The 72089-nt window shown below is 38.8% G+C and overlaps 1 protein-coding gene, 1 long non-coding RNA gene and 2 other non-coding genes across 5 annotated transcripts; 1 reads left to right on the top strand and 3 right to left on the bottom strand.

The window, feature by feature from the left end:
* Positions 1–16112: 16112 nt before the first annotated feature.
* LOC145627934 (uncharacterized) lies at positions 16113–17488 on the top strand. Its single transcript, XM_081680276.1, has 3 exons — positions 16113–16656; positions 16741–17171; positions 17231–17488. Exons 1-3 carry the CDS (start codon positions 16113–16115, stop codon positions 17486–17488), a joined length of 1233 nt encoding a protein of 410 aa, XP_081536402.1.
* A 14418-nt stretch (positions 17489–31906) lies between these two features.
* Positions 31907–32014, bottom strand: LOC145629852 (small nucleolar RNA R71). The gene has a single exon (XR_014111980.1). It is a non-coding gene; the product is annotated as a small nucleolar RNA R71 (small nucleolar RNA).
* Positions 32015–40337: 8323 nt separating this feature from the next.
* Positions 40338–43246, bottom strand: LOC145627010 (uncharacterized). Of its 2 annotated transcripts, none has more exons than XR_014111259.1 (3): positions 42986–43246; positions 41010–42861; positions 40338–40618 (listed from the first exon to the last, which is right to left on the bottom strand). It is a non-coding gene; the product is annotated as an uncharacterized LOC145627010 (long non-coding RNA). The 2 variants fall into 2 exon arrangements; XR_014111260.1 differs by having other exon boundaries at positions 40338–42421; positions 42676–42861.
* A 3133-nt stretch (positions 43247–46379) lies between these two features.
* On the bottom strand, positions 46380–46487 carry LOC145629543 (small nucleolar RNA R71). The gene has a single exon (XR_014111709.1). It is a non-coding gene; the product is annotated as a small nucleolar RNA R71 (small nucleolar RNA).
* Positions 46488–72089: the final 25602 nt, after the last annotated feature.

Below are 72089 nucleotides of genomic sequence, written 5' to 3'. Positions count from 1 at the left end.
CAAAATTTAATTAAAATGCTAATGTAAGGAAATCAAAGCCAGTTTCCAATGTGCTTGATTCCCATTGCCTCAACGTGTTTGTTGTGCTTCACTTGAGACAAAGGTTTAGTGAGTGGATCGGCTAGATTATCATCCTTTCCAACCTTGCAAATTCTGATTTCACCTACTAATTTTCATTTTCTAATCATGTGAAATCGCCTCTTAACATGTGTTGACCTTCTGATGTTCTCGTGGCTCTCTAGCCTGAGCAATAGCCCCATTATTATCACAATAGAGATTTATTGGACCCTTGATGGAGGGTACAACATCAAGTTCCCCAAAGAACTTACGAATCCAAACTGCCTCCTTAGTTGCCTTAGATGCTGCCAAGTATTCGGCTTCAGTTGTAGAATCAGCAGTTGTGCTTTGCTTAGCACTCTTCCAACTAAACACTCCTCCATTGAGACAGAATATGTACCCAGACTGTGACTTGAAGTCATCTCTATCCGTCCAGAAGCTTGCGTCTCAACAACCAATTCATCTCTACCACATAGACCAGGAATTTATCCTTATTCCTTTTCAGGTACTTTAGGATATTCTTGGCCGCAGTCCAGTGCGCCTCTCCTGGGTCTGATTGGTATCGACTCGTAGCACTCAAGGTATACAATACATCTGGCCTAGTACATATAATGGCATACATGATCGATCCAATTAGAGAAGCACATGGAATCTGATTCATCCTTACCCGCTCATCAGGTGTCTTTGGACACTGCTTCTTGCTAAGGGTTATGCCATGTGACATGGGTAGGTGGCCTCTCTTGTCTCCTTCCATGTTGAATCAAGCTAGTATCTTATCAATATAAGTACTTTGACTCAATCTTATCACCCTCAGCTCCTTGATCTATCTCTATAGATCTTGATGCCTAATATGTACTGAGCCTCTCCCTAGTCTTTCATTGAAGAACATTTTCCGAGCCAAGCCTTTACAGACTCTAACAATAGAATGCTGTTTCCAATGAGCAAAATGTCATCAACATATAAGATTAGGAAGGCGATGTCACTCCCTCTAACCTTCTTGTAAACACAAGACTCATCTGGATTTTTGATAAAACCAAACTTACTAATGGCTTCATCAAATCGCAGATTCCAACTTCTGCTTGCTTGCTTTAATCCATAAATGGATTTCTTAAGCTTGCATACCTTTCCAGCGTTGTTTTGGTCGACAAAATCTTTAGGTTGTGTCATATACACAGTTTCTTCCAAAATGCCATTTAGGAAGGCGGTTTTAACGTCTATCTGCCATATTTCATAATTGTAATATGCAGCAATCGCTAGAAGGATCCGAACGGATTTAAGCATTGCAACTGGAGAAAAGGTTTCATCATAATCAATACCATGAACTTGTTTGTAACCTTTTGCTACCAATCTAGCTTTGTAAATGAATACATTTCCATATTTGTCGGTTTTGAACTTGAAAATCCACTTACATCCAATATATATGTAGCGTTCGAGTAAGTCAACCAAGTCCCAGACTTGATTTTCAAACATGGAATCCATTTCAGATCTCATGGCTCTTGCCATTTAGCAGAGTCGGTGCTTGCCATCGTTTGCTTGTAGGTTGCCGGTTCATCTCCATCCATGATTAGGATGTCCTGATTCTCGGTTAAAAATAATCCGAGATATCTATCAGGTTGAGATCTCGGCCTCTGAGACCTACGTAGGGTAATGGACTGAGCATTTGTATTGTCGATTCGACTTTGTATATTTTGACCTTCGTCAACAGATGCTTCTTGAGCACTTTGACTGTCATTTTGATTTTGTTGCTCATCCTCACGAAATTTGTCGAGTTCGATTTTCCTCCCACTTGTCATTTTAGAAAGGTGATCCTTCTCCAAAAAGACACCATCGCGAGCAACAAACACTTTGTTCTCCGATTTGTTGTAGAAGTAATACCCTTTGGTTTCTTTTGGGTAGCCCACAAAGTAAACCTTATCAGATTTGGGATGAAGCTTGTCAAAAATCAATTTCTTGACGTATGCTTCGCACCCCATATCTTTAGAAAAGTAAACCTAGGAGGTTTGTTCGTCCATAATTTGTATGGAGTCTTTTCTACAGCTTTCGATGGAGCACGGTTCAGCGTTAGTGCCGCATTTAAAAGTGCATGTCCCCAGAAAGAGATGGGAAGATAACTAAGACCCATGGTTGATCGTACTATGTCTAGCAAGGTTCGATTTCTCCGTTCGGATACTCCATTCCATTGTGGGTTTCCTGGAGGTGTCAGTTTTAAAAGTATGCCATGATCTTTCAGATGGTCATCGAATTCTTGGCTCAAGTATTCAACTCCTCGATCTGATCGAAGGGCTTTGATTTTCTTGCCAAGCTGATTTTCCACCTCACTCTGAAATTCTTAGAATTTGTCAAATGATTCAGATTTATGCGACATTAGGTAGACATAGCCATATCTACTATAGTCGTATGTGAAGGTGATGAAATATCGATGTCCGTTTCTTATGGCGGAGCTCATTGGTCCACATACATCGGTTGGTATTAGACCTAATAAGTCACCTGCTCTTTCTCCTAACTTGGAGAATGGTTGCTTTATCATCTTGCCTAATAAACATCCTTCGCAATTCTCAAAAGATTCTAAATCAAAAGAGTCAAGAATGCCTTCTTGAAGAAGTTTCTTGATGCGTTTTATGTTAATGTGGCCAAGACGACAATGCCACAAGTAAGTTTGATTTGACTCCATGGTCTTAGCTCTTTTGGTAGTATTATTTACATTATAAACTTGTTTGTCTAAAGAAAGCACATAAAGACCATTTTCAGAATGTGCGATACAATATAAAACATTATCGAGATAAAATGAACATTCGTTGTCTTTTACTCGAAATTCAAAACCTTTGGCGTCCAACGTCGAAATTGAAATGATGATTTTGGTAATGTTGGGAACATAGTAACAACTATCTGTAAGGAGGGTGATCCCATCGTAAGGGGTACTCTCCTTAAATGCCCTTGGCCACTTAAAAGCCTAGGAATTTACACTTGTTAGGGTGTAGTAGGATTTGAATTCCTGACTGTTCGGGGGACCTTGAATTAGAATTGATTCTATCACCACGCTTTTTTGTAAGAAACAAGTAGGAGTCGGCAATGAGTTTTAGGAAAAATTCATAAACCTCGTTCATGCCTTTCTTTCATGTGGAGTTCATGGAATAATTAGCACAAATCATAAGTTTACCCATGCCCAAATTGGTCTATAAACTAGAAATGAGTTCGGGAGCGAGGTTACTAAGACAATGTTCCTTTTAGAGGGGAATCGTCATCCTAGCCTTAGTACAACCTCTACTAGCTCTTCCTTTTTTACAATTTCATCACCAAACAATATATGCAACACGATATCTAAAACTATGTTAGTTGATTTTATTTACAAACATTAATTCACGTAGGAATTACATTGTAAAAGTCGTTATTCTTATTTAATAATATTCGTGAAAGAACAATAAAATAAACAAGATTCGCCTTGGCTTAAGTGATCAACCAACAATTATTTAATTCAATTCTAATATTTATTTAACACAAGATACTATGTGGCATTGATTAATTAATTATTTTAAAAGTGATCAAACAACACTAATTAATTAATTAAAGTCCTTTTAAACAAGAAAAAAAAGGTTATTTAACTAAGTGCTCGGGAATTTACCACTTCTCTTTGCTAGATCTCCGTTTAGAACACTTATGGACTCCTTCTTGTTGGGGAACCTCCACCGTAGTAACAAAGTATCAAAAGGGTGAGTGTTTAGGACAAGAGGGCTAGGTTGCACAAGTTCACAAGTTATTTAGCCAGAGTTTTAGGTTAATTTTTGTTTATTGAAGCCTCGGTTTAAGCTCGTATTTATAGGGAATGATTAGGTTTAGGGTTTCGAGCATTCTGCCACAGCAGGTGTCGTGCGCAACAGATGAAGTTGCGCGCGGCATCCCAGCGCAAGTTATAGAATTGCGCTGCTATGTGTAGCGCAACTATTTGTCTTGCGCGCGGCTTTATGGTAAGATTCAATTTTTTATTTTCCGTATAATTCCGAATAATTCTGAATCTTCTGCAGCGTAACTCTGAAAGTTGGGCAGGGTGTCGCGCGCAACAGAATTAGTTGCGCGCGGCAGCCCAGCGCGACTTCATGAGATGCGCGCGGCTTTTTCTGCGGCAGCACTAAGTTTGAACTTAGGCGCTCCTAAATCTGTCATTATTACGCTTTAAGCACGGGCTTAAGCCTAATTATGATCGGGTTTAGTTAATTGGACCTTTTTTTTGGCTTTTTCTTTAATTTTGGCTAATCTTTTGTAATTTGTGGCTTAACCAGCTATCCATAAGCATTCTTCACTTCGATCCAACACGAAGATGATTTTATTTATCGTTATTGAACTTCCTATTGGGACAGGAGGCCGAAAGTAGATGTCTACAGTTAGCCCCCACTTTGATCGAGTCTAGAATAGACGATGATCAAAGTAGTCAAGGAAATAAATCCAAGACTCATTCTGCAAAGTTCTCTAAGGATAGAGAATCTTTCAGTAATGTTTAAGGATGTCGAAACAATCCTTGGTTCGCTAAGTGTTTGAAACAAGTAGCTATTAAGGCTAGAAAAATTCCTTCCTAGTCTTAACGTGCTAAAGAATCTAGATTGATCCTTTGTAATTGTAGAACACTCTTACAAGTAAAAGTATTCTGGGTGATGTCATGTCATGAGAAGAGATCGGTTTTAAAAGGATAAAAGGGGAGGATATCCTCTCAATTGTGTCATCGTTGGTCTAAAGTCCCTCGATATGTCATTGAAACTTTAGCCTGACTTTAACAAAGTAAAAGATGAAAAAGGGGTTTTCGGTATTCGAGCCAAAATGGTCTGGTATTTGAGCCGGGTCTGGTATTCGAGCCGGAAGTCCACAAGATAGAAATACATGTCTTAGGACTGGAGGCATATATATCCAAATTCAGTGAGAGGGAAGAAAGTCAGCAACTCTCTCATCAGTTTTGTCCACAAGATGAGTGCACGTGTCTCAGGACCGGGGGGCACGTGACTAGATGGGCGCGACATCGTCTCGTCACTTCTTTATACATGGGGTGGATTGACACCCTAACTGTCCGGTATGTTAGTAAGCGCACTGAATACTATATCCATTCAAGAAGTGCTACCTTAATAAAACCTGCAGTTATTTGTTTTTGAACTTCTTCTTTTATTTTAAGAGCTACGTCGGGTTTCATTCGACGCAACTTTTGTTTTACAGGTTTCATTCCTGGAATTAGCGGTATGGTGTGTTGAGCTATTTCTCTATTAATGCCTGGCATATCTTCATATGACCAAGCGAATACATCGATGAATTCTTTAAGTAGATTGATTAAATCGGTTCTTTCTTGTTCATTAAGTGTTAATCCGATTTTAACTTCTCTTTTATTGGTTGAATCATTTGAGATATCAACCGTCTCAGTTTCCTCAATTATCGGTGTTTTCTTTTCAAGTGTTTCTATTGCTTTAATAAGTTCTTTGTCATTTTCATTGTTAGTTAAGCAATGCTCGTCATCTTGGGTTAATAAAAGCACGAGGAGTAAGAGGAAGAAGATATATTATTAAATTCAGAAATCATTACATCGAAGAGAGATATGTCCTCAGGGACTTGATTGTTAATTATCCTAGGGGAAGAGATATAAGAAGAGGGTGCTACAACTAAGGACTTAGATAACTCTACAGGAAAAGACTCTGACTCCGACTCTGACTCAGACGACTCTTCGAACATCGATCCTTGCCCCGTTGTAATGGAGATTTTATTTCCTCTTGGAGTAGTCACCTTGACTGTCTTGCGCCACCCTTGTAGTGATCCTTCGATGGAGTGATGAGCCTTGAGGGATCAAAGCTTTTGCTTTGTAGGACCGTTTGGATGAGCAAGGAGTAATCCTCTATGTATGTCGGCTCATCTTTTTCTCGCCCAAATAGTATCCCATGACATTAAAGTCAAAGCATGGGGGTGCTTTCTCCTTGTGGATAGGAGTTGGGATTTCATCTAGAAAATATTAATCTAGGAAAATTTCAAATCCCGGTTGCCTTATGCCATTTATGACAAAAGGTTCGGGAAATTCATAGCATGGATAGTCCTCTCCTTCTTTTATGAATTGTCCATTGAGGGTAAGAGGATATCGATCCATTGGGATTGCTTTCTTTTGGATGCGAGCGTTCCCATGTGCTTTTGACTTTTTCTGGGCTTGCTTGAGATCTTCCCGAGTCGGTTCAAAACCAAGTCCGAAAGTATCTAATTTAGGGAGGCCAGGTGATTCCAGCGATTTTGCTATTCCTTTCTTCTTTCCTAGGGTCATCCTAGGAAAATGTCCTTGTTTCTTTAGAATAGCGTTCACTATCATATTAAAGTGGGGGTCGTGGTAGGAGGGGTCCTTTCATCCTCTTTGATTAAGGAGACCTGTTCATTAAAGCCTCACAAATCTTCATAATCTTTATCGTGCTCCACATTAATTATTGGATTTTCTATGGCTTTAATCCTCATGGGTGAAGCATCGATCGTAATGGGAATTCCACCAACTATGGCCTTTACCTGTTGGTGGAGAGATGAAGGGACGACCTTTAGGTCATGAAGTCTAGGGCGTCCCAACAATAAATTGAATGAAGCCTTAATATCTACTACTTGAAATGTAGTAGCATGTTCTATTGCTCCCGCCGTTATATTCATAGTAATCTTGCCAAGATCTTGACGACGAGTGTTGTCATAAGCTCTTATTCCTTGTGTTGACGGGGTTAGGTCTTCATCCCTTATGCCTAGAATCCTCGCAGTTTTGAGTGGACAGACATTAATAGCCGATCCATTGTCTACAAGAGTCATAGGGACGTTTATTCTCTTGCAAACTACTGTGAGGTTTAATGCCTTATAATGCTTGTCACCTTCTGGAGGTAAGTCCTTGTCGGAAAAGGTGATCAAGTTGATAGGACTAGGGATATCACTCGTAAGGAAGTTAGCCAACCCCTAAGGAGTGGTGTTAGAATTTATCCCTATCTTATCCAAGGCATTCATCACTGCCAGCCTATGTTCTCGAGATGTTGCTAGAAGTTTCCATACATTCATTTCAACCTTGGTTTTCTTGAATTGTTTGACAATATCATTGTCTTATATGATAGATATGGGAACTTGCTGCGTAGTTGGTACAGGTTGTGTCAAAATAGGAGGTTGCATTCTCCCAGATCTTGTGAGGACGTTTATGGATGAATATTCTTCAACCCAGAAGTCATCCATGGCATATGACACTGAAGGTGGAGGTCCTACCATGTCTTTTAAGTAGACGTCTTCTTCATCACTGTCCCAAACTCCATTAATACTTATGTCTTCCTCTTGTGGAATTTGGACTAGATTTTTGTCATCAATCATTTTCTGAATTAAATCTTTAAATTTAAAACAATTTTCAATAGTGTGACCCCCTGATTGATTGTATTGACAGTAGAACCTATCTGTCCTTTTTAATGATTCAAATGATCTCGGTTCGAGAGGTTTGACCTTACCACTCTTGGAGAGCATATTGAACATTTTAGCATATGGAATCCCAATTGGAGTATAGAGTCTATTACTCTTCTTGGGTTTGTCAATTACTTGTAGAGAAAAGGGTTTCTTCTTTGTGGATGTGACCTTGTCACACTTTTTCTGAAGCTCTTCTAATTGTTTCTTTGCAAATTCGAGAGCTTCACGCAGCAAGTTTGATCCCTCCAACATGGACAATGTAATCAATTGTATGTCCTCTTTACTTGCTAGTTCAGGAAAGTCATCCATGGCATCGAAAAAGATCTCCTCCTCTTCTTCAATAGCATGGATTTCTTTAATAGGTTTGATGAGAGATGAGGGATCAACCTTGTTTTCCTCATCAGAGATTGCCAAGGAGTGAGTGAGAGGTGCATTATCAATGCTTGGTTTCTTACTGGCAGGAGGCAATGGCAGTTTGTTGTTGTCGATTAAATCTTGGATAGCTTCCTTAAGCTTCCAACAATTTTCAGTAAGATGGCCCCTACCTTGGTGATACTTGCAATGTGCATTGGGGTTCCTGTTAGCTGGCCTTTTCTCGACCGGTGGGTCCCCAAATGGTCTAATAGGAGTTATAAGACCTTTTGCATTTAATCAGTCAAATGCGGTGTCATAACTCATACCTATAGGAGTAAAGTTCCTCCTGAATGATTTCTTTTGTCCTTGAATATTCATAGCAAGGACTTCACTTAAGTTAAAGGTACTAACATTGTTTGAGTGGGTGGTTTTTGAAGAAAAAGGATTGTCGTTCTTCTTGCCTTTCCAGCCACTGTTGGAGTTACTATTAGCAGCTTTCAGCTTAGCCAGGTCGTCTTCAATATTGATTTCAATGTCATAAACGACCTTGAAGGTATGGAGATTATTCTGATATTTGAGATGCTTGGAGTACTTCTCTTGAAGGTTCTTGAAGAATAACCTCACATATTCTTTTTCACTCGGTACTTCAATCATCTTAGCAGAGATTTCATTCCATTTGTTGAAGAAAGAGGTGAAACCTTCATTCTCCTTCTGTTTGAGGATTTCAAGTTCCCTATAGTCAGTTTCAACTTGAATGTTGCACTTGTATCTATCAATGAAAGCATTTACTATAGACTCCCAAGTAGAGGTTCTTTCTTTCTCAAGAGAAAAGAACCATTGTTGGCAAACGGTTTTGAGAGATAGGGAGAACAAGGAGGGGAACACCTTCTTGTCAATACCCTTAATGCTCATTATTGTTTCAAAGGCTCTTAGGTGAAAATAAGGGTTGTCAGTCGCTTTGAATTTCGGGATGTCGTTGGCATTGAACTTCTGCGGAAGAAGATCCTTGTCCACTGAGACCCCCTGTGAGCTAATTACTTGAAACTTATAGTCACTAGACAGTTTGCTCAAACTCTCTTGCATGAGGTCCATCTGTTGTTGCTTCATAGGATCATTGATTTTGAGGGTTAAAACCTTTAACGCCTCAGTCACAGTAATCAATTGGTTCCTGAGCTCATTAACTTCCTCTTGAGTTGCCATTATTGTCTTAGCTTTCCTTTTACGAGCGATCGGTTTGTCGAAAAGTTGGACTTGAATAAAAAGGTTGTCTTTGATCAAACGCCCTTCCTTTCTTAACCACGCGCTGTAAATTAAACCACTTTTGTTTTAATGACTTGACTCAAATTGACTTTGACTTTACGAGTTTTGAGAAAGAAAAAAGCAAAAATAGGGTGCATATTTTTGGCATAAATAAGGTGTACATTTTTGGGAGTTAAGTATAGGGTTCAAACAAGTGGTTTAATTGGAGGATTAATATCCGACTTACCCCCCTAAAAAAAATGGCGGAAAATACGCGCATACAAGACTCTCTAAGACATGGTCAAAGTGTGCATTAGTTTGTGCTTTATGTGGTGAGTGTAAGTGATATGCTTTAACTCTTGTGTAAGACCATGGGACTTAGTGCTTAGAGTCGATTCATGACTTGACAAGGTATTATTACCAGTAAAAAATTAACTGAATTGACTAGAATACTATTCAATTAGACATAAGGTGATGACTCGAGCAACAAACCGAACTATAGCCAAAACGACAGGATTGGCGCCTCTCTTTGCAGTGTAGCGCCGGACGACAGGACTGTCGCCAGGCGCTACGCTCCACTGAGTGGCGCTGCAGTTTTAATCTTGGCGCCATTGCTGGAACGTCGATCTGGAACTGCTTTCGGTATTATTACTCTACAGGGTATGCCTAAAGTCGTACTAAGTCAACTCTGATTAAATTATTAGACTTTGATTACTCAAATTAATTAATTAATTAGGCAAAGTTCTTTTAGTGATAAATCAGTTTATTTAATCTTAACACAAGTCAAACAAACGGTTAGGAAAATTACATAGAGGATGCACAACCAATAATGCACAATTAGTCAAATAGTCACAACATGATGCAATGAGTTTGCAACCTAACCATGGCTCTAGTTCTCTAAAGTTCGGGATATGGGTTAGTCAATAGAGGGTCCATGGTTAATTGTTCGGATGCACCGCGCGGAAGCCTTACCGGTGAAGGGTTGGCGTGAGTGGATGGGACACCGCGAGTTTAGAAAAACTCGCTTCCATGGTTTGGTGAATTCAACATTCTCGGATGTACCCTTTGTTGCTCAGAGCGTTCAATCAGGTAGATGGAGCATGAATTCCCAAAGGGTTATGTCCATATGTAGAACACATATGGGTTTCAAAAAAGTGAGAAAAACTCAATTAGAAAGTAGGATTGAGCAAACAGTGCTAAAAACTGGTCGAAATTAGAACGCATATTTCTGGCTCGGTATTGGAAGAACTTGGCGCCAGGAAACTGAGGCCAGCGCCATAATTTGGCTTTAGCGCCCGACGACTGAAGCTGTCGCCTGGCGCTAACGTCAAATTATTGGAGCTAGACTTTGTTCCCTGACGCTAGTTCCTACATGCCTCAGCAGCTTTCCGTGCTCGATAAAATTTTCTAGTTTCGCGCAGCATTATTTTGATCATAGTTGTGAAAGATATTCCTCAAATTTCCTACGTGTAAAAATCCTATGTTTTTAACTCATTACGGATGGTCTTTCCAATGAGATCTTTTTTATGCATATGACAATAATGTTAATCAAAATTACGCACATGAAATACTTAGAACTTTTCGAGTCTAATCCACTCATTCTAAATCATTGCCGAAATAAATTTCAGGAATTAAAATAGAAATCCTCCCCAGTGGAGTTGCCAAAAAACTGTAGGGAATATTTCAAGCATTACCCCTAGCTTAAACCCCACTGTGATCATACACTAAAGTACGGTGGCGTCCAAAGGGAAAGAAGATAGAGCAAAAGAGTCGCCAACAAGTTTTAGGAACTTGTAAACCGTTCACGAGGTGAAGGTTACACCCCTTAACGATCCAAGAGATCGTCAAATCCAATAGGTCTGGAACCATGATAGGTAGTTCGGGGATGAAGGTACAAATCCAATCTAAAAGAGATTAAACCTGCCCTAATAATAAGTCTCTACTTTATTCTGATCGTATTCATGTGCGCTTTCTGACTAACATGCAATCAATAGGTTTAACCCTAAACCTATTTAATATATGTTGGTTGAACATTAATGCACAAATAAAACTATTGTTGGCGATCACTTGAATTATAATCAAATTAACGCTATACAAGATTATTAAGTTATCTTATTAAGCGTGATTACAAGTACAAATTCCCTTTAAACATGCGTAAAAGGTGTGATCAAGCAATAACAATAAATATATCAAGCAACATGATAATCATCATAATAATTATAATCATAATAATAATAATAATAATAATAATAATAATAATAATAATAATAATAATAATAATAATAATAATAATTATAATAATAATAATAATAATAATAATAATAATAATAATAATAATAATAATAATAATAATAATAATAATAATAATAATAATAATAACAAGTATAATAATCATCATAACAATAATTATGACAATTATAATCATAAATCATAAAAATAATCATAATCATGTTAAAGCATAATAATAGCAAGATCCTAGGCATGATACTAACAAGATTAATAACAAACCCTAGCATTTCACTAAACATATAAAAATCAAATACTACCTTCGTTAATAGTTATCTGCAACTTTGGAATATTTTATCTCTAACAAATAATACCCCAAAGTTGCTGATAACTATTAACGGAGGTAGTATTTAGCCCTAACATGATACTAACATGCTATTAGGAAAGACATTAGGAAGCATACTTTTAATCATACTTGATCTTAGGAATTTTTAGTTGTTACCCTAAACATGATACTAGGAAGATCAAAACACCCTAACATGACATTAGGGGTCATAATAACAACCTAAACATGATTTCTACATCATAATATCAGTAAAACAATTAAAGCACTTACTTGGATGGCTCGTATCTCTTTCTAATAACAAAATACACGCGTTAGTAACTTCAAGGAAAATATATAATCAAACAATTAAATTAAATAATTGAAATAGAGATTTGGGACCACCCTCAGAAATTAAAACCTTTCACGTCTAGGGAGAAGGCAACTTCGAATTACGCTAGGTGCTTCTTGGTCTTGTGAATGCGGAATTTTGTTTGAGAGAAGGCTAGTTTAGAGAGACTAATTAAGAGATTCTTGATGAGAGTTGGTGATGAAAAACAGAGGTTTTAGAAGGCTATTTATAGAGAAAATTGGCCAAACGGATAAAAAAATAAATCAGAGTTTCGACGAGGATTAAACAAATTAGTGCCAGACGTTGAACATTAGCGCCAGGCGCCAAGCATTAGCGCCAGGCGCTAATGTCTGTCGTCGGGCGCTTATTGTTATTTTCACACGTTTTCTTAATTAAGATAAAATTTAGCCGTACAGAAGGAAAAAAAATCGTATTTTCCTTAAAAACACTCTTTTATTCTGATTAAAACTCTAAAAAGTCAACCAAAGTCAATTTATCAATGCTAATTGAATTAGGAATGAAAAGAACCTTCTAGAAGAATCTAGAAGACTAAAATCAATTCTAATTGCATTAGGAATGATAAATCCATATTAGGCCCTCCTCTAGATCATTGGGCCGCATATAAGTATCAAACTGGAAGGATTATTTGTTGCAGAACCATTAGAGAGAGAAGCTAGAGAGAGAAGCTCTGATCTATGATCTGTGATCTGCATGGTAGTCTGATCTGAGGTTGGTTTCTCACTCAGCTCTAATTATCATGGCCAAAAAGAAGAAACAAGCTACTCCACTCCCTTGATCTCCTGCATTTGGATCTCTCTCCCCTACTGATCTCAATCGATTGAAGAACTTGAATGTGAACACTATCCCTGAGGTTGAGGATGAAACTGAGCTAGTTTCTCCACCAGCTCATCTAGTCCATCCATCAGGAGGAAGGATTACTAAGGCTGAACTGAAGATTCTTGAGGATTCCTTTGCTGCTACTCAGTTGCAGAAATCCAATGAAGTGGTTCCTAGGGTTTCCCCGGTTACTGTTCCATTGCCTGAAGCTACAAGTGTGCAACCAAATGATGCGATTCCAGTTGTTTCTGGGTCTACTTGTCATCCTGAACACCCTGGATCATCAAATCAAGCCAAGAATTCTAAGAACTGGTCGAGTTTGTTTCGAGGTAAGCTGACTACTAAGGGTGCTGCTCTGAACTTTGTGGCGCCTATTTTGAAGAGTGGCAAACCTGTAGCTCAAATACAAGCAGAGGAGATTGCAGCAGGTAACTCTTAATGGTGCAATGCAATTATCTTCTATGTTGTTGGTTTTTATCCCACAATTGCTGCTATTCATAAGTTCATTGCCCAAAACTGGAGTAATTTTGCTAAGCCAAAAATTTTTTGGCATGATGATGGTTATTTTATAATCAATCTGTGTTCATGTGATGATAATAATGCTGTTATAAGTTCAGGACCTCATATGTTTAATAATAAGCCTGCTATTGTTAAGCCATGGGCTGATAAGTTCAATTTTCAAGCTGAGATACTTAGAACTGTGCCTTTATGGGTTAGATTTCCCAATTTGCCATTGAATTGCTAGGGTGCTGATACTTTTAGTAGAATTGGTAGTACAATTGGGGTGCCCTTGTTTGCTGATGAATGTGCTACTAGGCAACTCAGAGTCTCCTTTGCTAGAGTGCTTATAGAAGTTGATATAACTAGACCACTCCCTACTAGTGTTACTGTTGAAAGCCCTGTGGGTGAAACACTTGAGTTGAAAGTTCATTTTGAATGGTCTCCACCCTTTTGTAAGAAGTGTGACAAAGTGGGGCATAACTGTGCTGCTCCTAAGGCTAAGCCTATTCATAAACAGGCTGTAGCTCAACTAGTTAAACCCACACAAGAGAAGATCTGGGTTCAGAAGCAACCTGTTCCAGTTCCTGCTGCTGAACAGGATTAGGGAAAGGATCAAACTGTTGATGTTCAGCCTATTATTACCCCTGCTCATACCTCTTTTGCTGCTTTTTCGGATGCTGATTGGAGAGTGGTAAGCAAAAGAGCTAGATCTCATGCTGTAGCTACTCATCAGAATGCTCCTAGAACTAATAATGCTTACTCTGCTCTGCTGGAAGATGAGATTGCTGAAATAATTCCTAACGGGGGTGATGGTAATCCCTCTCTAGTGCCATGATTATTACAACCTGGAATATTAGGGGTCTAAATGACCCTAATAAGGTGACTGCTGTTAAGAAGTTACTTAATGATCATTCTATTAATGTTATGGCTATTCTTGAAACTAAAGTTAAGTTGCAGAAGTTTGAAGCTATGAAAAGGAAATTTGGAAGAGCTTGGGAGTGGGTTTGTAATTATACTTACTCTCCCAAGGGTAGGATCTGGGTTGGCTGGAAACCAGATGTTGTGTCCCTGGATATTAATGCAGTTGATGAACAATTCATTCATACAATTATCACTACTAAAGATTTACAGCATCAGGTTTCCTGCACTTTTGTCTATGGCCTGCATTCCATTCAGCATAGGTCCTCTTTGTGGGCTGGAATCAAAGCTTTAGGTAATATTCAGTTACCCTGGATTTGTATTCGTGATTATAGTTCTATCCTCTCTTCAGAAGATAGGTTTAACGGTAATCCAGTCACTGATTATGAAGTTAAGGATTTCAAGGGCTTTGTGCTTGACTTGGAGCTTGTTGAAATTAAGAGTAAGGGCTCCTTCTATTCCTGGAATAATAAGGGTCATGGTATGGATAGAACTGCTTCTAGAATTGATAGAGGGTTGGTCAATGAGGCTTGGTTGGTGGCTTATGGTCAGACTGAGGCAATTTACCTTCCTCCCTCTCTCTCAGATCACTGCCCTGTTCTAGTTGATATTACTCATTCAGTTGGTGGAAAAGGCAAGCCTTTTAGATTTCTAAATTGTCTTGCTTCTCATCAGGAGTTTCTTGCAGTTGTGTCTTCTCATTGGGATATTGCTGTTACTGGGAATCCTATGTTGCAGGTTTGGAAGAAATTGAAGTATGTCAAAACTGGCCTTAAGAGTCTAAACACTAAGCATTTTGCTAAAGTTACTAATAGACTAGAAGAAGCTAGACTCTCTTTAGCTGAGATTCAGTCCCAGTTAGCAGAGGATCTTACTAATATTTCACTCCAAGCTCAGGAAGCTACTAGAATTGAAGAAGTGAAATATTGGATGAATACTTATGAGAGTATTTTAAAGCAGAAATCTAGAGTGGATTGGATCAAGCTTGGAGACTCTAATTCTCATTATTTCTTTTCTGTTCTTAAGCAAAGGCAGAACAGGAATAGAATTGACTCCATTTACAATATTGATGATATTCTGCTTAAGGATCCTGTTATGGTGCAAGATGAAATCATTGGCTTTTATAAGAAGTTGCTGGGGTCTGCTGCTAGTACTTTACCAGCTGTTGATATTGCTGTGGTTAGGGCTGGGAAACATCTTACTTCTGAGGATATTGCTAATCTTTCTTCTCCTGTTTCTCACTCTGATATTGATCATGCTTTGGTTAGTATTGGAGATGATAAAGCCCCTGGTATAGATGGGTTCAATGCTGTGTTTTTCAAGAAAACTTGGAATCATGTGAAAACTGATATTTACAAAGCTGTTCTGAATTTCTTTGACACTGGTGTGATAGAGAAGTCTTGGAGTTGTACTACTCTCACTTTGGTCCCAAAAATTCAGAACCTTTCTTATGCAAAAGATTACAGACCTATAGCTTACTGTACTCTAGTTTATAAATTGATCTCTAAGGTCATTACTGCTAGATTAGCAAAAGTTGTCGGGTCAGTTGTGAATGATGCTCAAGCTGGTTTTATACCTGGGAAGCACATTGGTGACAACATAATGCTTGCTACAGAATTGATTAAAGGGTATTCTCATAAATATGTTACCCCTAGGTGTATGTTGAAGATAGACTTAAGGAAAGCTTATGATTCTGTGGAATGGAGCTTCCTTAATACTATGCTGGGTGAGCTTGGTTTTCCTAACAAGGTTATTAACTGGATTATGGGGTGCATTACTTCTGTTTCTTACTCAGTGATGATCAATGATTACCCTTCTGCTCCCTTTTAGGCAAGGAAAGGGCTAAGGCAAGGTGATCCCATGCCCCCTTTCCTCTTTGCTCTATGTATGGAATATCTTTCTAGGTGTCTGCAGGACATAACTAAGAATCCAGATTTTAACTTTCATCCTAGGTGTGAAAAACTTGGGATTACCCATTTGATGTTTGTAGATGATCTTTTGCTGTTTGCTAGAGCTGATTTGTGTTCTGTTCAGCTTCTTTTCAAGGCTTTTCAGAAATTTTCTATGGCTTCAGGATTATCTGCAAATCTGGATAAAAGTGATGCCTATTTTGGAGGTATCTTAGATCAAGAGAGAGTTGAGCTTCAGCAGGTTCTTGGGATGGCTAATGGCTCTTTGCCTTTTAGGTACCTTGGTGTACCTCTTTCTTCTAAAAAGCTCACTATCTCTGAATGTAGGCCTTTAATTGAAAAGGTTACAGGCAGAATTGACACTTGGGCTACTAAACACTTATCTTATGCTGGAAGACTTCAATTGGTTAAAAGTGTTTTGTTTGGAATCCAAGCTTTTTGGGCTCAAATTTTTGTGTTGCCAAAGAAAATTCTCAAGGAAATTGAGTCCAGATTTAGATGTTTCTTATGGACTGGGAAAGGTAACCCCACAAAGAAAGCTTTAGTGGCTTGGAGATTTATGTGCTTACCTAAGTCTTGTGGTGGCTGAAATTTAACTTCTTTAGAAGAATGGAACAAGGCTGCTATTACCAAGATACTTTGGGATCTTGCTAGTAAATCTGACAATCTGTGGGTTGAATGGGTTCACATATACCATTTTGCTGGGAAGAATTTGTGGACTGCTCCTATTCCCAAAAAAGCTTCTTGGATTTTGAAAAAGATCCTTGCTTCTAGAGATATTGTGAACAACATAGGTGGATGGTCAAATGTTACTGTAAATGGTAAAATGCAGATTAAGAAGCTTTACAGTATCATCAAACCTCATGGTCCTAAGGTTCCCTGGAAGAGAATCATTTATAATAATCAAGCTTCTCCAAAAAGCATTTTTATCACTTGGCTTGCTGTATTGGGCAGACTGGTTACTAAAGATAGGCTGTTGGCTTGGCAAATTCACTGTGATCCTTGCCGTTTCTTCTGCAATAGTGCAAATGAAACTGTGAGCCACTTTTTTTTTATTGCAATTACTCTAAAGTAATTTGGACTGTAATGTTACAGATCTTTGGGTTCAGTAGACCTGTGCTAAGTTTTTCTGCTGAGTTGGCTTGGATTTCAAAGTATTGCAGAAAGACTGATGTTAGAAGTAAACTTATTGTCATGTGCTTCTCTGAGACTGTTTACAATATATGGCTACAAAGGAACTCTTTGATGTTTACAGGCAACTGCAAACCAACTTCTGAACTGATTAGGGAGATAATCTTTCTTGTTGCTTGTAGATGTAATAGCTCTGATAGGTATATGATGTATTCTATCTAGTTTTGTTGTCCTGGTCCTTGCTCTTAGTACCCTTCCTAGAAGGTGACTAAGTCTTGAGTCCAGTTAGTGTTTTTGGTTCTGCCTAGAACCCTTCCTAGAAGGTGGCTAGGCTGAACTGGATTCTAGTTTTTGTTTGTTTTGTTGGCTTTGTTGGGTTTGTGGTGTTTGGGTGTTACATCTTAGCTTTATTGTAAGTTGTAGTTCTTCTTTTGGTAATAAAATTCCTATTTACCAAAAAAAAAAAAAAAGTATCAAACTGGGCCCAGTTTAGTAATTTGGCCATAACATCCTCATTATTCATTGGAATTGGGCTTATAATATATCGTTGGAAAGCTCTTTTCAGAACCCATACAACTACACCATTATTGGATCCTTGTTATGGACCAAACCAAGCTGGATTGGCTGTTTTCTTAAAATAGGTTTTAAAAAACAGAGAGAAAAGAAAATAAATTAAAACTATCCGCAACACTAGACTTCCTAAACTTTCACTTCATTCGATTATGATTCGACGCGAAAGGTACTCATCACCGGGTTTGGTTTTGGGGAGACACAAATGGGTGTCTACACTCGCTCTCATACTTGTATGCACTCGGAGTGCCCGACTCCTTCAATGTAACTCTTTGAGCTTCTCCCATGTTCACTTGCACACAATCTCAAACAAAATTATTAGTAGCACAGCTACAAATGTAGCCAAAAGAAGAAAATCTTTTTGTATTTTTTTGCAAATAAGGTGAAATAGTCTAAACAACAATAGCAATCATCTACACCATTCCCCGACAACGACGCCATTTTTGACCCTAGGTGGAAGCTAGGTCATTGGACTAACTTTCCTATGTCAAAACAAAATTTGTAAACTCTCGACACACCTTCATACAAGTATAACGACAAGTCAAGGATCCAACCCAAGGGAATGAGAGCTAACTACTATTGTCTAAGTCAAGCTATCTCGAAGTCAAGGGGTAGGTGTGTGTGTAATCTAGGTAACTAAGCAAAACAAACAAGCAATAGAAATCAATATAATGGAACACTAGGGTTAAGATCCGCATGTACTCGGAATGGACATAACTAATTGGGATTGGAGATGACTAAGTCAAGTGTTTCAAGGGAAAATCAACTAAGAAATCAAGAGAGTAAGGTAGGCTAATCTCCTATAGGTCAAGCTAGCACCAACTACGAGAGACTCTAACTAGGAGCCTTGCAAACCTACTCAATCGACAAAAGCAAGCCACATATCAATTTTCCGTATCAATGAAAGCCTACAATGCATTCTAGTGCAACAAATCAAAGTTAGCTACTTTTCAATTAATCACACACATGCACTTAATCAATCAACCAATTTAATCACAACATCAACTCCATCAGCTTCCTCCAATTAGCATCAATCCATCACTCATACATGCTTCACCATTCCCCTAGCAAGAGAACTACTCACAATCCATTGAAATTAAGATCAAAACTAAGCTAATCAACAATTTCATCATCATCATATCAATAGAACTAATTCAATCGCAAATTTAATTCAAACTTATACAATCAACAAAACAATTGAAATGATAAGATGAAAATTGCATTAAAAAAAAGAAATCCTTACAAACTTGCTTAAATCAATGGAGGAAATGCTAGAATTCAACAATCTTTAATCATCAATCAACAATCAAGAACTTCTCTCTACAATCTAGAGTTTCTCTCTCTAAAATTCAAGCCTAATTTCTATTCTAATTCTTGAATAATTCCTCTTCAAATCTTTCTCTCTAAAAAAATAGAAAGAAAATCTATATATAGTAAAACTAACTAAGAGATGTTAGTTAGATCGTCCCCAAATAAACCCATACAGGCGCGGCCGACCATAAGGGGAGTGCGGCCGCGCAAAACTGGGTTCGGAACAAGGACCCAGACAGGCGTGCCCGCGCCTGGGAGCAGGGGAGACCCATAAAACTCCTTTTTTTTTTAAATTCCTAATTTTATTCGAATTGAAAGACATTCAAAGATAGACAAATATTATTTTCGTGCCTAATATTTTTTATCCAAATTTTATATGGTTGGATATCCCTTGAAATTATCTTTCCAATGATATATTATAATATCAATTCGGAGCTATAACGAAAAAGATATGAATAAGATATCAAACTCTATCCAAAACTGACACCGTCTCACTATTTCGGCTGTATCTTTAATTCTATAAAATATTTTAATCTGATTTTAATTGGGTTAGAAATTAGACTTCAAGAGCTTTCCAACGATATCTTATTCATCTTATTCCAATTTCTGGATCAAAAGATATGATAAAAACAAAAACCGCAAAAACTGCTTTCTATCGAGCTTTATTCCGATTTAATTCGGATCTTATCTTAATTCTTCGACCCTTCTTTTTTTTCCTCTATAAATAGAGGTCATATCTCCCCTTTTTTAATCATCAACAAGCTTGATCATCAAATAATTCTCTTCTCCCTCTTTAGCCTAAACACTAGCCTCCCTATTCTTCCATAATACTTCCCCTAGCACGCCAAAGAGTTCATACAATACCCAAAGTTCTATACTTAAACCAAGACGTGAAAGGTATAATTGACTGAGGGTTTGGACCAAATCAACTATAACTTTATTTAATTTAATTGTTTCAATTTGATTTATATTTTTTTTTATTGAAGTTACTAACAGTTTATTCACGATGTAGCAATTCAAGGAAACGCGGAAAGTGAGTAGTTGGTTCACTTAATTACTCTTATTTAAATATTGCTAGTATCATGATTAGGCTGATTTTATATTTGATTTGACTAATGCTATTATTGTTAAATTGCTTCCAATATTAATGTGTATTATATTATTTATTATTTTGATCACCATATTGCATGTTTAAAGGGAATATGTAATTGAAAATCACGCCTAATAAGATAATTTGGACGACCGGTTTAGGTTCCTTTTTAATCTTGTTGTTTAATCAAGTGATCACAAATATTTTAGAATTATGTGTTTAAACCAATTTAGCTTAATAATAGTTTGGAGCAAATTGAATTTTTGTTTGTATGCCTTTGAGATCGCAGGAATCACTTTTCACTATAAGAATCGAGTAGAGGCCAATACGGGCGAATGTGACTCCATGACTCACTTCGTACCATCATCCCCGATCCTCCTTTCGTGGTTCCGAACCATATGGAGTTAGTAATCTCATGGATTATGAATTGGGTGTAACCTTCACGGGTCAATCGTTGTTGCCTATCGTTGTCCCTTTTTGTGGTTGCCTTATAATGATCCGTGAACGGTTTACAAGTTCCTTAAAAACTTGTTAGCGGCTCCCTACTTTATTTGTCCCTAATCCTATTATGTCAATTCCCACTTCCTATGAGTGCCAAGCATATTCACAACATGCTTTTACGTGGGCGCACTTCGAGCGACGCCTACAATTTGGCGACTCCGCTGGGGGGGATTCTTGGTTATTTATCGATTTGAGTGATCGATATTTAATTGAGATGAGTGGATGAGACTTGAAAGATTCTTGAATTGTATTCCTGCGATTTAATTGGCATTGTCACATATGCATATGCAATTTTAGGTCACCTATTTTGCCACAATAGTACGTGTTCTATGTATGTGGCTATAGCCCGGGGGATTTAAGCTCTATCAACCCGAAAACGTTCATGACAATAAGGGTTCATCCGAGTATTTAATTCCACCCAAACCATGGAGTCGAGTTCGATTTCATCACGAACTCACGGAGCCGCCCGTTGGCATACACCCTCAAGGGAGGCTGTCTTGCTAACGCGTCCAAACTCTTAACCATGTCACCCTTTGACACCCAAAAGCTTGACCATAGTCGAACATAGAACTTGACTTTAGGTTGCGAACTTCATGCATCATGCGTGACGATATGCTTATATGTGCATTTTTTATTGACTATTTATTTTTTTTTTCTCTTATCAAATCCTTTTTTTTTATTATTAGAGTCGAGCCATAGATTTTTTTTTTAATTTTTTAGTCACCCGGATTTTTATTCCCGTATACTGCACAAGAGTCAACTTGTTTTAGTCATAGACGGAGTTCTAGAAAGAGTTACGTGCCGTGAAACCTATGGATCTGTAGCTCCGAGTTTTATCTTCAATTCGGAATTGGTTTCGTCTCAATCAGAATCACAGATAAAAAGTTATAATCGATATACTACAGCCTGTTTAGTTTAGGTGTCTTTTTAGCGTCAACTTTTTTTTTTTTTTTTTTTTTATATCTTTTCGTGTCAAGCTAGTCTTAGCCAAGTCCTTTAATCCGTGTCAACTCGTATAACATAGGATTATAGTTTTTTATTTTTATTTATTTATTTTTTATATCCACGAGTCCTAACTCTTCTAGATATCTAGTCCTCTTCCTAGTTTCTTGTGATTTTTTTGTGCTAACCTTAACATGTGTTCTTTGTCTTTTATTATGGTTGATCTTATTTATGACTAATGATTGCCAATGGACCGTTTTCACCTAGTAAATAGCATAAACATTAAAATTGGACAAAATTAATCAAGTTAGTTTGTCATTTAGTCTTCTGTGCTATTTGGTCATTGGGTCCTATGTTTTTCACAACGTCCTCATATCTAGCCATGGGATCATACCATGAGTCTTAATAAACTCACCTAATCACACATATTGAGTCATTGCACACACTTTGTCTTCGAGTATGCACTATATTGTTTATGATCGTATACTAGGACCATGCATGCATCGTTTTCCGTCGTAATAGGAATGAGTGGAGTATTTCCCATCAGTTTTCAAAATCGTTTCATACACTCTTCCTTTTCAATCCGAGTATTGAGTGAATGAATTAAGTGAGTTCTTCCTTACACAGTACTTGATTCTAAAATAACTAAGCAATAGTTGGAAGAATAAGGGGAACGTCACTCCTTCCTTCTTTCCTTCCAATCAAAGCATCAACAACAAGAAACTATTTTCCTTTGCAGGCAGCTAGAAGTAACTCATAAACAGCCATGAAGACAAAGCACGATGCAAGCTTCTCCCCAAGATTTCATGTTTTCTTCTTCTTTTGTTTCAAACCCTTCCCCCTAAAAAGTCTAGCATAGGTTCTCCTTATCCATGTGTCTATGTGTCACATTTCTTACCTTCTTCATAAACGAGCATCTTTTTCTTACATTCGATCATGTGATTAGCAAAAAAAAAAAAAAAGTCGTACCGAACACAAGGTATTCCAATGATTTGAGGTACCTTTGCAACCTATTCATTCCCCATTAACCACTCAATCACAGATCCATTTCGTCATCAACCACTTTGAGCCTCGTCTAATGATTGACCTTTTTTATTCAACCCACATCCACGTAACCCTAGGATGGGAAGGTGTGTAATTTTCTAACATTCAAAAAGAAAGTAAAAAAAAAGAGTAGCAAAGCAACAATAAAACAATGTCTAAGGGCAAGTGTTCCAATGTCTTTGATATGAACACGTCTCAAATTGCGTCTCTTATCGAGTGCTTGGTACCGTGCCTGAGAAACATGAATGCTAAGTGAGTGATGGACCGCATGATCTGAGATTGCCCACATTGATTCAAAGAATGGAAAAAAAAAAACGAAAAGAAAAAAAAAGAAAGAATAAAAAGAAAATAAACTTGCAAAATTTAAAAATTTCAAATTCACAATTAAACGTCTTGGGGGCTTCTCTTGGGTCTTGAGCCTTTTACCCCTTTCTTACTTAAACCTACAGCTTAACCAAATTAAAACCCCCCTTGAAAGACCTCTTTGAGGTGTACACACACTTGTGCAAAGTTCGGTTAGAGCTACGTTCGGCCTGATTCCTAACGGATACGTAGGCAACGTCACATTGAGGTGCGGACACATTCATATTCATATCTATGCATGATCGAGTCAAAGAATATCCAATGCTTATCTCTATATCCCTACCCATTTAAAGCTAGACTTGGGGGCTTGAACCCACATCACATTAGCTTACCCAGCCTAAAGAGTCATCATCTTTGACTCTTCACACATATATTTCCATCACAATAACCTTTGCAGCCTCACCTTAGTATCACTTTCACACAATTCTTTCACACATACATATCCATATCATATTTCCCTTAGGAACCCTTTATCATGAAATCTTGTTTCCCTACCGCGCATGCTTCATCATCTTTCAAGACAACATTCATTAGAAGAAACGTTGTATACTTGCTTAGCTTCTTGACCTGAGCAATGTTCATTGTTTCATGCATCTCGTAATGTGCTAAGTAACATTTCTATATCAATGATTTGTAATAATACAAAGCATATCGTTCTTAGCTCCTTGACCTAAGCAACGTTCATAATAACTTCATCTATATACGTGCTTAGCTTCCAGACCTAAGTGACGTTCAAGATCGCTTCTTTACACCACATATGACGCTTAGCTCCATGACTTAAGTTCATTCATCTATCGTGTCACATGATGTAATTGTCCTTATCCTCCTGGCATAAGAACATGCATCATGCATACATTATTTTCAGGATAAGCAATTCAATCCATACGATTCATTTCGTCTTGCTCAAGGAGGAAGTTCAAAACTTCTTCCCTTTTTCATTATTTTATTTTGGGGAAGTTCAAAAACTTTTTCAAAATTATTATCGAGGGAAGTTCGAAAATAAAATTTCATTTTTCACATCTTTCTTTTTCAGGAGAAAGTCGGTACCCTCCACTCGTCTCATGACAAAAATGATGGAAATTTTTTGCTTTTGCATTTTCGGTTGCTTGTGTCTGCACACACACTCTCAAACTATACACACACAATCACAAGTCATACTCATGTTATGTTATGTCGTGTCAAGTCAAACTTGGTCAAGTCAGTTGGTCAAGTCAATCATAGTTTATACGAGTCCCCTAGCAAAATTTATTTTGCAGGTCTCAATTACAGCCCATGTCCGGGGACAAGCGGGACCATCTACAACCTACGTCCGGGGACAAGCGGACCAACTACAGCCCACGTCCGGGGACAAGCGGACCATTTACAACCAGCCCACGTCCGGGGACAAGCGGACCATCTACAACTCACGTCCGTGGACAAGCGGACCATCTACAGCCCACGTCCGTGGACAAGCGGACCATTTACAGCCCACGTCCGGGGACAAGCGGACCATTTACAACCAGCCCATGTCCGGGGACAAGCGGACCATCTACAGCCCACGTCCAGGGAGAAGCGGACCATCTACAGCCCAGGTCCGGGGACAAGCGGACCATTTACAGCCCATGTTCGGGGACAAGCGAACTAACTACAGCCCACGTCCGGGGACAAGCAGACCATCTACAGCCCACGTTCGGGGACAATAGAACCACCATCATTTCACAACGCAAGGTTCTGGATACACAGAGACTTGCAATCTCATCATCTGTCGACTTTCCTCACGCATGGAAAGTATTATCCGGTGGATTTCTTCAAGCATAGAAAGCTGCCAAAATCATCTGTCGACTTTCCTCAAGCATGGAAAGTATTATCGGCGGGTTTCTTCAAGCATAGAAAACCGCCAAAGTCATATGTCGACTTTCCTCAAGAATGAAAAGTATCATCCGGTAGATTTCTTCAAGCATAGAAAGCTACCAAACTCGTCAGTCAGCTTTCCTCAAGCATGGAAAGCTTTTCAACAAACGTCATCCGATGGATTCCTTCAAGCATAGGAAAATACCAAACTCATTTGTCACCGATACATTGGTGTCAGATAAGCGTTCGATCCCTTTACTCATTTATCTGTGGAATTAACATGTTTTGCAGGTATCGGCGTATACAAAGTTATTTAGGATCGCTGAACGTCTTAAATCATTCTCCGTCCCTATCGACTACTTTGACTATCGTTTTTGAAACTGACGTTTCTGCAAACTCAGTCAAAGTGTGGCCTTCTGTAGACACCTAAAAATGTCTCCCCAAAACCAAACCCGATGATGAACAACTATTCACCGCCATTATTGGTCGGGTTGAGTATTTAATCTTGGAGTGCTTAAATCCATATTTCCATTTCATAAACCAACCCAAATTCTATCCCATTTTCCCAAACCATAACTTATTTTCCTCTTTTCGTGCCTTTAAACCCAAAATAATTCATTTCGTGTCCTTTAAAATCATTCATTTCGTGTCCTTTTTATAAAAACGTTTAATCCAGTTTATTTTGGTCTATAATCTGGGTCCAATGATTAAATAGTTGGATAGGGCTTTAAAAGAGCTTTCCAACGATATATTATAAGCCCAAATCCGAGTTATAACGAATAAGTTATGGCCAAAATATTAAACTGAGCCCAAACTGAACCTAAGCCCACCTTACCTACGACCCAATGATCATGTGGAGGGTCTAAATGATTTAATACGATTCCTAAACCAATTAGGATAAATTAGAAACTTCTATAAGTTACTAAAAGATCCTAATTATCCTTTTTGAAAAGATAAGATTAAAGAGTTTGATATTGAATAAAACTTCTTTTTTTGAAAGTCCTAATTTTATTCGAATTGAAAGACATTCAAAGATATACAGATATTATTTTCGTGACTAATAGTTTAAATAAAAAATTTTATATTTTTGGATAGCCCTTGAAATTATCTTTCCAATGATATATTATAATATCAATTCGGAGCTATAACGAAAAAGATATGAATAAGATATCAAACTCTATCAAAAACTGACACCGTCTCACTATTTCGGTCATATCTTTTATTCTATAAAATATTTTATTCTGATTTTTATTGGGTTAGAAAGAAGATTTCAAGATATTACGAACGATATCTTATTTATCTTATTCCGATTTCTGGATCAAAAGATATAATAAAAACAAAAACCGCAAAAACTGCTGTCTATCGAGCTTTATTCCGATTTAATTCGGATCTTATCTTAATTCTTCGACGCTTCTTTTTTTCTCTATAAATAGAGGTCATATCTCCCCCTTTTCAATTATCAACAAGCTTGATCATCAAATAATTCTCTTCTCCCTCTTTATTCTAAACACTAGCCTCCCTATTCTTCCATAATACTTCCCCTAAGCACTCTAAGGAGTTCATACAATACCCAAAGTTCTATACTTAAACCAAGACGTGAAAGGTATAATGGACTGAGGGTTTGGACCAAATCAACTCTACCTTTATTTAATTTAATTGTTTCAATTTGATTTATATTTTTATTGAAGTTACTAACAGTTTACTCAAAATGTAGCAATTCAAGGAAACGCGGAAAGTGAGTAATTGGTTCACTTAATTATTCTTATTTTAATATTTCTAGTATCATGATTAGGTTGATTTTATATTTGATTTGACTAATGCTATTATTGTTAAATTGCTTCTAATATTAATATGTATTCTATTATTTATTATTTTGATCACCATATTGCATGTTTAAAGGGAATATGTAATTGAAAATCACGCCTAATAAGATAATTTGGACGACCGGTTTAGGTTCCTTTTTAATCTTGTTGTTTAATCAAGTGATCACAAATATTTTAGAATTATGTTTTGCATTAATATTAAACCAATTTAGCTTAATAATAGTTTGTAGCAAATTGAATTTTTGTTTGTATGCTTTTGAGATCGCAGGAATCACTTTTCACTATAAGAATCGAGTAAAGGCCAATACGGGGGAATGTGACTACATGACTCACTTTGTACCATCATCCCCGATCCTCCTTTCGTGGTTCTAAACCATATGGAGTTAGTAATCTAATGGATTATGAATGGGGTGTAACCTTCATGGGTCAATCGTTGTTGCTTATCGTTGTCCCTTTTTGTGGTTGCCTTATAATGATCCGTGAATGGTTTACATGTTCCTTAAAAACTTGTTGGCGGCTTCCTACTTTATTTGTCCCTAATCGTATTATGTCAATTCCCACTTCCTATGAGTGCCAAGCATATTCACAACATTCTTTTACTTAGGCGAACTTCGAGCGACGCCTACAGGTAGATATTAAGGATATGTGAAAAGGAGATAGGAATGAAAAAGGAGATAGAAAAACAAATGGAATTACCTGGCCTCCCTAATTTAGATACTTTCGGACTTGGTTTCGAACCGACTCGGGAAGATCTTAAGCGATCCCAGGAAAGATCTAAGGCGCGTAGGAACGCTCGCACCCAAAACAAATCAATTCCAATGGACCAATATCCTTTTACTCTCAATGGACAGTTCATAAGAGAAGGAGAGGACTATCCATGCTATGAATTTCCCGAACCTTTCGTTGTAAATGGTATAAGGCAACCTGGGTTCGAAATCTTTCTGGATTGTTACTTTCTAGATGAGATCCCAACTCCTATTCACAAGGAGAAAGCACCCCCATGCTTTGACTTTAATGTCATGGGACTACTCTTTGGGCGCCAAAAGGATGAGCCAAAATATATAGAGGATAATTCCTCGCTCATTCAAACGGTCCTACAAAGCGAGAACTTTGACCCTTCAAAGCTCATCACTCTAGCGGAGGGTTTAGTGCAAGATGGCGCAAGACGGTCAAGGTGACTACTTCGTGTGGACGAAAAATCTCAATAACAGCAGGGCAAGGACCAATGTTTGAAGAGTCGTCTGAGTCAGAGTCAGAGTCTTTTTCTGTAGAGTCTTTCAAGTCCTTATCTATAGCACCCCCTGTTTCTAATTCTTCTATTTCTACTCGTATGATAGTTAGCAATAATCAAGTCCCTGAGGACATTTCTTTATTCAATGTAATGGTTTTGGAATTAAATAATATGTCTTCTTCTTCTTAATCCTCGTGTTTTTCATTAACCCAAGATGACGAGCATTGCTTAACTAACAATGAAAATGACAAAGAAATTATTAAATCAAAGGAAACACTTGAAAAGAAAACACCGATAATTGAGGATACTGAAACGGTTGATATCTCAAATGATTCAACTATTAAAAGAGAAATTAAAATCGGATTAACGCCTAATAAAGAAGAAAGAACCGATTTAGTTAATCTACTAAAAGTGTTTATCGATGTATTTGCTTGGTCATATGAAGATATGCCAGACATTAATAGAGAAACAGCTCAGCACACTATACCACTAATTTCGGGAATGAAACCTGTATAACAAAAGCTGCGTCGAATGAAACCCGACGTAGCTCTTAAAATAAAAGAAGAAATTCAAAAGCAAATAACTGCAGGTTTTATCAGGGTATCCAAATACCCCGAATGGGTAGAAAATGTGGTCCCACTTCCGAAGAAGGATGGAAGGGTAAGAATGTGTGTCGACTATCGAGATTTAAATAAGGCAAGTCCAAAGGACGACTTCCCTTTACCACACATTGATATTTTAGTAGGTAATACAGCAAATCATGCGCTTCTGTCATTTATGGATGGATACGCGGGGTACAACCAGATTCTCATGGCAGAAGAAGACATGGAGAAAACGACGTTCATAACACCTTAGGGTACTTACTGTTACAAGGTAATGCCATTCAGGTTGAAAAATGCGGAACTACATACCAACAGCAGCAATTGCCCTACTCCATGACATGGTGCACAAAGAGGTTGAAGTGTATATAGACGATATGATTGTGAAGTCAAAAGATCGCCCGGGACATCAAGTAGTCTTATGAAATTTTTTCGAAAGGCTAAGAAGATACAACATGATGTTGAATCCATCTAAGTATGCTTTTAAAGTCACCTCAGGCAATCTCTTGGGGTATGTCATAAGCTCTAGAGGAATAGAGATGGACCCAACCAAGTTCAAGGCGATCATATCTATGCGACCAGCCAAACCCGAGAAACAAATTTGAGGATTTATTGGCCGGTTGCAATATATAAGTCGGTTCATATCGAAGTTAATAACGATATGTGAACCAATATTCAAGAAGCTCAAAAATAATGTGCCAGTAATATGAGACAACGAGTGTTAAAAAGCCTTTGAAAAGATCAAAGCCTATCTCGCAAATCCTCCCGTATTAGCACCAGCGCTTCCAAGGATCCTTCTTAGGTTGTACTTAACAGTCACCAAGGAGACAATGGGGGCTATGCTTGCACAAGAAGTAGAAGGAAAAGAAAATGCAATCTACTATCTAAGCAAGAAAATGCTCAAGTATGAAGTACACTACACACCGCTTGAGAAATTATGTCACGCATTGGTATGGGCCACAACCAAGCTAAGATATTACATGCTCGTGCATACAGTCTTTGTAGTTTCTCGAATGGTGATGAGTGGCATTTATGCCACTCTTTTATCCTTTTTCTCTAAGGATTTTCCTCTCATTTGCGCTTTTTTGGCCCTTTTTCTAAGCATTTTTACTTAGTTTTGCTTCCTCTTTCCTTCTCTCCCTTATCTTCCCTTCTCTTAGTCTTCTCGCTTTGTTTTTATTTTGATTTCCATGATTTGGTTTTGTAGGTATTATGTGCCGAAAGAAAGAGGATATCAAGAAGCCAAGCTATCTGTTGTGTGCGGGGTACTGTGCGGCTTCTGTGCGGGCGCACATGTGAGGCTGTGCGGGCGCGCAGCCCTGTCAGAACCCGCACAGCCAGACTGAAGAAACAGAGCCAAACCAGAGAGTTTGCGCGACCTTATGCGCGACTTGTGTGCGGGCGCACACAACGATGCGCGGGCGCGCTGGACTAATGTGCGGGCGCGTTCATTTTCCCCGTACCCTCAAAGTTGCGGCCGCACACTATGCTGAGAGGGCGCACAAACATTGTGTGCGGGCGCGCACGGCTGGTTTTATGATTTATTTGCGCCTTGTTGTCCAAGTCTCTTTTTTTTTGGGTGGAGCCACATATATATAGACGGGACTCTTTGTAATAGAAAGACAATTAGTACTAATTCCATAGAACATTAGCCTAATCTAGAGAGAGAAAATAGATTGTTATTCAAGCTTCCTTTATTGTATTCAACTTTGCTCAAGCTTTAATCTTCCATCAATAAAGCAAGTATCCAAGTTTTCATCTTTCTTCAATCCTTTCTTTAGTAATCTCTTCTCCTTTCCTTTAATATTATTTATTTGTTTTATTGTTACTTATTTTTTTCTATCTTATTAGTTTATCTAGTTATTATTGATTTCATATATTTCAATCATGTTTTGTTTTGAGTTTCTTGTGTTTATTTGTAGTCTTGATATTATGTTTAATCTCCTTTCTCTAGGCTAAACTCTTAGCTAGGGGAAGGGGGTGGAAGGTATGTATTGAATGATGGATGAATGATGATAGTTGGATTGACTACATGCCTGAAATTGATGAAAGACATGATTTTTAATGGCTTGAGATTATTGTTGCACTTTATTTGATTGCCTCCTAGTTTAAATGCATGAAAATGATTTGAACTAGATTAAGATCACCTCTATTTTAATGATTTCATGAGAATGAGTTGTTAAAATGGAGTTTCATGTATTGTGCTTCTTTATTCTCTTGATTTGCTTGTGTCTAATAGGATGCATGAGAATGATCCTAATTAGCATAGACTTAATTCATTGACTTTCCTAGTCTATTGCACGAGAATGAATTGTTTAGGTAGAATCTTATGTTCTTTGGCATGTTCATCATGATAACTATCATTGTTCCCCTCTTTCTAATGCATGTTTGAAACCCCCGAGTCCCTAGCGTCATTTTCTATTGATTTTAATCACCATTTTCTTGCTTACTTGTAGTTTTAGTTTTCTACTCAACAAAACCAACAAAACAATCCCCTTTTCACTCTTACATTAGTGATATTTGATGTTGAATTAGCGTGCTTCCCTAGTGGTTCCACCCTTTACTTGCCACTAACTAGCTTAGTGTTGGTTTAGGCTTTATAAATGATTAATTTGATTAGGGTGGTAGCTTAACGACCTATCCTATCCCGATCAAATTTTGGCGCCGTTGCCGGGGAAGCGGCTTGTTTAGCGAATATTATTGCTTTTGTTAGAGTCATTTTGCTTTCTTTTCTTTTAGGATTTTTTGTTTTATCATCCTTGTCATTGCTAATTGTTTGCTTAGCTTTGGTGAATGCTTAGGAGGTCTCAAGGAGCACCCTCACATCAAATTGACCACGAAATCAACCGAACCTTGAGACAAGTCCGTAGGCTTTATCAAGACGAGGGAAGAGATTTTGGTGATATAGTTGATAGTGAGAGTGATACTTACTCTTAAAGTTCACCACGCGAATCAATGGCGGGACAAGAGAATGATGTCTTGTTTCGTGAGTTTGGAAATCCGGAGGATTATGAGCTCACGGGAGGGATTTTGCTATTCGTCACGGAAACCAACTTCTCAATCCATCCACAATATACTTGAATGGTCCAATCGGAGCAATTTTCCGGAAGTGCAAGTGAGGACCCTATTGAACATTTGGACCGATTCCTTGAATTGTGCGCAATGATGCAAACCAATGAAGTGAGTCAAGACTACATTTGTATGCACCTTTTCCGGCAATCTCTCACCGGACGAGCAAAGAAATGGCTAAAGCAAGTAAAGCCTAACTCTCTCACAACATAGAGGGAGGTTGTAAAGGCGTTCTTGAAGCGCTTTATCTCCGAAGAGAAGATCGCCGAAATGAGAAGGAAAATTGCATCATTTGAGCAAGAGGCCGATGAATGTCTTGGTGAAGCATGGGAGAGATTCAAAGAGTTGGTGCAACCATGTCCCCACCATGAGTACAATCAAGGGTTGCTCATGCGGTTTTTCTACGACGGATTGGAGCCCATGTCAAGAGCCAATTTGGATGCGGGGGCGGGTGGTCAATTAATCAAGATCCCTCAAAATCAAGTTGAAGCCACAATAGAAGAGGTAGCAAAGAATTACTCTTGGGGGGGGCCGAAGAAGAAATGCTCCAAAGAGAGGTAGTATTTACGAATTGGAGAAAGTTGATCAATTACAACATCAAATTGATTAACTAACAAAAGGGCTTTCCAAATTGAACATGAGTGTGAATGCAAGCTCAAGTGGTGGAGCAAGCTCTTCTCAAGTTAACTCTTTCTCTTGTCAAAATTGTGGAGGAACGAACCATGATACATCCTATTGTGGAGGTTTAAGCCCCGAACATGTAGCGACATACAACACAAGGCAAGAGGGATTTAGAGGAAGCGGCGGTGGAGTATCTTGGAGACAGCCACCACACGGGTTTGTACCTCAACCTTAACAATGGAACCAACAAGCTAAACCTTCCTATAACTCCAATCCTCAATATCAAAATCCACCTCCATCTCAACCCCAAAACCCAAGAGGAAGTTATCCAAGGAACAACCAATACAACTATCAAACCAAAGCACCTCAATGAAACCATCAAGAACAAGCACCTCAAGCGGAGCTAACTCAAACTCAACTCCTCCAAGCCATGCATGCGCAAATGCAATCTTCTGGGAAACAAATGCAAGAGATAAGAGCCCACAATAAGATGGTTGATTCACAACTAGCTCAATTGCCAAGAGAACTCCTTTCAATTCACCATCCACTCTACCCGGACAACCACAACCTAACCCATCTCACAATCCAAAATCCGATACATGCAAGGCGATCACATTGAGGTTGGGAACTTCCTATGAAGGACCAAATGAAGGGGATAGTGACGGAAATAAGGGAGGAGAGGAGAGTGTGAATGAAAACAAGGGAGGTGAGAAAGAAAAAGGTGATGAGATAGAAGGAGGTTCGGAGAAGAAGAAGATAGACAATGAGAAGACAACTTCAATTCCTAGTGAGGCAAGGAATCTTGATGGACCGGTTCCTTTTCCCGGTCGGCTTGCGGAGAGGAAGTTGAATGACAAATTCACAAAATTTCTTAGTGTCATAAAGAATTTGCATATCAACCTCCCTTTTTTTGAAGTTGTGACACAAATGCCATCTTATTCCAAGTTCCTCAAAGATATTCTCACTAACAAGAGGAAGCTAAATGATGAGCTTATCACCCTTCCACATCAAGTGAGTGCTCTTGTCCAACATAAGATGCCTAAGAAGGAAAAAGACCCGGGAAGTTTCACTTTGCCGGTGAAAATTGGGAACATGGAAGCTAGGGGCGCCTTAGCCGATCTTGGAGCAAGTTTTAGTTTAATCCCTCTATCCATTGCTCTTGTTCAATTCAAGTGGGACACATCTACGTGGCTTGTGGCTTTGTAGTGATGGATTTGGAGGAAGATGTTAACACTCCTTTGATTTTGGGACGTGAAGCTCTTAAAACTTTGGGGGCGGTCATCAATTGCAAGAACAACACCATCACTTGTGAAGTGGCCGATGAAAAAATTGTCTTTGAATTTTCGAAGTTGCTCTAGACCCCCATGGTTGAAAAATGCTATAGAGTTGATGTTGTGAATGAGGAGCTAGATCGCTTGGGGAGGGTCGTGATGAGGCCTCAAGATCCAATGATTGAAGCCCTTACATGTAAAGAAGAGTTCCACTCTCAAGAGGCTAAAGAATTTGTCATGGCAATGGAGGAATCCTCAAAGGAGGAAGTTTAACAACAAGTTGAGGTCGAGCTTGAGTCCAAGGAGGAGAAATTGGAGGAGATTTCTAAGCCTCCTCCCAAGTTAGAACTCAAACCCCTTCCCCCTTCTTTGAAATATGCTTTTCTTGATAAGGAGGGAAAATACCCTATTATTGTCAATGCTACCCTAGATGGTCTTAATTTGGAAAAACTTCTTGATGTTTTAAGGAAATATAGGGATGTGATAGGGTATAGCATTGATGATATTAAAGGTATTAGCCCTTCTTTATGCATGCATCGTATTCATCTTGAAGATGATCATTCCATCTCCATTGAACCTTAAAAAAGGTTGAACCCCCACCTTCAAGAGGTTGTGAAGAAAGAAATCTTGAAACTACGTGAGGCGGGCATCATCTATGCTAACTCCGATAGCAAATGGGTTAGCCCGGTTCATGTGGTTCCAAAGAAGGGTGGAATGACCATAATCAAGGATGAAAAGGGAGAGAAAATCTCCACCCGGACGGTGACCGGGTGGAGAATGTGCATTGATTATAGGAGATTGAACAAAAACACCAAGAAAGATCATTTTCCTCTCCCTTTCATGGACCAAATGCTTGAAAGGATTTCTAACCATGCTCTCTTTTGTTTCTTGGATGGGTATTCCGGATTTTTCCAAATCCCTATCCATCCAAGTGATCAAGAGAAAACTACTTTCACATGTCCATGTGGGACATTTTCATACCGAAGAATGCCATTCGGATTATGCAATGCTCCCTCTACTTTTCAAAGATGCATGACTTCCATTTTCTCTAAGATGCTTGAAAAAGAAATTGAGGTTTTCATGGATGATTTTAGTGTTGGTGGCTCGTCTTTTGACACTTGTCTTTTTAACCTTGAAAAAGTTTTGAAAAGGTGTCAAGAGACGAGTTTGGTTTTAAATTGGGAAAAGTGCCATTTTGTGGTTGAGGAGGGCATTGTCCTCGGCCATAAGGTTTCGAAAAATGGCATTGAAGTAGATCCGGCCAGGGTTTCGGTGATTGAAAACTTGCCCCCTCCTATTTCCATCACGGGGGTATGGGCTTTTCTTGGGCATGCCGGTTTTTACCGGAGGTTTATCAAAGATTTTTCTTCAATCGCCAAACCCTTGACCGAACTACTCAAAAAAGAGGTTGTTTTTTACTTTAATGAGGCTTGCCTTGAGGCGTTTCGTAAGCTCAAGGAAGCTCTCATTTCTTCTCCCGTTGTGCAAGCTCCGGATTAGAGCTTGCCTTTTGAGCTAATGTGCGATGCTAGTGACTTTGCAGTAGGTGCCGTTCTTGGTCAAAAGAAACAAGGAAAATCATGTGTCATCTACTATGCAAGTAGGACTCTAGATGAGGCTCAAAAGAATTACACAACAACGGAGAAAGAGATGTTAGCGGTAGTGTTTGCATTCGATAAGTTTCGATCCTATCTTATATGCTCAAAAGTTATTGTGTACACGGATCACATCGCGGTGCGGTATCTCATGACCAAGAAAGAAGCAAAGCCTCGCTTGATCCGTTGGGTTCTCTCTCTCCAAGACTTTCACATGGAAATGAGGGATAAGAAGGGAGCGGAGAATTATGTAGCGGATCATTTGTCTATGCTACCATTTGAGAACAAGGAGGATGTACCGATTAATGATGAGATAGGATTCGAGGCTCTCAATGCTTTGGTGTCAACTTCTACCCCTTGGTATGCGGATATAGCCAACTATCTTGCGTGTGGAGTCGTTTCCCCAGAGTACTCTTCTCAACAAAAGAAGAAGTTTTTCAAGGAGGTGAGAAGATGGCCTTTATCGGAAGTGTGTTCCAGATCATGAAATTCAAGGTGTTCTTGAGCATTGCCACTCACTACCATGTGGAGGACATGGTTGTGTTGACAAAACAGTGGCAAAAATCTCTCAATCCTTATTGTGGTGGCCGACAATGCATAGAGACGCCCACCAATTCGTTGCGCAATGTGATAGATGTCAAAGGAGCGGAGGCATTACCAAGAGGGACGAAATGCCCCAACAAAACATTCTAGAAGTGGAACCCTTTGATGTTTGTGGGGTAGATTTCATGGGACCTTTCGTTTCTTCTTGTGGGAATCTATATATCTTGGTAGCGGTCGATATGTGACAAAATGGATTGAAGACATACCCTCACCTACCAATGATCACATGGTTGTGCTTAAGCTTCTAAAGAAGATCATCTTTCCTAGGTTTGGAATTCCGAGGGTGCTGATTAGTGGTGGAGGCTCCCATTTCGCCAAAAAGCAATTTGAAGCTCTTCTCAAGAGGTATGGCGTTCATCACAAGGTTGGATTACCTTACCACCCTCAAACCCAAGGACAAGTGGAGGTCTCGAATCGTGAAATAAAAAATCTTCTTGAAAGGATGGTGAACAAATCAAGGAAAGATTGGTCTCTCAAACTTGATGACACGCTATGGGCTCTAAGGACGGCGTACAAGACTCCAATCGACACGACCCCCTAAGGTTGGTCTATGGAAAGTCTTGTCACTTGCCGGTTGAGTTGGAGTACAAGGCTTGGTGGGCCATCAAAGAGCTCAATATGGATTTATCGTTGGCCGGTGAAAAGAGATTGTTGAATGAACTTGAAGAGCTTAGAGATGATGCTTATGAAAGCTCAAGGTTATATAAGGAGAAGACAAAAAAGTGGCATGACCAACATATTCAAAACAAGAACTTTAAGGTTGGAGACAAGGTTTTGCTTTTCAACTCAAGGCTTCGTATTTCCGGGTAAACTCAAGTCAAAGTGGTCGGGTCCTTTTGTGATTTCAAAGACTATTCCTTATGTCTCCTTTGAGTTAGATGCGGATGGTAACAAGTTCATGCTTAATGGTCATCGTCTAAAGCATTACTTTTGCAAGGAAGAAGTTGGTATTATCGAATGTATATTGCTTGATCCTTTGGATCCCAAGCCTCCCACTTGAAGGATTTTTCTCATGGTCAAGCTAGTGACCTCATAAAGAAGCGCTTCTCGGGACGCAACCCGAGTTTCTAACTCATTTTTTTTTAGAATGTTCCGATTTCACTTTCTCCTTTTTGAATTTGAATTTGAATTTGAATTTGATTAATTTTTTTTTTACCTTTTTGGTTAATAGGTGTTTGAATGATGAAGGAACAAGGATTTTTTATTTCGAAGATGTGAGGATAAATCAAAACTACTCTGTGCGACCCTGTGTGCGCCATCTGTGCGGGCGCGCTGTGTGACATGTGCGGGCGCGCAGGCACTGTCAAAACCCGCACAGATTTACTCTCAAATTGAAGCTCGAGGCAGAAAATTTCCGCGACTTGATGTGCGCCATATGTGCGGGCGTGCATGGTAACTGTGCGGGCGCGCATTCACTGTCAGAACCCGCACAGATTTTATGAAAAGTTGAGGTTCGAGACAGAGAGTTTGTGCGACCTCTGTGCAGGCGCGAAGCTCAACTGTGCGGGCGCGCAGCTCTCCTGTGCGGGCGCGCAGAGCAGGTAAATAAGGTTTTTAACCCTCTTCTTCTCGATTTCATTCTCATATTTTCAAAACCCCATTTTCATGCTCTCTTCTCTCTCCTCACAAACCCAAACCCTAACCTTCAAATTTCACCCATTTTTCACAAATTCCATTGATTTTCTTTCAAATCCATCAAAAACTTTCACTCTACTCACAAATTCACCCACTTTCATGGTTTGCAAGCTTCATTGAAGGTGGTGTTCTTGGAGGCTCTTGGTGGTGTTAAGGCTTCTACAAGGTGGTATAACTCTAAATTTTGCTATTTTATTACTTAATTTCAATTATTTATGCAAAATTTTTAGTTATTAAACATGAATTAGCTTGAGTGAATTACATGTGATTTTGGTTTTCTTTGTGAGGGATTTGTTGGTTATTAGTGTGAAATTTGGTGATTTTGGGGACATTGTTGTTCATACTATTGTTTTTGAAGCCATTTTCATGAAACTAAGTTGAGAAATTTGGTGTTTGAATTGTTGATAAAGAAACTAATTTCATGAGAATTGCTTGCTATCATAATGTGTTTTGATTGACTGCTTTGTTGTTGATTCTTGTTGTCTTGGGCGTTATATTTGTATGGTTAGTTGTTAGCACTAACCCTTTTGCAGATTGTTGAGACTTGAGTTGTTGTTGTTGTTTTCCAATTGTTGGTTAAGTTCGAAGGTAGTTCTCCTTTTGGTTGGGTTCTTTGTATTGGTTAAACATAATGAGCAAAAGAAAGAGCAGAAAGGATCCCAGGTTAACGGTTGAAGAACCAAGTACCCAACAAACTCAAGCTCAAGGACCTAATGTTCCCCCTAGATTGAGATTTTCGAACAAGGTCCATGCTACGTTCTTCAACGACCTTCACGGCCGAAAGTTAAATCCCTCCCGACACTATGATCAACGCTCCATGAGGGCTTTAGGGATTGACGAAGATATAAGGTCGCTCCTTGATAACTTGGGGATGAGCGAGTTCATCAAACATCAATACCGAACTTATAAGGAGCCAACTTTCGAATTCTTAGCCTCTTTTGAAAAAGAGCCTCTTGGGAACGACTTCCAGATTTCCTTTCAATTGTTCAACAACCGGCATTCTATGACTCTGAGTGATCTTAACGTTTTGTTGGATCTGAACCCCGAGGCGGACCTCCTTGCCCCTTCGTTGAGCTTGTTCCCTGAGTACGACGCATTTAGATGGTGGAAAACAATTATCGAGTATGAAGAATTCAACACTCGGTATTCGGTGGCCAACCATATTATCCACCCTGTGCTCCGTATTCTACACCGCATTCTGGGGTTTGCGGTGTTTAGCAAGCAGGATTTGAGCAACCTCTCTCATGAGGAGCTATTTACTTTGTGGGTAGCCACTAGGGAGGAATTGAAAGGGCGGCTCAATATGGGGGATTGGTTCGTTTTTTGCTGCGAGGCAATCAAGTCGGGCCACAAGACAGGAGAAATTGCCCTTGGTGGGATGATTACAAGGATTGCGAAGAAGCTCAAATATGAACGCTTCTTCCCCTCGTGCACTCATGTGGTGGCCGACAAAGATCTATTCATCGACATTCAGCAGATGAAAAGGTCGGGGTTCCTCCAAGGAACTTCAGATGCCAACAATTTTCATGACTGGATAGTAAACAGAGAGCACCATTGTATCTTGCCATACCCCAGCCGTACATCGTTGGAGCGGAATGCAAGGAATGTATGGAAGATTCCGAGAGATAATGGTGTGCTACCCACCGCTCTAGGTGGCTTAAGGAATATGAAAGTCGGCCAACAACAACTATAGCAACAACAACAACAGCAACAACAGCAACAGCAGCAGCAACAACAACATCATCAACAACATCATCAAGGCATGAGTAGCCTTTAGCAACAAATGATGAGCATGCAACTAGGCATGCAAAGCATAATGGAGAACCAGCAGGGTATGTTTTTGCAAACCTAAGCACTTTATGGTGCGGCCGTGGATAGGGGTGAGGTCACCCCCCCCCCCCCCCGGTAAACTACCCCCATTGGCCACCCCAACAAGGGTCGGTCCCTAGGTTGCAGGGATCACAACCTACTTCGCCCTTTTTGGCAAGGGCCCTCCTCCCACGGTGTTCCCCAGGTAGACTACCCGACGGAAACCGGGTACGATTATCGTGCCCCCGGGGGGAGCGATTTTCGGGGTGACCCCAACTATCCATATGTCGACCCTACCCACCCATCCCCTCTTCAGCTTCCCGCCCCTTTCGACCCGTTGCCTCAATGGAAACAAGACCTCTTCCGAGGTTACTATGGTTGGCCTCCGGGTTACTCCGGTGGTTGGGACCCACACGACATCCCTCCGGACGATTTCTCTTATGACACCGAGGATGATGGAGGTGCTGACGAAGCCGACCCTAGTGGCCACTAGCCCCCCTTATTCTTTATTTCTCCCCTTTGTCCCCTCCCTATGTTTTTAATTTGGCGCACCGCGGACGGTGCATTGTTTTAGTGTGTGTGTGTGTGGGGGGGTGTGTGTAAGAGGCAAAGGGATGTTTTTATTTATAGTGTGGGGGAAGGCTTGTCTTCATGCTAGTGTGGGGGGGATTTCATTGTAGGTGGTAGAGCTCTCATAGTTCGGTTGGCTTTATCATGTCTTGATGTTGATTTATCTGCTTTATTGTGATGATTATGTCCCTGGGTTTTTTTGATAAGTTTTTGCTAATGAATTTTCAAGTGTTTGTGTAGGTGATGGTGCTCCCATGAGGAAAAATCCAAACTCCCGATAGTCCAAACTTTCCTTAATCCAAATTTCTTTTATTTTATTTTATTTTATTTCTATTTTACTAGTAGAAAAATGTAAAAGAGCACCGGTTCAAAACCCCCCTATAGCACCGGTTTTGAACCGGTGTTCATGTGAGGGATGCCAAAAGTGAGAGTTTTTGCCACCGCTTCAGAACCGGTGCCAATAATACAGTTTTTAGCACCGGTTCAATTCAGAACCGGTGCCCTTTATGTCCCAAAAAAAATAATTTTTTATTTATTTTATTTATTTTTTGCATTTTTTTGACTTAAATTGATATATAAACACTTACATATATATAAACTTATAATTTTTATTAATATAAAGCTGTAACATTACAATTTTAATTAAAAAAAAAAAAATATATAGTTTTATATTGTAACAGACCGACTAATAATATTACAACAGTAGCTTAGAGCAGATTGGCTGCAGTGGCGTAGAGCATAGCAGCAGCTAGCATCTGCAGGAGCATAGAAGCAGTAGCGTTGACCAGAAGAACAGCAAGAGCATAGAAGCATGCAGCAGCAGTGATGCGAGCCAGTAGGTGCATGGCAGTAGTAGCAGCCTTACGAGGCAGAAGCTGTAGTGGTTTCACAGACAGAGAATAAGGCATATACCCTTGTTTTGAACAAGACATAAGCTATCTCTTTTTCAAGACTTATGTGTCGGTCCACAATCACAAGAACAGCCTCAATTGAAACAATATGATTATCAGTCAATACAATTAGTTTCAATTTAGCAAATGTAAGGTGAAAAGAATATAGGTGCATTAATGGTTAGCAGTATTCAATGAAATATCAAACAAATATATCATCTAAGTTGGCATTAATGGTTAGCCAGGTTCCAACAATCCCACAATGCTAATTGACACATATGACATGTACAAAAAATGGCAATGCAAAACCTCCAACAGACTCAAAATCCAGAGAAATAAAACAGGGATGACATCTTACTTTATCAAGAGGCATTACCTTTGACTTGTAAACCTTCAGATCCAACTCATAGCATGTCATGTCAGTAATAATGCCCCTTTGAAAACTTCAGGAAACTTCCCACTGTATCTTCCTGATATTGTCAATGGGCTTTGTCATGAAAGATCTGGAACATTGATTAGGTGCAGCTGATATTTTGATTGCAAACAAATGCAATGGCATTTAGTAGACTAATAAGCATGTTATCAACTGGGTCATAAAAAAATGACATCTTACAGATAGTCCAACAAATTTGCAGCTATCACACTAGCTCATTTAGTGTAAATATTAGCAGAAAAGATTAAATAAAAGAGCTTTTACCCTGGTATTACAACACCTGACCTATCAAGTACAATGGTTTCAAAGACATGCATAACTGGACCTTTAGGAGATATAAACAAGTGTAACACCAACTTAGTCAAACTCAGGTACATAAAGCAATGTTAAAGCTATAATGCTTATTATTTTAGAAATGAGTGTCAAACTCCGGACTGGACTCAAGAATGTGACACAAAGTTTCAATTCATTGATACACCAAATGCATACTTTCCTTTGTTATACTACTCCATAGTTGAGCATGAATGAATCTGTTCAGAACATTATTGCCAAACTTATCAGTTTCATTATCCCTTTTATCTCTATATTTTAATTAAAGGAACAAAACTCCATGTTCTAGTATACTGAATGTCTGAGATATACAGTGATAAAGACGTTATTTGAGACCAAATATAACCCTTTGGCCTTTCCACAACTTGGTATCAAAGCTATGCATATATAGATGTAATAAGCATGAATAAGTTAGCACATAACTAAAGAATAGAAAAAGATATGAACTCATTTTTTTTAAGTCTCGAAGCTTACCATAAAAAACAGTCTATAGTGGGGAGCCTATATAATTAGATATAAGTGATCTAACCATGCAAGTACTCTTTCATATCTAAGCAAAAAGAGAGCATGAAAATTATAGAAGAGCATGAAGATTATGCAAACTCTAAAGGTCTCAAATTAAAAAAGTTCAGCTAGAATTCCTCACAGCAGAAGTTCATTAGAGCAAAAATCAGGCAAGAAACAAGAGCATAAATAATAAAACTAACGAATATTTGGCATTGAAACGGGTTAATGAGTAAATAAAGAGCATTGTATATTACCTTAGTATCCAACATTATAGAAATAAACTTGTCATCAAAGTGAGCATTGTATTCTCTAACCAAATCAATGGTTTTCTAATGTGAAGCATGGTCACCATGTGACATATTTAGTCACGCCACATTCATTCCTTCATCAGCTAGTTTCCATATCATTTCACGACTACTCGTCGAAGGACCAATTGTACAAATAATTTTAGTTTTTCTCCAAGCATTAGATTTGGGTTAATCCAAAAGTAAATCAACAGATTGCAGCACAAATGGACCCTATAAATAAAGTGCCAATTAGTTCAATGATGCAACCAAACCATCCAAAACTCGTAACAAATCACTCATCTCGTAAAAAATCTCGTAGCAAAAAACAATGCATTATATTCAAAACAATAACATCAATTCCTCTAATTAAAGACACTTAACTATCATTCATTAAATGCGATATTCTTGTCAAATATGAATTCAAATATCACAATGAATTAATCAATTAAACTGGACAAATAAATAGAAATGATATAAAAACTTACTGGAGAGATAAGGCCATTGGGAGAATCAACACTAGTAGCAGGTTCAGTGCTTTAATTTTAACAGATCAAACAGTGAGGGACTCCTTCGATAAAAATCGTTTTGCGCTTCAATTTGACATCAATCTGAGCAGCCAAATCTTGCACAGTAATCACCTCCAACATTATACAGAATACAATCATGCAAACCTATACATCCATGCAACCAAATTTCCATCACTAAGCAAATTAATCTAACATTTACAAACAACAAAAACCCTAGAAATTGAAAAATAAATCAAATTAACAATAAAAAAGGAAAGTATAAACATACCAATAACCAACATCAGAAGCAAAGGACTCGAGAAGAGTTATACCCGTTACCATCGCCGCCAGTGAAGAAAACGCGCTGCCGTGTATGGTGAAATCAAAAAGAGAAAAGGAGAGCGATCCAGTTTAGGATAAAGGAGAGATATAGATGGCGCCGCGGGGTGGAATGGACGGTGGCACGGCGGAGCTGAGAGATACGAGAGAGATTCAGTTTAGGAGAGAGAGAGAGAGAAAGAGAGCGAAGGAGAGAGAAAGAAAGAAGAGGGGAAAGAGGGAGAAATAAGAGGGCTGGGTTTTTTTTGAACAGTAAATTCCCACCGGTTCAAACCGGTGCCATTTTATTAATATGGCACCGGTTTAGTTTGAATCGGTGCCATTTCTATTATACTGAATTCCGCCTAATTTTTTTCCCACCGGTTCTTAAAAACCGGTGCCAATAACTCGGTGCGCATTTGTATTTCTCTACTAGTGCGATAGTCCAAACTTCCCTTAATCCAAATTTCTTTTAGTTTATTTTATTTTATTTCTATTTCTTCTTTTTGTTTAAATTCTTAGTTTCTTTCTTTGATTTTTAACTTTTTATTTTATTTTTGTTTCATCTCAGTCGTTTCTTTCATTTTGGCTTAACTTTGAAGCTTGGAAATGGAGATAAAGGAAGTCAAAGGGAAATTTGATCCCCCCTCGGTGAGATTGTATAATTTATCTTGTCTTCATTTCAAGCGGCATTTGGTGATACCTTTCCTCTCTTTTATTTTCTTTTTCCTTGGGTGTTTAGCTTAGGTTTAGCTTAGGAAGAAGTTGAATGGTTCGAGGATGTTTGATTTTGGTTCTATGGAACCTGGGATCGTTGATGTTGTTATCGAACGATCACTTGTATGACGATTGGGATTTAATTGAATTATATGCCTCGTATGTGAACCTTTTTTATTTCTTCCTCTTTCTTTTGTTTTGTTTTTCCCTTTTTTTGTTAAAAGCATAACTATGACAATTTGAAATGATTTTTGATGTGTAATTTGCTCACTCTTTTGGATTGGTTTGCCTCGATGTGTCTTTGAATGCTTATCTTCCTAATTGATGAGGGTTTGTACGGTTTGAGAATGCTTTGGGTTGAGTTAAACACATTGTAAACTAAGGTAGCCTGGTTTAGAACTTTTGAGGACGTTTGAACCCCTAGTTCACGGGAAAGTGGTAAGATGGTGTTGCTCTCTATGGTGGATAGGATTCCCTTGGTTAGTATTTGCTATTTTTTTATCCCGTGTGAGCGTCATTTGTTCTAGCCTTCATCATTCTTGTGAGCGGCACTTAGGATCCTCAACTATGCATGTCTTTATCTTTGTGTTGGCGTATAGCTCCCAAGATCGTGACCATGTAACTCTAGAGGAGGAAGAGGGAATTTCTTCTCATTTTTCTATGTTTTCTTTGTGTTTTGTTACAAATTTGGTTTTTATTTTTACATTCACCCTCTTGCTAACCAATTTGAGCCTTATTTACCCTTTCTTAACTTAGCCATATTACAAACCTATCGGCCTATGTTCTACCAACCCTTGTAGTTAGTGAAGCATTAACTTGTGAGGTTCGAGTTTGATAACGTTGAAATTGAGCAAGAAAGTTGTGTAATTTGATTCAAATAAGGTTTTGAAAGGCTATTCATGAAAAGAGTGCACAAAAAGGCTTGGCAAGAAAGTTGAAAGGGCTTGAAACTCATGAAAACCAAGCAAAAAAAAAAAAAAAAAAAAAAAAAAAAGGAAAAAAAAAAGATTGAAGTAATGTGGTGGGTTTGTTTTGAAATGTTGTGAGTTTGAAGAATAGGTTCAATTCTTAGGATGTTCTTGAGAGATGGCCACTCTTATGCTTCACTTAGGAATTGCCACCAAAGTTTTCAAATTGTTTCCCAACCATAACCCTTAGCCATGACATTACAACCCTACTTAAGGCCCTTGGATTCTATAGGGGCGTGGTCAAAGAACAGTGGAGGGAGATAGATTTCAACCCTATGGAGAGAGTATGCATAGTTGAGATGTCGAGATGACCTTATGACTCCACATTAAACTTTATTTTTTCAAATCCCTCGAGGAACCATGAGGAGCTAGTTAGGGGATGAATTGAAGCTAGTGGAGAGAACGCGGACCGTCTTGGTTGGGGCTAGGGCAGAGAATGAAATCAATTCATGAAAATGCATGAAAATGATTTGAACTAGATTAAGATCACCTCTATTTTAATGATTGCATGAGAATGAGTTGTTAAAATGGAGTTTCATGTATTGTGCTTCTTTATTCTCTTGATTTGCTTGTGTCTAATAGGATGCATGAGAATGATCCTAATTAGCATAGACTTCTTTCATTTATTTGCCTAGACTATTGCACGAGAATGAATTGTTTAGGTAGAATCTTGTGTTATTTGGCATGTTCATCATGATAACTATCATTGTTCCCCTCTTTCTAATGCATGTTTGAAACCCCTGAATCCCTAGCGTCATTTTCTATTGATTTTAATCACCATTTTCTTGCTTACTTGTAGTTTTAGTTTTCTATTCAACAAAACCAACAAAACAATCCCCTTTTCACTCTTACATTAGTGATATTTGATGTTGAATTAGCGTGCTTCCCTAGTGGTTCCACCCTTTACTTGCCACTAACTAGCTTAGTGTAGGTTTAGGCTTTATAAATGATTAATTTGATTAGGGTGGTAGCTTAACGACCTATCCTATCCCGATCAAATTTAGGCGCCGTTGCCGGGGAAGCGGCTTGTTTATCGAATATTATTGCTTTTGTTAGAGTCATTTTGCTTTCTTTTCTTTTAGTTTTTTTTTGTTTTATCATCCTTGTCATTGCTAATTGTTTGCTTAGCTTTGGTTAATTCTTAGGAGGTCTCAAGGAGCACCCTCACATCAAATTGACCACGAAATCAACCGAACCTTGAGACAAGTCCGTAGGCTTTATCAAGACGAGGGAAGAGGTTTTGGTGATATAGTTGATAGTGAGAGTGATACTTACTCTTCAAGTTCACCACGCGAATCAATGGCTTAACAAGAGAATTATGTCTTGTTTCGTGAGTTTGGAAATCCGGAGGATTATGAGCTCACGGGAGGGATTTTGCTACCCGTCACGGAAACCAACTTCTCAATCCATCCACAATATACTCGAATGGTCCAATCGGAGCAATTTTCCGGAAGTGCAAGTCAGGACCCTATTGAACATTTGGATCGATTCCTTGAATTGTGCGCAATGATGAAAACCAAATAAGCGAGTCAAGACTACATTCGTATACACATTTTTCGGCAATCTCTCACAGGAGGAGAAAAGAAATGGATAAAGAAAGTAAAGCCTAACTCTCTCACAACATGGAGGGAGGTTGTAAAGGTGTTCTTGAAGCGCTTTATCTCCGAAGAGAAGACCGCCGGAATGAGAAGGAAAATTGCATCATTTGAGCAAGAGGCCGATGAATGTCTTGGTGAAGCATGGGAGAGATTCAAAGAGTTGGTGCAAGCATGTCCCCACCATGAGTACAATCAAGGGTTGCTCATGCGGTTTTTCTACGACGGATCGGAGCCCATGTCAAGAGCTAATTTGGATGCAGGGGCGGGTGGTCAATTAATCAAGATCCCTCAAAATCAAGTTGAAGCCACAATAGAAGAGGTAGCAAAGAATTACTCTTGGGGGGGCCAAAGAAGAAACACTCCAAAGATAGGTGGTATTTACGAATTGGAGAAAGTTGATCAATTACAACATCAAATTGATCAACTAACAAAAGGGCTTTCCAAATTGAACATGAGTGTGAATGCAAGCTCAAGTGGTGGAGTAAGCTCTTCTCAAGTTAACTCTTTCTCTTGTCAAAATTGTGGAGGAACGAACCATGATACATCCTATTGTGGAGGTTTAAGCCCCGAACATGTAGCGGCATACAACACAAGGCAAGAGGGATTTAAAGGAAGCGGCGGTGGAGTAGCTTGGAGACAACCACCGCCCGGGTTTGTACCTCAACCTCAACAATGGAACCAACAAGCTCAACCTTCCTATAACTCCAATCCTCAATATCAAAATCCACCTCCATCTCAACCCCAAAACCTAAGAGGAAGCTATCCAAGGAACAACCAATACAACTATCAAACCAAAGCACCTCAATGAAACCATCAAGAACAAGCACCTCAAGCGGAGCTAACTCAAACTCAACTCCTCCAAGCCATGCATGCGCAAATGCAATCTTTTGGGCAACAAATTCAAGAGATAAGAGCCCACAACAAGATGGTTGATTCACAACTAGCTCAATTGGCCGAGAGAACTCCTTTCAATTCACCATCCACTCTACCCGGACAACCACAACCTAACCCATCTCACAATCCAAAACCCGATACATGCAAGGCGATCACATTGAGGTCGGGGACTTCCTATGAAGGACCAAATGAAGGGGATAGTGAGGGAAATAAGGGAGGAGAGGAGAGTGTGAATGAAAACAAGGGAGGTGAGAAAGAAAAAGGTGATGAGATAAAAGGAGGTTTGGAGAAGAAGAAGATAGACAATGAGAAGACAACTTCAATTCCTAGTGAGGCTAGGAATCTTGATGGACCGGTTCCTTTTCCCGGTCGGCTTGCGGAGAGGAAGTTGAATGACAAATTCACAAAATTTCTTAGTGTCATGAAGAATTTGCATATCAACCTCCCTTTTCTTGAAGTTGTGACACAAATGCCATCTTATTCCAAGTTCCTCAAAGATATTCTCACCAACAAGAGGAAGCTCAATGATGAGCTTATCACCCTTCCACATCAAGTGAGTGCTCTTGTCCAACATAAGATGCCTAAGCTAGAAAAAGACCCGGGAAGTTTCACTTTGTCGGTGAAAATTGGGAACATGGAAGCTAGGGGCGCCTTAGCCGATCTTGGAGCAAGTGTTATTTAAATCCCTCTATCCATTGCACAAAAATTCAGTATTGAGATGATCCCTACAAGGAAGACAATTCAATTGGTCGATCGATCGGTGAAATTACCTTGTGGAGAGCTTGAGGATGTTCCAATTCAAGTGGGACACATCTACGTGCCTTGTGATTTTGTAGTGATGGATATGGAGGAAGATGTTAACACTCCTTTGATTTTGGGACGTGAAGCTCTTAAAACTTTGGGGGCGGTCATCAGTTGCAAGAACAAATCCATCACTTGTGAAGTGGCCGACGAAAAAATTGTCTTTGAATTTTCGAAGTTGCTCAAGACCCCCATGGTTGAAAAATGCTATAGAGTTGATGTTGTGAATGAGGAGCTAGATCGCTTGGGGAGGTTCATGATGAGGCCTCAAGATCCAATAATTGAAGCCCTTACATGCAAAGAAGAGTTCCACTCTCAAGAGGCTAAAGAATTTGTCATGGCAATGGAGGAATCCTCAAAGGAGAAAGTTGAACAACAAGTTGAGGTCGAGCTTGAGTCCAAGGAGGAGAAATTGGAGGAGATTTCTAAGCCTCCTCCCAAGTTAGAACTCAAACCCCTTCCCCCTTCTTTGAAATATGCTTTTCTTGATAAGGAGGGAAAATACCCTATTATTGTCAATGCTACCCTAGATGGTCTTAATTTGGAAAAACTTCTTGATGTTTTAAGGAAATATAGGGATGTGATAGGGTATAACATTGATGATATTAAAGGTATTAGCCCTTCTTTATGCATGCATGCATCGTATTCATCTTGAAGATGATCATTCCACCTCCATTGAACCTCAAAGAAGGTTGAACCCCCACCTTCAAGAGGTTGTGAAGAAAGAAATCTTGAAACTACGTGAGTCGGGCATCATCTATGCAATCTTTGATAGCAAATGGGTTAGCCCGGTTCATGTGGTTCCAAAGAAGGGTGGAATGACCATAATCAAGGATAAAAAGGGAGAGGAAATCTCCACTCGGACGGTGACCGGGTGGAGAATGTGCATTGATTATAGGAGATTGAAAAAAAACACCAAGAAAGATCATTTTCCTCTCCCTTTCATGGACCAAATGCTTGAAAGACTTTCTAACCATGCTTTCTTTTGTTTCTTGGATGGGTATTCTGGATTTTTCTAAATCCCTATCCATCCAAGTGATCAAGAGAAAACTACTTTCACATGTCCATATGGGACATTTGCATACCGAAGAATGCCATTCGATTATGCAATGCTCCCTCTACTTTTCATAGATGCATGACTTCCATTTTCTCTAAGATGCTTGAAAAAGAAATTGAGGTTTTCATGGATGATTTTAGTGTTGGTGGCTCGTCTTTTGACACTTGTCTTTTTAACCTTGAAAAAGTTTTGAAAAGGTGTCAAGAGACGAGTTTGGTTTTAAATTGGGAAAAGTGCCATTTTGTGGTTGAGGAGGGCATTGTCCTCGGCCATAAAGTTTCAAAAAATGGCATTGAAGTAGATCCGGCCAAGGTTTCGGTGATTGAAAAGTTGCCCCCTCCTACTTCCATCACGGGGGTACGGGCTTTCTTGGGCATGCCGGTTTTTACCGGAGGTTTATCAAAGATTTTTCTTCAATCGCCAAACCCTTGACCGAACTACTCAAAAAAGAGGTTGTTTTTTACTTTAATGAGGCTTGCCTTGAGGCGTTTCGTAAACTCAAGGAAGCTCTCATTTCTTCTCTCGTTGTGCAAGCTCCGGATTGGAGCTTGCCTTTTGAGCTAATGTGCGATGCTAGTGACTTTGCAGTAGGTGTCGTTCTTGGTCAAAAGAAACAAGGAAAATCATGTGTCATCTACTACGCAAGTCGGACTCTAGATGAGGCTCAAAGGAATTACACAACAACGGAGAAAGAGATGTTAGCGGTAGTGTTTGCATTTGATAAGTTTCGGTCCTATCTCATATGCTCAAAAGTTATCGTGTACACGGATCACATCGCGGTGCAGTATCTCATGACCAAGAAAGAAGTAGAGCCTCGCTTGATCCGTTGGGTTCTCTCTCTCCAAGACTTTCACATGGAAATGAGGGATAAGAAGGGAGCGAAGAATTATGTAGTGGATCATTTGTCTAGGCTACCATTTGAGAACAAGGAGGATGTACCGATTAATGATGAGATAGGATTCGAGGCTCTCATGGCTTTGGTGTCAACTTCTACCCCTTGGTATGCGGATATAGCCAACTATCTTGCGTGTGGAGTCGTTCCCCTGGAGTACTCTTCTCAACAAAAGAAGAAGTTTTTCAAGGAGGTGAGAAGATACTTTTTGAATAACCCATACCTATTCAAGCAATGTGGAGATGGCCTTTATCGGAAGTGTGTTTCAGATAATGAAATTCAAGGTGTTCTTGAGCATTGCCACTCACTACCATGTGGAGGACATGGTGGTGTTGACAAAACAGTGGCAAAAATCTCTCAATCCTTACTGTGGTGGCCGACAATGCATAGAGACGCCCACCAATTCGTTGCGCAATGTGATAGATGTCAAAGGAGCGGAGGCATTACCAAGAGGGACGAAATGCCCCAACAAAACATTCTAGAAGTGGAACCCTTTGATGTTTGGGGAGTAGATTTCATGGGACCTTTCGTTTCTTCTTGTGGGAATCTATATATCTTGGTTGCGGTTGATATGTGACAAAATGGATTGAAGCCATACCCTCACCTACCAATGATCACAAGGTTGTGCTTAAGCTCCTAAAGAAGATCATCTTTCCTAGGTTTGGAGTTCCGAGGGTGCTAATTAGTGATGGAGGCTCCCATTTCGCCAAAAAGCAATTTGAAGCTCTTCTCAAGAGGTATGGCGTTCATCCCAAGGTTGGATTACCTTACCACCCTCAAACTCAAGGACAAGTGGAGGTCTCGAATCGTGAAATCAAAAATCTTCTTGATAGGATGGTGAACAAATCAAGGAAAGATTGGTCTCTCAAACTTGATGACACGCTATGGGCTCTAAGGACGGCGTACAAGACTCCAATCGGCACGACCCCCTATAGATTGGTTTATGGAAATGCTTGTCACTTGCCGGTTGAGTTGGAGTACAAGGCTTGGTGGGCCATCAAAGAGATCAATATGGATTTATCGTTGGCCGGTGAGAAGAGATTGTTGAAGCTCAATGAATTTGAAGAGCTTAGAGATGATGCTTACGAAAGCTCAAGGTTATATAAGGAGAAGACCAAAAAGTGGCATGACCAACATATTCGAAACAAGAACTTTAAGGTTGGAGACAAGGTTTTGCTTTTCAACTCAAGGCTTCGTTTGTTTCCAGGTAAACTCAAGTCAAAGTGGTCGGGTCCTTTTGTGATTTCAAAGACTACTTTTGCAAGTTCATGGTTAATGGTCATCGTCTAAAGCATTACTTTTGCAAGGAAGAAGTTGGTATCATCGAATGTATATTGCTTGATCCTTTGGATCCCAAGCCTCCCACTTGAAGGATTTTTCTCATGGTCAAGCTAGTGACCTCGTAAAGAAGCGCTTCTCGGGAGGCAACCCGAGTTTCTAACTCATTTTTTTTTAGAATGTTTCGATTTCAACTTCTCCTTTTTGAATTTGAATTTGAATTTGATTATTTTTTTTCACCTTTTTGGTTAATAGGTGTTTGGATGATGAAGGAACAAGGATTTTTTATTTCGAAGATGTGAGGATAAATCAAAACTACTCTGTGCCACCCTGTGCGCGCCATCTGTGCGGGCGCGCTGTGTGATCTGTGCGGGCGCGCAGGCAATGTCAGAACCCGCATAGATTAACTCTCAAATTGAAGCTTGAGGCAGAAAATTTGTGCGACTTGCTGTGCGCCATATGTGCGGGCGCGCGTTCACTGTCAGAAGCCGCACAAATTTTATCAAAAGTTGAGGTTCCAGACAAAGGGTTTGCGCGACCTAGTGCGCAACCTCTATGCAGGCGCGCAACTCAATTGTGCGGGCGCGCAGCTCTCTTATGCGGGCGCGCAGAGCAGGAAAATCAAGTTTTTAACCCTCTTCTTCTCGATTTCATTCTCGAAACCCCATTTTCATGATCTCTTCTCTCTCCTCACAAACCCAAACCCTAACCTTCAAATTTCACCCATTTTTTTAAAAATTCCATTAATTTTCTTTCAAATCCATCAAACACTTTCACTCTACACACAAATTCACCAACTTTCTCTCTCCAAAATACCCAAAAATCCCCCATTTTCATGGTTTGCAAGCTTCATTGAAGGTGGTGTTCTTGGAGGCTCTTGGTGGTGTTCAAGCTTCTACAAGGTGGTATAACTCTAAATTTTGCTATTTTATTACTTAATTTCAATTATTTATGCAAAATTTTTAGTTATTAAACATGAATTAGCTTGAGTGAATTGCATGTGATTTTGGTTTTCTTTGTGAGGGATTTGTTGGTTATCAGTGTGAAATTTGGTGATTTTGGGGACATTGTTGTTCATACTATTGTTTTTGAAGCCATTTTCATGAAACTAAGTTGAGAAATTTGGTGTTTGAATTGTTGATAACGCAACTAATTTCATGAGAATTGCTTGCTATCATAATGTGTTTTGATTGACTTCTTTGTTGTTGATTCTTGTTGTCTTGGGCGTTATATTTGTATGGTTAGTTGTTAGCACTAACCCTTTTGCAGATTGTTGAGACTTGAGTTGTTGTTGTTGTTTTCCAACTGTTGGTTAAGTTCGAAGGTAGTTCTCCTTTTGGTTGGGTTCTTTGTATTGGTTGAACATAATGAGCAAAAGAAAGAGCAGAAAGGAGCCCAAGTTAACGGTTGAAGAACCAAGTACCCAACAAACTCAAGCTCAAGGACCTAATGTTCCCCCTAGATTCAGATTTTCGAACAAGGTCCATGCTACGTTCTTCAACGACCTTCACGGCCGAAAGTTTAATCCCTCCCGACACTATGATCAACGCTCCATGAGGGCTTTAGGGATTGACGACGATATAAGGTCGCTCCTTGATAACTTGGGGATGAGCGAGTTCATCAAACATCAATACCGAACTTATAAGGAGCCAACTTTCGAATTCTTGGCCTCTTTTGAAAAAGAGCCTCTTGGGAACGACTTCCAGATTTCCTTTCAATTGTTCAACAACCGACACTCTATGACTCTGAGTGATCTTAACGTTTTGTTGGATCTGAACCCCGAGGCGGACCTCCTTGCCCCTTCGTTGAGCTTGTTCCCTGAGTACGATGCATTTAGATGGTGGAAAACGATTACCAACTATGAAGAATTCAACACTTTGTATTCGGTGGCCAACCATATTATCCACTCTGTGCTCCGTAGTCTACACCGCATTCTAGGGTTTGCGGTGTTTAGCAAGCAGGATTTGAGCAAGCTCTCTCACGAGGAACTATTTACTCTGTGGGTAGTTACCAGGTAGGAATTGACAGGGCGGCTCAATATGGGGTATTGGTTCGTTTTGTGCTGCGAGGCAATCAAGTCGGGCCACAAGACAGGAGAAATTGCCCTCGGTGGGATGATTACTAGGACTGCGAAGAAGCTCAACTATGAATGCTTCTTCCCCTCGTGCACTCAAGTGGGGGCCGACAAAGATCTATTCATCGACATTCAGCAGATGAGAAGGTCGCGGTTCCTCCAAGGAACTTCAGATGCCAACAATTTTCATGACTGGATAGTTGACAGAGAGCACCAATAAATCTTGCCATACCCCAGCCGTACATCCCTGGAGCGGAATGCAAGGAATGTATGGAAGATTCCGAGAGATAATTGTGTGCTACCCACCGCTCTGGGTGGCCTAAGGAATATGGAAGTCGACCACCACCAACAACAACAGCAGCAGCACCAACAACAACAACAGCAACAACAACAACAGCAGCAGCACCAACAACAACAACAGCAACATCATCAGCAACATCATCAAGGCATGAGTAGCCTTGAGCAACAAATGATGAGCATGCAACTTGGCATGCAAAGCATAATGGAGAACCAGCAGGGTATGTTTGTACAAACCCAAGCTCTTTATGGTGCGGCCGTGGATAGGGGTGAGGTCACCCCCCCGGTAAACTACCCCCATTGGCCACCCCAACAAGGGCTGGTCCCTAGGTGGCAGGGATCACAACCTACTTAGCTCTTTTGGCAAAGGCCCTCCTCCCACGGTGTTCCCCGGGTAGACTACTCGACGGAAATCGGGTACGATTATCGTGCCCTCGGGGGGAGCGATTTTCGGGGTGACCCCAACTATCCATATGTCGACCCTACCCTTCCATCCCCTCTTCAGCTTCCCGCCCCTTTCGACCCGTTGCCTCAATGGCAACAAGACCTCTTCCGAGGTCACTATGGTTGGCCTCCGGGTTACTCTGGTGGTTGGGACCAACACGGCATCCCTCCGGACGGTTTCTCTTATGACACCGAGGATGATGGAGGTGCTGACAAAGCCGGCCCTAGTGGCCACTAGCCCCCCTTGTTCTTTTTTTCTCCCCTTTGTCCCCTCCCTATGTCGCGGACGGTGCATTATTTTAGTGTGTGTGTGGGGGGGGGGGGTGTGTGTAAGAGGCAAAGGGATTTTTTTTTTTATAGTGTGGGGGAAGGCTTGTCTTCATGCTAGTGTGGGGGGGATTTCATTGTAGGTGGTAGAGCTCTCAAGGTTAGGTTGGCTTTATCATGTCTTGATGTTGATTTATCTGCTTTATTGTGATGATTATGTCCCTGGGTTATTTTGATAAGTTTTTGCTAATGAATTTTCAAGTGTTTGTGTAGGTGATGGTGCTCCCATGAGGAAAAATCCAAACTCCCGATAGTCCAAACTTCCCTTAATCCAAATTTCTTTCAGTTTATTTTATTTTATTTCTATTTCTTCTTTTTGTTTAAATTCTTAGTTTCTTTCTTTGATTTTTAACTTTTTATTTTATTTTTGTTTCATCTCAGTCGTTTCTTTCATTTTGTCTTACTTTTGAAGCTTGGAAATGGAGATAAAGGAAGTCAAAGGGAAATTCAAGCCCCCTTCGGTGAGATTGTATAATTTATCTTGTCTTCAATTCAAGCGGCATTTGGTGAGACCTTTCCTCTCTTTTATTTTCTTTTTCCTTGGGTGTTTAGCTTAGGTTCAGCTTAGGAAGAAGTTGAATGGTTTGAGGATGTTTTCTTTTGGTTCTATGGAACCTGGGATCGTTGATGTTGTTATCGAACGATCACTTGTATGACGATTGGGATTTAATTGAATTATATGCCTCGTATTTGAACCTTTTTTTATTTCTTCCTCTTTCTTTTGTTTTGTTTTTCCCTTTTTTTGTTAAAAGCATAATTATGACAATTTGAAATGATTTTTGATGTGTAATTTGCTCACTCTTTTGGATTGGTTTGCCTCGATGTGTCTTTGAATGCTTATCTTCCTAATTGATGAGGGTTTGTACGGTTTGAGAATTCTTTGGGTTGAGTTAGACACATTGTAAGCTAAGGTATCTCGGTTTAGAACTTTTGAGGACGTTTGAACCCCTAGTTCACGGGAAAGTGGTAAGATGGTGTTGCTCTCTATGGTGGATAGGATTCCCTTGGTTAGTATTTGCTATTTTTTTTTTATCCCGTGTGAGCGTCATTTGTTCTAGCCTTCATCATTCTTGTGAGCGGCACTTAGGATCCTAAACTATTCATGTTTTTATCTTTGTGTTGGCGTATAGCTCCCAAGATCGTGACCATATAACTCTAGAGGAGGAAGAGGGCATTTCTTCTCATTTTTCTTTGTTTTCTTTGTGTTTTGTTACAAATTTGGTTTTCATTTTTACATTCACCCTCTTGCTAACCAATTTGAGCCTTATATACCCTTTCATGACTTAGACATATTACAAACCTATCGGCCTATGTTCTACCAACCCTTGTAGTTAGTGAAGCATTGGCTTGTGAGGTTCGAGTTTGATAACGTTGAAATTGAACAAGAAAGTTGTGTAATTTGATTCAAATAAGGTTTTGAAAGGCTATTCATGAAAAGAGTGCACAAAAAGGCTTGGCAAGAAAGTTGAAAGGGCTTGAAACTCATGAAAACCAAGCAAAAAAAAAAAAAAAAAAAAAAAAAAGGAAAAAAAAAGATTGAAGTAATGTGGTGGGTTTGTTTTGAAATGTTGTGAGTTTGAAGAATAGGTTCAATTCTTAGGATGTTCTTGAGAGATGGCCACTCTTATGCTTCACTTAGAAATTGCCACCAAAGTTTTCAAATTGTTTCCCAACCATAACCCCTAGCCATGATATTACAACCCTACTTAAGACCCTTGGATTCTAGAGGGGTGTGGTCAAAGAACGGTGGAGGGAGATAGATTTCAACCCTATGGAGAGAGTATGCATAGTTGAGATGTCGGGATGACCTTATGACTCCACATAAAATTTTCTTTTTTCGGTTCCCTCGAGGAACCATGAGGAGCCAGCTAGGGGATGAATTGAAGCTAGTGGAGAGAACACGGACCGTCTTGGTTGGGGCTAGGCAGAGAATGAAATCAATAGTTCTCTACGCTTAGCTTAGGTTTGTCTTTTTCAACCTTGAACATCTTGGAATGTGCTTTCCCTCCTTGAATTGAGAAAGATAATTATTCTTTGGTGCATTTATTTTCAAATGAGTCCAAATTGAGCATTCCATTACCTTGAGGTTTGTTTGGTTTTGCGAAAACCTTGTCATGTTATGTTTGTTGTGTTTGTCTTTTCGTTCCGGTTATCCTTGCTTGAGGACAAGTAAGAGGCAAGTGTGGTGGATTTTGATGAGTGGCATTTATGCCACTCTTTTATCCGTTTCTCTAAGGATTTTCCCCTCATTTGCGCTTGTTTGGCCCTTTTTCTAAGCATTTTTACTTAGTTTTGCTTCCTCTTTCCTCTTTCCTTTTCTCCCTTATCTTCCCTTCTCTTAGTCTTCTCGCTTTGTTTTAATTTTGATTTCCATCCTTTGGTTTTGTAGGTATTATGTGCCGAAAGAAAGAGGATATCAAGAAGCCAAGCTATCTATTGTGCGCGGGGTACTGTGCGGCTTCTGTGCGGGCGCACATGTGAGGCTGTGTGGGCGCGCAGCCCTGTCAGAACCCGCACAGCCAGACTGAAGAAACAGAGCCAAACCAGAGAGTGGTAGCTTAACGACATATCCTATCCCGATCAAATGGATAGTCAATTTAGCCCAATTGGATGTAAGATTCATGCCTCAAAAGGCTATTAAAGGATATGTGGTCTCGGACTTCCTAGCGGATTTCCCAATAGAATATTCGACGCCAGTACATGGCAACGAATTTCGAGACGAAGACTTGATGGTCACAAAAGATGATACTTGGACTTTATACTTCGATGGAGCCTCAAACCAAAAGGGATGTGGCGTTGGAGTACTATTAGTATCACCAAAAGAAGAACACGTTCCAATCTCTATAAAGCTAGATTTCGACGTTAGCAACAACGTTGCTGAATACGAAGCATGTGTGGTAGGCCTCGAAACAGTTTTGGCATTGGGAGTAAAGAAATTACGAATATTTGGAGACTCTTCATTGATCATCAACCAAATTTCCAAAAGATAGAAAGTAAGGAGTGAAAGTCTAGCCCCTTACCAAACCTATCTGGAAACTCTCACCAACCAGCTGGAAAAGGTAGAATACAAATATCTACCTAGAGAGGAAAACCAATTTGCTGATGCCTTGAAAAGATTAGCCTCAATGGTTAGGATTCCTACGAAAATCGAGCAAATGCCTCTAACCATAGAGAAAAGGCACAAGCCGGCTTACATTCAAGCTATAGAAGATGATGAAGTGGTCGAACATACTCATATTGCTTAAAAATAACCCGAACATACTCCTTAAAATGATCAATATACTATAGTATTTGTTGATCATTTAGATTACAATAGAGATCAATATCGTTTTTTTTTAATTATGATTCTCATATTGCTTATTTTTAAAGGATAATATATTACTATTTGTTTAAAAAGAATGATGGCCTTCGAATGTAAAATCAAAGAAATAATTAAATCATTTTCTCAGTTTTATCATTCATTATCTTTTTTTTTTTTTTAGAATAATATATAATTTTTTTTTGTATCATACTATCTCTTTTTTTTTTAAGAACGACATTTTTTTTTTCGTTCTATTTTTCTCTCTTTTTTTTTGTGTGAGGCAGTCATCCCAAGTAAAGTTCTCGGGATTTACTTTTTAAACCATAGAAGAGGTAAATAAATTATACTCTTAAATCAAGGTTGACCAATTACAACAAAAAAAATGATGAACACAAAAATAGGCACGTTTAAGAATAAACATATTTATGACGTCCTATTAAGAGATGCGAACTTCTAATGACGAACCTCATAAGAATTAATGTTATTAGCTTGATTATAAAGTACGTAAACGAATCATCATAATCAAAAATAGTATCGCGCGCAATTTTCCGTCTTACGCTACGGTGGAAAGTGCAACTTCAAGAGCAGCATCTGCCACATGCGTTTTTTTTTTTTCAAAAACGCAAAAGGAACGCTAAAAAACAATTTTTTTTATTTATTTTTTTTTTTCTGAAAACGCAAAAGGAATGCTAAAAAACAATTTTTTTTTCGAAAACGCAAAAGGAACTATAAAAACCGTTTTTTTCGATCTAGTTTTTTGAAAAAACAAAAACAACGATCAAAGTAAAGGTAACTAAGTTAGACAACGTTGTTAGCCAAAGAGATATTTATAGCACATAATTAACGATTAACCTTGAAGCAGTAATATCGTTTTCACCGCATGATATTGCTCGTAACGAGTCAAAGTCAACGTTGAACAGTGGGCGCGCGCAAGACATAGTGTTGCGCGGAGGTGCCGCGCGCAACTTCTGAACTTGCGCTAGAAGGGCGCGCGTAACTTTGATAGTTGCGCGTGCCACCTGGTAGGTTCGACAATTTATTATTTTTTTTTGCGAAGACGCAAAAAAACGATAAAAAAAACTTTATCATAATAAATATTTTTTATTTATTTTTTTTTAATTTTGTCGAACCATAATTTTTGCGAAATTTTTTTATTATATTTCTAGGTAACAAGTTGGAATTAGTTAGATTAGACACGAAGCACATATTCATGTAGTCACATAAGCACATAAAAGGAACCGTCAAAGCATACATTGCCATTCTAAGGTCAACGGTTGGGTGTCCAAGGGTACCATGTCTTAAGAAACGATGCAAAAATCTATCACTCAATGTGTTGACTCATGACATCGCCCTCTTAACATTTTGTTGACGATATGGGTCACATGATTGTTATTGATTTTGGGATAGAAGCCTAGTGTTGGCAACCCCTAGTCAATGAGCCAATCCCCAATGGTTAAACTGTGCTATGATTATGTATGATGCAATGTTGCTTGTTTGATTTTTACTTTTGTGAAAAAGGAAGATAAATATGCGTTCGAGTCTCGCTTTGTAACTAGAGATTATCAAAGTTAGTTCTCATTACAATCCGTAGGCAACCTAGTGTTGGAAACCTTGAACCATAACTACGAACTAATCTTGTAACCTCTAAGTCCCCAGCGGAGTCACCACTGTAAGGAGGGTGATCCTATCATAAGGGGTAATCTCATTAAATGCCCTTGGCCACTTAAAAGCCCAGGACTTTACACTTGTTAGGGTGTATTAGGATTTGAATTCCTGACTGTTTGGGAGAGACCTTGAATTAGAAATGATACTATCATCACGCTTTTTTTGTAAGAAACAAGTAAGAGTCGCCAATGAGTTTTAGGAAAACTCATAAACCTCATTCATACCTTTCTTCCATGTGGGGTTCATGGAATAATTAGCACAAATCATAAGTTTACCCATGCCCAAATTGGTCTACATAAACCAGAAATGAGTTCGGGAGCGAAGGTACTAAAATAACGTTCCTTTTAGGGAGGAATCACTATTCTAGCCCTAGTACGGCCTCTACTAGCTCTTCTGTTTTCACAATTTCAATACCAAACAATATATGCAACGTGATACCTAAAGACTAAGTTAGTTGATTTTATTTACAAGCATTAATCATTTAGGAATTACATTGCAAAAGTCTTTATTCTTATTTAATAATATTCGTGAAAGAACAATAAATAAACAAGATTCGCCTTGTCTTTAGTGATAAAACAACAATTAATTATTCCAATTCTAGTCTTGATTAACAAAAGAGCACTATGTGACTTAATTAATTAAAAGTTTGTTTAAAGTGATCAAACAACACTATTTATTCAATTAAAGTTATTTAAACAATAAAGGAAAAGTGATTTATCTAAGTGCTCAGGAAACTAACCGTTCTCCTTTTATGTTAAATCTCCGTTTAATGTGTTTATGGACTTTCTTTCTTCTTCGTACCACCAAGGACTTCAAGACATTCAATTAGGGTTGGAAATTATTTGGGAAGAGAGAAGAAAAAGTAGTATTATAGTATGAGAAGTTGAGAGATTAGGGTTGTGAGAATACTAGGGTTTTAATTCTGAATTTTCCGGTCCCCTTAATGCTGAACGAAGACCCCTATTTATAGGCGTAGGGATCTAGGTTTAGGGTTTTAGAGCCGCGCCGTCAGGTGGCCGTAAGGCGCGCGCAACTGATTGAGTTGCGCTGGTTTGCGGTTTGCCTTATACGAAAACGCATTTTTAAAACTTCCATAACTTTTGATTGTGGAGTTGGGTTAAGGCGTGTAAGATATCATTGGAAAGCTTTGAATATCTAATTTCCAATGCCGTTAGAATTAGGTTAAAATATGTTATGGATAAAAAGTTATGGCCGTTGGAGTGCAAGGGTTTCGGTTTTGGGCCTGATTTAGTGTTTTGATCATAACTTCTTTGTTTTGGCTCGGAATTGGGCTTATAATATACCGTTGGAAATCTCTTTGAAAGGGCTATCCATCTGTAACGGCCTTGCATGGGAATTTGATGGTTGTTTTATCTGTTTGGCTCGGTTTTCAACAATGTAGGTTCCATTGGATCCAATCATTGTATTTGACGCATTTGGGTCCGTTATTAATCAAGTTTAAACATATATGAACGTTTTTTAGGCCTAATTAGTAATCAGACAAGGCTCTAAGATAAATTGGTCTCAAATATGGGTTTTAACTTACTTCGTAATGCTTGTCATAGTCCATAAACATTTCAACTTTGATCTAACATGAAGAACGGATTTTTATAACATCATCGCACTTCCTTTTGGGACAAGAGGCCAAAAGTAGGTGTCTACAATTAGCCCCCAATTTGATCGAGTCTAGAATAGACGATGATCAAAGTAGTAAAGGAAATAAATCCGATATTCATTCTGTGAAGTTCCCTAAGAATAGAGAATCTTTCAGAAATATTAAGGATGTCGAAACGATCCTTGGTTCGCTAAGTGTGTGAAACAAGTAGCTATTAAGCTAGAAAAGTTTTTTCATAGTCTTAACGCGCTAAAGAATCCAGATTGATCCTTTGCAGTTATAGAACGCTTTTCAAGTAAAGGTGTTCTGGGTGATGTCAAGTCATGAGAAGAGATCAGTTTTAAAAGGTTAAAAGGGGAAGATATCCTCTCAATCGTGTCATTGTTGGTCTAAAGTCCCTCGATATGTCATTGAAACTTTAGCCGGACTTTAACAAAGTAAAAGATGAAAAAGGGTTTTCGATATTAGAGCCGAAATGGTTCAGTATTCTAGCCGGGTCCGGTATTTGAGCCGGAAGTCCACAAGATAGAAATACATGTCTCAGGACTGGAGGCATATATATCAAAATTCAGTGAGAGGGAAGAAAGTCAACAACTCTCTCAATAGTTTTTTCCACAAGATGAGTACACGTGTCTTAGGTCTGGGGGCACGTGACTACATAGGCGCGACATCGTCTCGTTGCTTCTTTATACAGGGGATGGATTCGACACCCTAACTGTCCGGTAAGTTAGTAAGCGCACTAACTACCGTATTTTCTCCCATTCTAGAAGTGCCTCTTCCTGAAGGTTCGGTGCGCCTGTCGAATCGTGAGCTAACGCCTATAGTAATTCTCTACCTTTTAGTTCCGAGAGGTAGATCTCGCAAAGCTTGGGCTGAAGTTAAATTTTACGCAACACCTACGCCGTACAATTTTGTGCCGTACGATACGTCATTTGCATTTTTACGTTGCATGAAAGCTCCTTCCTTTTTGCTTCGAACGTGAAAAAAGAAGAAAACCCGGACATTAATAACGTCAGTATAGTAAAATGACAAACCTGTCTATGGGTGCTTTTACGTAAAGCACCACCACGGAACGTCTTAAGACACTCTTACGAAAAACGTTCAAAACGTATGCTTAGGGAAGGCACAAAGCACAATGTGCATGTAAGATGATGCAAAAAACTAACAAAGAAGAAAACAAACAACAAAATGCAAAGCAATTTAAAAGATTTTGATAATTCGCGTTCCATTACGTTTAATAACGAGCAAAAACCGTTGAAAAAAATGATCAAATGGATCAAAATCTGGATACCGGTGATTTTAGTGACCAGTATCCGCGCGCAAATCAGTAGGTCGCGCTGGCCAGGCGCGCACGTCTTTTTTAGTTGTGCTGGTCTGTCAGGCGCAACTAATTCAGTTGCGAGCGACATTTAATTCAGCAAAAAGAGAATCGCTAAGCGCAATTTTTCATTTCGCTTTCTCTCTCCTTCCTTCACGATTTTCGCTTCTTTCTCTCTCTAAAGAGCTCGAATTTTCTTGTTTTTCGAAGCTAAAGGATGTAGATCTCGTCCCTTATTCATATTTGCCATAATTTGTTCATTCTTGGTTGAATTTGGGCTATTTTCGAACCGTTAAGCCCTAAATTTTGAATTTGGGGGTTTTTGATTCGACTTGATTTCATGAATTTGTTTGTTTGTCGTTGTGACATGTTTAAGCAATATATTGCAACATATTTCAAGTGAAGTGATAAAGTATTGATCCTGTGTGAGCATGTCAAGCATATATGTGGTTTTTTTGTTCTAATTTTGACTTTGTGCTTGAACTTTATTTTTCTTTTGTTTTGCTCATATAGACTATACTTATTAATTTTTATGTAAATTAAAGTGTTTAGAACAACAATTATGCATTAAAATTATAAATAAAATTTTGAACTTTTATAATAGCATGAATTTGTTCTTGCGACTCATGTTTATATTTACATGCGTAAGTTTCAAAATTGGTTTTATCAATGATAAAATAGTCGACCGTTATTGTTATTCACTTATAAAACTGTGATTTCAAAATTTGCACAAAACTAGTTAGTTTGGGAAATTCTTGAAGTGATCATCGAACTGGTGTAGCTTGGTTATATCGCGGGTTCATAAGCCCCCATTTTACATTTTCGAATGTTGTAGCCCCCAGTGTTGGGTGCTTCGATGATATGCTTGTTGTCAATAATTATAACCTTTCATGTCGCTTGAAATGGGTCTACAAATCCCGTGTTTCGTCTTATTATGATAACAACTTGGATCTTGGAAATGATTAAACTAGTGTGTTTAAACCGTTTTTTGACCATTCATTGTTTTAACAAAGAAATTTGCTAAGTCTAGTAATATTGGTCATTCATAAGAACAAGCAAGGTAAAAAAAATGAAATGTTGTTCAAATTTTTCGTCTATTCTTGCTACTTTTGAATTCTTTCTTTTAAGTTCAATTTTTTTTTCACTGTTTTGAAGCTCGAGAAAGTAGATGTTATCCCCCTTGCGAAATTCCAATGTGTGCAACAATGGAGAATAATTTTAAATGAAGACTCCTTAATTTAGAATTTAGGAGCCTTTTGTTTACATTCAAACTCATGAAATTGTTAGTCTTAAAGTGTCTTGATTGATACAATTTTCATGACGAATGATTGAGTACTAAACTTTCGTATGAGCAAGTATGATTTTGTTTCTTTTGCTCTATACTAGTCATACTCTCTAATCTCTAGAGTAAATTAAAGTATTGAAACAACAATTATGCACTTAGATTAGTTTTTGAAGTTGAACTTGAAAATGGCTTGAATATGTAACATGTTTAATGGCCAAGTTCGGTTGCAAAGTTAGTTTTCAAAGGAACAACATGATTATTATATCATTTTAATACATTTGAAAATTGTAAGGCTCGAGATCTACGTAAACCATTTGTAGCTTAGGCGATTTTGATACAGGCGCGGCCAACTATAAGGGAGAGCGCGACCGCGCAAATCTGGGTACGGAACAGAGACCCATACAGACGCGCCCGCGCCACCAAGCCGCGCGGCCGCACCATAGCTGTGCACGCCCACGTCTGGGAATAGTGCATCCCTCTTCCCTATCATGCCGATGCTCCTCGTGTTTTCCACTTAATGGTCTTGATAAACACGGGACCTTGCAGTTTCTAAACTCCATATTTGTGGGTTCAACACAAGAAATCATGCCCCCACGGCTTGAATGCACAGCTTAAGGACTTTAGGAACTTTCACTTCTCCATGCTTGAGCTTAAAATGGAGAACATTAGACATCCTAATCAATGCCAAACTTGGGAAGAGGCCTCGGAAAACTTGGATAACGACCTTAACCTGAAAAATAAAGGAAAACAAGCAAATAAAAGAGAAAATAACGAAATAAACCAAGAAATGAATAAAGAAATAAATCCAACTAAGAAAATGCAAACTAAAAGAAATAAAGAGTAAAATTAAGGAAAAGCTAAGTAAAAGAGCTATAGAATAACATGAAATTTACCCTAAAAAGAACCAAATGAGTGCCATAAATGACACTCATCAAATTCCCCCACGCTAAACTTTTGCTCGTCCTCAAGCAAAACAAAGCAAGAAAGAATAAGGATGAAAGACTTATTCAAAAAGAAAAAGAAAGACATAAGATGGGAATATACACTTAGACTCACTAACATAGGAATCACGGTTGTTTTTAGCTACAACAAGCCCTTTAAACCCCAAAGTCGCCTATGAGGACGAGTGAGGTCTCGTAAAGGTTTCCTAAGAGCTTAACCTATAACTCTCGACTAACATACACGAGGCAAACCACAAAAAAGGAAAATAAAAGAAAGAAAAACAAAATTGAAACCTTTACGAATTGGACCTTACAAAATGACCACATTTCAAATGAATAGACATCTTTCTTAAGCAAATAGGGGTATGCACGTCTCAAGATATCCGAGGTTGATTGAAACATAGAGTACGCTAAGCATAGAGAACTAGTTATCACAATTCACCTTCATCCCGTTCGATCTTACCGCGTTCTCCCTATAGTCTCAAATCTCCCTCTAATGAGCATCTCAATAGCTCCTCGAAGGAGCCGGAAAAGAACACATTTTTGGGCTACACGACGTCTTGACTATGCATCCCCTCTCTTTAGGCTTTAACTCATAATGCCCTCCCTCAAAATTTGACTCAACCTCTAGGTCGAAAGGTCTTTCCCAATGGTTGTAATGTTAGGGCAAAAAGGGTTAGGGGTAGGCTAAAATTTTAAAATTTGGCGGTATTCCTAATTAGTGAAGCAAATGATGATCAAACCTTCTCCTCATAACCAAGAAATCGCCAAACAAAAACAAACTAACTCCCTCAAGATTATTCAAAGCTATAACCACAATCATATATACAAAAAGCGTAAACTCTTCTCCCCCAAGCTTAAAGGAAGCATTGTCCTCAATGCTTGAAAAGGGGAAAAGAATCACATCAAAATATTTTTGATTTTTCTTATTTTTAATTCTTTTTTTTTTTAAAGCAAATGTCTTTTATGCATGTTTAAAGGGAATTTGTACTTGTAATCATGCTTAATAAGATAATTAATAATCTTGTTTAGGTTAATTTGATTATAATTCAAGTGATTGCTTATAATAGTTTTGTTTGTGCATTAATATTCAACCAGCGTAGATAAAACAGGTTTAAGGTAAACCTATTGATTGCATGTCAGTCAGAAAGCACACATAAATACGAGAAGAATAAAGTAGAGGCTTATTTTTAGGGCAAGTTCAATCTCTTTTAGGTTGGATTTGTACCTTCATCCCTGAACTTCCAGTCATGGTTCCAGACCTATTGGAGTTAACGATCTCCTGGATCTTTAAGGGGTGTAACCTTCACCCTGTGAACGGTTTACAAGTTCCTAAAACTTGTGAGCGACTCTTTTACTCTAGCTTCCTTCCCTTTGGACGCCACCATGATTTAGTGTATGATCACAGTGGGGCTCAAGTGTGGGTTGGCTTGAAATATTCCCTACAGTATTTTTGGCGACTCCACTAGGGAGGATTTCCATATTAATTCCTAAAATTTATTTTGGCAATGATTTAGAATGAGTGGATGAGACTCGAAAAGTTCTAAGTATTTCATGTGCGTAATTTTGATTGACATTATTAGCATAAGCATAAAAAGGTTCGCATTGGAAACACCATCCGTAATGCGTCAAAAACATAGGATTTTTACACATAGGATTCTAGAGAAATATCTTTCACAACTAAAGTCGAAATAACGCTACGAAAAAAAAACTGGAAACACTAGTAGAAAAGGCAAAAAGGCACCGCTAATTGGGCACCGGTAACTTCAATAAATATATAAAGCAAATGGAAATTCAATAAAATTAAAAGTAAAGTTGATTTGGTCCAAACCCTCGGTTAATTCTACCTATCACGCCTTGGTAAAGTATAGAACTTCAGGTATTGTATGGACTCCTTGGAGTGCTTAAAGGAGGAATAGTGAAAGAATGGGGAGGCTAGTGTTTAGGCTAAAGAGGGATAAGAGAATGATTTGATGATGAAACTTTTTGATGATTGGAAAATGGGATATATGACCTCTATTTAAAAGTAAAAAGAGTGTTCGAAGAATCAAGATAAGATCCGAATTAAATCGGAATAAAACTCGATATATTGTAGTTTTTGCGGTTTTTGTTTTTATCATATCTTTTGATCCAGAAATTGGAATAAGATAAATAATATGTCGTTGGAAATCTCTTAAAGTCTAATTTCTAAACCAAGTATAATCACATTAAAATAATTTGTATAATAAACGATATGGTCGAAATAATGAGACGGTGTCAGCTTTGGATAGAGTTTGATATTTCATTCATATCTTTTCCGTTATAGCTCGGAATTGATATTATAATATATCATTGGAATGATAATTTCAAGGGCTATCAAAACTTTTATGATTTGGATTAAAAACTATAAGGTACGAAAATAAAATCTGTCTATCTTTGAACGTATTTCTATTCGAATAGAATTAGCTTAGCACTTTAAAAAAAATGTTTTATTCAATTTCAAACTCTTTAAAATCATATTTTCAAAAAGGATAATTATGATCTTTTAGAAATTTATAAAAGTTTGAAATAAATCCTATTTTTTTAGTAATGGGATTAAATAATTTGGACCCTCCACATGATCATTGGGTTGTAGGTAAGGTGGGCTTAGGTTCGGTTTGGGATTAGTTTAATATTTTCACCATAACTTATTCGTTATAACTTGGATTTTGGCGTATAATATATCATTGGAAAGCTCTTTTAAATCCCCATCCAATTATCTAATCATTGGACCCATATTATGGACCAAAATAAACATAACTAAACATTTTTATAAAAAGGACACGAAATGAATGATTTTAAAGGACACGCAGTGAATTATTTTGGGTTTAAAGGCATGAAAAGAGGAAAATAAGTTATGTTTTGGGAAAATGGGCAAGAAATTGGGTTGTTTTATGAAATGGAAATATTGATTTAAGCACTCGAAGATTTAATACTCAACCCGGCCAATAATGGCTGTGAAAGGTTGTTCATCATCATGTTCAGTTTTAGGGACACATTTTTTTGTGTCTACAAAAGCTCCCACTTTGACTTAGTTTGTAAAAAATTTAGTTTTGAAAACAATAGTCAAAGTAGTCGATAGGGAAGGAGAATGATTTAAGACGTTATGCGATCCAAAATCACTCTGTATACCCCAATACATGCAGAAAAATTTTAGTTCTACAGATAAAACAATTAAGGAATATAACGCTTATCTGACACCAGTGTATCGATGTCAAATGAGTTTGGTAGCTTCCTATGCTTGAGGGAATCCAGCGGAGGATACTTTCCATGCTAGAGGAAAGTCAAAAGATGATTTTGGCAGCTTTCTATACTTGAAGAAATCCACCGGATAACACTTTCCATGCTTGAGGAAAGTCGACAAATGATTTTGGCAGCTTTCTATGATTTAAGAAATCTACCGAATGATACTTTCCAAACTTGAGGAAAGTCGACATATGATGTAATCGCTGACTTCTTCGCTTTGAGAGATGACAACGACCGACAATTTTCCATGCTTGAGGAAAAACTTGTCTAATAAGATTGCAAGTCTCTTTGTATCGAGAACCTTGCTTCATGATATAATGGTGGTTCGATTGTCCCCAAACGGGGGCTGTAAATGGTTCGCTTGTCCCAAAACGTGGGCTGTATATGGTCCACTTGTCCCCGTACGTGGGCTGTAAATGGTTCGCTTGTCCCCGAACGTGGGCTGTATTTGGTTCGCTTATCCCCAAATGTGGGTTGTAGATGGTCCACTTGTTATCGGACGTGGGCTGTAATTGAGACCTGCAAAATAATATTTGTTAAGGGACTCGTATATACTATGGCCGACTTGATCAACTGACTTGACCAAGCTTGACTTGACATGACATGACATGAGTATAACTTGTGGTTGTGTTTGTATATGGTGTGTGTGTGTAAACACAAGCAACAAAAAATGCAAAAGCAAAAAAAATTTCGTCATTTTTGTCATGAGACGAGTGGAGGGTACTGACTTTCTCTCGAAAAAGAAAGACGGGAAAATTGAACTTTTATTTTTGAACTTCCCTCGATGAGAAAATTTTGAAAAAGTTTTTGAACTTCTCCAAAAGAAAAGGAAAGAAGTATTGAACTTCCTCGTTGAGCAAGACAAAATGAATTGAATGGATTGAATTGCTTTTCTTGAAAGTATTGTATGCATGATGCATGTCCTTAGGCCAGGAGGCTAAGGACAATTACATCATGTGACACGATGAATGAACTTAGGTCATGGAGCTAAGCATCATATATGGTGGAAATAAACGATCTTGAACGTCACTTAGGTCTGGAAGCGAAGCACGTATATAAATGAAGTGATTATTGCATAATGAACGTTGCTTAGGTCAAGGAGCTAAGCACGATATGCTTTGTATGATTAAAAATCATTGATATATAAATATTTCTCATCACATTATGCGATGCATGAAACAATGAATATTGCTCAGGTCAGGAAGCTAAGCAAGTATACAATGTTTCTTCTAATGAATGTTGTCTTGAAAGATGATGAAGCATGCGCGGTAGGCAAACAAGATTTCATGGTAAAGGGTTCCTATGGGAAAGATGATATGACTATGTATGTGTGCAACAAGTGTGTGAAAGTGATACTAAGGTGAGGCTGCAAAGGCTATGGTGAGGGAAATAGATATAAGAAGAGTCGAGATGGTGACTCTTTAGGCTAGGTAGGCTAAATGATGTGGGTTCAAGCCCCCAAGTCTAGCTCTAGATGGATATGGTCATAGGGATAAGCATTGAATATTCTTTGACTCAGTCATGCATATGAATGTGGCCGCACCTTAATGTGAGGTTGCCTACGTATCCATTAGGAATCATGTCGAACGTAGCACTGATCGATTTTTGGACAAGTGTAAGTACACCTCGAAGAGGTCTTTTAAGGGTTATAATATGGTTAAGTTGATGGTTTTGTTGGTGTTTGGTAAGTCCAACTTACCGTGGAAACAACCCCAACCCAAAGAACCACTCGCAATTAATAAAACCATAAATCATAACAAATAATAATAAAAGGATAAAATCGGAATTTACCTTTGACGAATGCTTCACCCTCAAAGTCAGGCTCTTACTTGAAAGCTTTAGCCCCGCTCACACGAGAGCCTCCAACGGTATCCACCCACAAAGGACGAACACCGACTTTTAAGGTTCGTTACCTTGGAGTTAGCAAGGCCTGACCAAAACCCAAGTGTTATGAAGTTTAAGAGTTCTTGCCAAAATGCAATGTTCTTTCTAACTCCCACTCAAGCACTTTTCTTCAAATCCCAAGATGGGTATATATAGAGAAAAGTGTGAGTGAGAATTTCAATCCCATCAATGTTGGATCAAGAAATTCCACAATTTAATTTAAAGCTAAAATAAATTAAATAGGCAAGCAAGTAATATATAAACAAGTGTCCTTGGTGTATGTAAAGAGAAGTGAGGACCACTTGGAGAGGAGGGGACCATACTTGCTCCCCACTCCTTCCTCTCCTTGTGCCACTTGTCCTCACACAAACATACTCCCTTTAATATGCTTCCCCAATTACTCCGCCCTAGCACCCGGCCCAGCCTAGCCCCGCACACGCGGGCTGCTAGCTGCAGCCTTCTCGGCCCAGCACGCCGAAGCATATATGTGCGGGCTGCTATTGCCAAAAGGCGCTGCTAGCTAGCCACACACATGTGCGGGCTGCTAGCAGTAGCGCGCGCCAGCAAGCCACGCAATGCTTGCGGGCTACTGGCCTTAGCTTGTTAGCAAGCCTCGCACATGGTGCGGGCTGCTAGCTTGTCTAATCCCCTAGTACTCGAGATTCCGATGCTAGGGGTATTTTAGTCATTGTTTATTTATTATTAATTTTGTCGTCTCGTCTTTTACTATTTTTGACTCGACTTCCGACGCTCGGTTTTGACGTTCTGACTTTGAATTTCCGACGTCTAAATATTTAATACTCGGGCGACGAATTAATTTCTTCCGAATTAATTCGTCGAGTCGGTTCGTATATTTGCTTGGGTGTGACCCGAAGGGTTCAGTTAAGATTAAGCTGTAATATTAGTTACACATTAATATTACTGATCGGAAGCGGCCTCCACCCAGGCATTCCAATAACTAGACCTTACTGAATATATTAGCTTTCTAATAATTCTGAATCCGCTATCAGAATAATACACTTGTTTGAAGGACACCATTTCTTTCAATCTTCCAATTGTCCTTCCAGACAAGTGAGCATTTAGTGTATAGCCCCTTTCTCTTCATGAACTATAAGGTAAGATTTTTTTGTCATCTTTATTACGCCCAGAAGTGTTTCTCGATTCCGAGTCCGACTTTCAATAAACAGATGATTTCTAAAATCCATTCGAGCACGGCCATGCATTTTTACAGTCTCGCTCTACGACAGGCCTTGTATACAACAAAGACATCTTCCCTATTTTAGTAGGGGGACATTCCCAGTCGTGTAATGTAGCTCCTCTTACTGAGAGGACCTAGCCTCCCGAGTGTTGCCGTTATAATCCCCTATTACGGCAGACGTTTGACAACATCAAAGCGGAAAACAAGAGAACTCACAATACTCATTGTCAAGGAAATAGGTTCCGATAGCCATAATGAGAAGTATACTTTTGACGATTTTTAATTTCTTAAAGTATTCTCATAGGTCGATCCAGTATGGTTCTAAACCAATACCTGTGCAAATGATTTATGACAATCATGTCCTCGTAGCACAAGAAACAGTGCTATAAATAAGACTACACACTAATCTCAATTGGTCATTAATCTTCCATCGTTTAAATGACCTCGATTAAGGATAATTTTCGATTATAATATTTAATGTTCACTTAATAGGTGTTTCCTTACCAAGACTGGTCTTGATACCCTATTTTGAATATTCCAAGAATCGAATGGACTCATTATTTAATCCTAAACCACAATTAAATAGAAAACGGAGTAATAAAATATTGCATGAAATTTATATTACTCCATAAGTTGAATGATTTTTGTTAGTGTCTTACATTAAATGTTCAAAATTTAACTAAAAAACTAAACAAGGAAATCAAAGCCAGTCTCCTACATGCCTGATTCCTATTGCCTCAACGTGCTTGTTGTGCTTCACTTGAGGCAAAGGTTTAGTAAGTGGATCGGCTACATTGTCATCCGTTCCAACTTCGCAAATTCTGATTTCACCTTCTGATTTCCATTCTCGAATCATGTGAAACCGCCGTTTGACATGTTTGACTTTCTGATGTTCCCTTGGCTCTCTGGCCTGAGAAATAGCTCCATTCTTGTCACAATACAGGGCTATTGGACCCTTTATGGAGGGTACAACATCAAGTTCACCAATGAACTTACGAATCCAAACAACCTCCTTAGCCGCTTTAGCAGCTGCTAAGTACTCGGCTTCAGTTGTAGAATCTGCGGTTGTACTTTACTTTGCACTCTTCCAACTGAACACTCCTCCATTTAGACAGAATACATATCCAGATTGCAATTTGAAAGTCTCTGTCTGTCTGGAAGCTCGCGTCGGTATAACCTTCAACAACTAATTCCTCTGAACAACCATACACCAAGAATTTTTCCTTATTCCTTTTCAGGTACTTTAGGATATTCTTG

This window comes from Chenopodium album, chromosome 4, assembly GCF_948465745.1.
Source record: "Chenopodium album chromosome 4, dcCheAlbu1.1, whole genome shotgun sequence".
Classification (NCBI taxonomy): Eukaryota; Viridiplantae; Streptophyta; class Magnoliopsida; order Caryophyllales; family Amaranthaceae; genus Chenopodium; species Chenopodium album.
This window is presented reverse-complemented; position numbering and strand designations above follow the sequence as displayed.

Excerpts from the sequence above, each read along its gene's own strand:
- LOC145627934 (XM_081680276.1), top strand. The coding sequence starts at position 16,113 with ATGGAATATCTTTCTAGGTGTCTGCAGGACATAACTAAGAATCCAGAT. Across the intron at positions 16,657-16,740 it reads TTTCTTATGGACTGGGAAAG|AAGAATGGAACAAGGCTGCT; the intron begins GTAACCCCACAA and ends TAACTTCTTTAG. Across the intron at positions 17,172-17,230 it reads GCAATAGTGCAAATGAAACT|ATCTTTGGGTTCAGTAGACC; the intron begins GTGAGCCACTTT and ends GTAATGTTACAG.